At 40.1% G+C, this 72,089-nt stretch overlaps 1 protein-coding gene and 1 non-coding gene across 2 annotated transcripts; both read right to left on the bottom strand.

Annotated features, from left to right (window-relative positions):
• Positions 1–39,165: 39,165 nt before the first annotated feature.
• TMCO5A (transmembrane and coiled-coil domains 5A) lies at positions 39,166–54,205 on the bottom strand. The gene is made up of 11 exons (XM_060168698.1): positions 54,171–54,205; positions 53,065–53,214; positions 52,519–52,642; positions 51,847–51,897; positions 51,049–51,120; positions 47,905–47,961; positions 47,392–47,451; positions 46,899–46,963; positions 45,908–45,965; positions 44,054–44,094; positions 39,166–39,364 (listed from the first exon to the last, which is right to left on the bottom strand). Exons 1-11 carry the CDS (start codon positions 54,203–54,205, stop codon positions 39,166–39,168), a joined length of 912 nt encoding a protein of 303 aa, XP_060024681.1.
• Positions 43,104–43,211, bottom strand: LOC132506390 (small nucleolar RNA U13). The gene has a single exon (XR_009535817.1). It is a non-coding gene; the product is annotated as a small nucleolar RNA U13 (small nucleolar RNA).
• Positions 54,206–72,089: the final 17,884 nt, after the last annotated feature.

Below are 72,089 nucleotides of genomic sequence, written 5' to 3'. Positions count from 1 at the left end.
CTTTAAGGTACTATCTGGAGCTGGTACCTGTTGTTGTGAATGAGGAGAGGATAACCTTAGTACTATTTCTTGACTGTTCTCTTGAATTTTCTTTTTTTCTATATTATTGACAAAAATTGTATATATTTAAGATGTAAACTTGATTTTTTTGTGTTTGTTTTTTTTAAACCTCATTTAATCCTCTCAACAAGCCTGAGAGAAAGGTGGTTTTTTAATTATTATTTTTTACTGAGGTATAGTTGATGTACAATATTATATAAATTTCAGGTGTATAACATAGTGATTCACAGTTTTTAAAAGTTATACTCCATTTATAGTTATTATAAAAATATTGGCTATATTCCCTGTGTTGTACAATATATCCTTGTAGCTTATTTATTAGTTTGTATCTCTTAATCCCCTACCCCTATCTTATCCCTCCCCACTGTTGATATTTTGATATAGGTATACTCTGTTGAATTTCTGTATTCTGAAACACAGAGAAATATCTTTTGGGAAATTACTAGTTTTCTTAAACTGTACTGGTGTCTGCTTAATATTTGAGTTAACAAAGGAGCAAGAGGAGACCTTCACCAAAGAATATGCAGAAAGGAATTCTGGCATAAGCTCTGGAAAACCTAACTTACTTTTGCTGGGCTGTTGGGAAAACACTTGCCATCCATGTGCCTTGCTTTTACCTTTCTATGTCTATACTGTGGAAAGATCTTATTATAGCATAGATTTTTCTGCAATGGTCCCCATTTTGAATATTGATAGTGCCTATAAATCATTTAAATGCCAGAGAAATGCAAATAATTCTATATTTTAGTATCTAAGTAATATATTTTAGATTTTTTTTTATAACACTCTTCTGGCACTCTTCTTTTTTAAAAAGCAGCTTTACTGAGATATAGTTCACATACTATAATATTTACCCACATAAAGTGTTTAGTATAGTCACAGAGTTGTGCAACGATTACTGCAATCTTAATTTAAAACATTTTATTATCATGTAAAGAAATCCATTACCAGTCATTCACCATTCTCCCCTCCCTCTAGCCCCTGGTAAACATGGATCTTCTACTTCTCCCTATAGACTTGCCTATTTCGCATGCATGGAATTATACAGTATGTGGTCTTTTGTGACTAGCTTCTTTGTCTAAGCATAATGTTTTTGAGGTTCATCCATGTTATAGCATGTCTCAGTACTTCTTTTTATTTCTGAATAGCATTCCACTGTATGGCTATCCCACGTTTTACTTATCCATTCATCAAAGGACATTTGCGTTGTGTCCACTTTTTGACTATTATGAAAATGCTGCTATGAATATTCACATATAAGATTTTGTGTGGACATTTTTAAAAATTAATTAATTTATTTATTTTTGGCTGTGTTGGGTCTTCGTTGCTGTGCACGAGCTTTTTTAATTGCGGTAAGTGGGGGCTACTCTTCGTTGCGGTGCACGGGCTTCTCACCGCGGTGGCTTCTCTTGTTGCGGAGCACGGGCTCTAGGTGTGCAGGCTTCAGTAGTTGTGGCTTGCGGGCTCTAGAGCACAGGCTCAGTAGTTGTGGCACACAGACTTAGTTGCTCCGCGGCATGTGGGGTCTTCCCAGGTCAGGGCTCGAATCCGTGTCCCTTGCATTGGCAGGCAGATTCTTAACCACTGTGCCACCAGGGAAGCCCTGGACATGTGTTTTTATTTCTCTTGGGAATACACCTAGCAGTGGACTTTCTGGGTCATATAGTAACTCCATTTGCTCAGAGAGAAGTAAAATTATGATTCCAAGAGAATGCCAGAATCTGTAGCCTGGTGAGCTCTTCAGTGCTTATGTAGTCCTTGTCATCAAGACACCATTACAGAAGTTATGGCAGACAGACCCTAAGGTGACCCCTAGTTACCCCTGCCTCCTGGTATTCATGTCTTTGTGTAATTTTCTCTCTTTGAGTTTGGTGGGACCTGTGATTTGCTTCTAACCAATAGAATATGACAATGATGGGATGTCATTTTGGTGATAATGTTATATTGTGGAAGATTCCATTTTAGCAGACTGGAGATTCTCCTTGAGGGCTTGATGACGTAAGCAGCTCAGTTTGAGAAACCCATGTAACAAGGAACTGTAGGTGGCCCCTAGGACCTGAGAACCACAGTTAGCAAAATAATAGGGCCTGAGTAATACAACTGGAAGGAGATGAATTCTGCCAACCACTGGAATGAACTCAGAAGTAAATTCTTCCCCAGTTAAGCCTTTGATGAGAAATGCCGCTCAGCTAATACCTTGATTGCAGCCTTGTGAGACGCTGAGCAGAAGACCCAGCTAAGTTGTGCCCAGACCCCTGATCCATGGAAACTGAGATCATAAATATGTGGTGTTTCATGCAGCTAAGTGTGTGGTAATTTGTTAGGCAGCATTAGAACACTAACTCAGAAGTCTAGAATTTGGTTCCATTATATAATCTGAGCTGGATGCCACGAGTTGCCTTGTCAAGGCAAATATCCTCTTTATCAGTGTGATTATCATAAAAGGTTAAACTGTCATATAAGTCAGGTATGTGCTTGGTGGCTGCGAAGTAATCCATACCTGGGGTATAATTTCTAGTATGGGAAAAAGAGAATGGCAGAAGTAAGAAATGGAGTTCCGCTTTGCCTGCCTGACTTATAGGGAACACATACATTTCTACAAACTTTATTCCAAGAAGAAACAATAATCAGAATAATCGTAATTTATATAAGACCATAGGGATGAGAGAGTAAGCACGAACTTGAGGCCATGCCCTGATAGAGTCATGCAATAGTTCTAATTTGCCTAGTCCTCTCTGCAGACATAAGCTTGAAGTTGATACTAGCTTTCCTTTATACTTCATTGGCCACACCATAACCAAACAGTCCCAGCATGGTGAACATCACTTCTATTTTTAGAACCCACCTAGGACTATTCCATCTTTCTTAGTCATCCATTTCTATATTTAACACCTCTCACACTCAGAAATTTTAACTTATAGCTCACATAAATCCCTTATTCTTCAGTGAAAGCCTGTGTTCTTTCATACCTGCCCCCAAACAGATGGCGACAGCTGATTATGTGAATCTTTTGACTGCCTTTGTCATATCATTTTGTTTTGTTACATTTAATTTCTGACTGACTTAGGTGAGGAGAGTGAGCTGGATTTTATCCTGTAGCACAGAGACATGTGGAATACCTTTTTATTTCCAACTGTGATCTGATTTTAATTTCAAGCTCTGTATAGATGACTCAACGTACAGTGACTAAAATGAAAAGTCACGCTGCTTATAACATACAGCTAAATAACTATCTCAGATGACTTGAAAATTTTGTACTTGGGGAACAAAGCCATTGAAACTGATGGAAAATGAATGTATGATAACTTAGTACTGTAGAGTGGAAGATTCAGTCATCGCTGGCATTACATCTCCCTATGTCTCACACCAGTTGTCTCATTAAAAAAAGCAAAACATTGTTTTGCTAAGAGTGGAATCAACTGTGTTTCTCCTTATTTTCACAACAGTGCCATCCATATTCCAGTCATATGTAATAGAAATAAGATGGATGGAATCATTTTTTAGGTGATGTACATCATAGAAGAAGTTTGCTAGGAAATAAGAAAAGATTACTTGCACAGGATAGGGGTAGCGCCTTACATGAATAGCTTCTCATCATTTTTCTTTGTTTTCATTTTCTATATTGATTTTTTTTTTTTTTTTTTTTTTTTTTGCGATACGCGGGCCTCTCACTGTTGTGGCCTCTCCCGTTGCAGAGCACAGGCTCCAGACGCGCAGGCCCAGCGTCCATGGCTCACAGGCCCAGCTGCTCCGCGGCATGTGGGATCTTCGGGAACTGGGGCACGAACCCATGTCCCCTGCATCGGCAGGCGGACTCTCAACCGCTGTGCCACCAGGGAAGCCCTTCTGTACTGATTTTTAAAAAGTGCTTGCAAAACAATAGGGATGATGTTTATATTTACATAGCTGATTCCATTGACTTCGGGCAATTTGCTGGGACCTTATGATGTCATGTTGCTCTAGTTCCCCATTCCATTGCCCATTTCTCCAATTCCACAATAGAAGTCCTTGAGTCTCTATTTGCTGTTCTCCACTTACTCCTCTTGGCAGCTGGTGGGAACTTTCTGGATGACAAGTACTGTCTTGGTTGCTTTTTCTAGTGTCTGCGTCCTTGGCCCTCCTGAGTTGTAATTCCTAATGCTTCACAGATCCTTTTAATAAAGGTATATACTTGTTAACTTGGACCCAAACAGAAATTAGCTAATTTTACATTGCAACTATAAATTGAAAAGCAAGGTTTTAAATAAATAAGTGTAAAGGGCATACATTGTCATAAGGATTAAAATGAGATAGAGCTGATGCTGAACATTTGTTTTTTTTCTCTTCCTCCTAAAGGTAGGCTTTCCTAGGTAATTTTCACAGCATTAGCCCTGCCTACTCCAGTTCATTCTTTGCTATTACTTGTTGTTCATGTTAAATAGCACATTAACACCTCCTTGCTACTTCCATAAGAAACACCAATGACTTAGCTGGTTTTCAGTCTACTTCAGCTCTCAAGCCTCTGCGGGCATCAGATTCTGTTCAGTACTATTTCCCTTCTGAATTCTCCTCTTAACTGTCTCTGCTCAAGTGTGTCTTAAACTAGGAGTGTGTAAGTTATTAGTACATGCCCCAGTTGTTCTTGTTTTACTCAGAGGCACTCATTCTTGAATTCATCTAACAATCATGTCACTTTGTTTTGTGTTTGTTTTGTGCCAACCACTGTGCTGGGAACTAAGAATAAAAAGATAAATAAAACATTATTCCCTGACTTGGAAGGACGTCCAAAGATGGAGAGAGTCACATAAGCACATCATTATGACAGGATTTATGTGCTCCAGCAGGGCTAGGAGCACTGAATCAGCCTGGAGGAGTCTGAGAAGGTGATGTTGCAGTTGGGTGGTGACAGATGCATAAGAATTTAGCAGATGTGTAGTTATGTGGGGGTGGCAGCTGCAGAAATGATTTCTAGATTGAGGAAACAGCATGAATGGCTATGTAGAGACATGAAAGGACACGGCTGGCTTGGAGAATAGTGAGAAATTGGGTGTGACTGGAGTGTAGGGTGTGTGTGTGTGTGTGTGTGTGTGTGTGTGTGTGAGAAAGAGAGAGAGAAGGAGATGGGCTCTGAGAGATGAGCTAGGCGTGGGGAAGCTTGGGGAGAGAGAAGGATGTTGTAGACTGGGTGTGGAATTCTGACTTGTTGTGTAGCAGTGGGGGACAGTGGAAGTCCTAAAACAGAATGGTAACATGATAGGAAGATAGAACAATAGAAGTATATAGATGAGAGTACAGTTGGGAGAGATGGGTCAGAAGGAGGCTCCATAAAAAGACATCTAATGCTGCCTACAGGACGCAGCTGCCGTGGAGCCCTCCATTAGTAGATCTGGGTTTGAGGTGCTTGGATTGGGCTAAGACTCAACCCAGTCACAGGGAGGGAAATGCAGAGGAGGGACTCCAGCTGAGAAAATTACAGGGGTAGAATTTTCAAGATATTGTAACTGATGGGATGAGAAGGATGAGGGAGGGGGAATGAGGGTGAGTCCAGAATTTTCTCCTTGGGTGATTCATTGGCTGTTGGCATTATTAATAAAAATAGAATACAGGAGAAGGATGTAAGTTTAGGCTGGGAGGAAGGGAGGTAGGGTGGTATAGCAATCATCTGGTGTCCAATTCATATCCTCTTGGCCTTCCCTCTGTTTTTGACCATGGCTGGAGTCGACCGTTATAGGGCAGCTTCAGTTCACTTGTGCTGAGAGCATCTTGCCTCCTGTGTGTGCACACTGGGTCTTCACTTTCTGTCTTGGGGCTCTTGAGTCCAAGCATATACCTCGAGGGAGGTAACACTCACAGCACAAGGTCAGTCAATGCAGAAGGGATCCGGAGGATAAATGCTCCCACTTCTATCCTGTGAGTGGTCAATCTCAAGATGCATTCTGTACCTTCTCAGGAATGTCTGTCAGAACCAAACCTTGATGCTCACTGTGGAACCTCAATAATGCACTTCTGTGTTGGCTTTTCTTGTCTTTTCCCTTTTCCTTGTCTCACCCTTTCGACTCCTACAGGTCTGCTCCTTAGGATCACCTCTCAAGTAAACTACTTGCAACTTAGTTCTTATTTCAGGCATGACTTTTCAAGCAACCTAAGCTGAGATAGGTGGAGAGGCAAAGATTGGTTTGGCTTTAGACGAATTAAGTCTGTGGTGACTGGACCCTCTGCTTATATTTGGGACTTGGTTAAAGGTTACAAATGGAGGCTCACATCTCATATTTCTAAATATTTAGAAGTTATAAATCAAGCAAACATGTTATTAAATAAAATGTTACATTCTCCCACATACCTGTATGTATTTGAATGTTGAATTCTTGGACTCCTCTGAGTTCCATGCTGGAATGTGGCTATGTGAAAATGCCCAGGCCCACTGCTTACCCCGCTTCCCTTTCAACCTCTTTTTCTATCACATACTGTGTGTGGACACTCCAGCCTGCAAGCTCTGCCCACACCTCCAGCAAAGAGCCACCTTCACACCTAGGGATGTGTACAAAGCAATGCAGCTTTCCCTCAGGAGGGTCAGTGTGGGAAGGAGGACGCCGAAGGTTCTGAGAGTGGGTCCTGGCTACCTGGAGCACTGTTTAGAAGTGGGGGCTTGAGCTCTGGTGGACACATCCCACTGGCCTGGAGAATCCTCATGTTGTGGTGAGAGTCCTACTCAGAGGAAAGTCACAGTGGAGCTGGTTAGACCTTGGGGCTCAGGGGGCCTTTCTTGCAGCATTTAGGCATGGTGCAACCATGGGGCATCCTGCTGGAGCTGTCTGGTAGGTGATTGGTAACATAGATCTGGAGCTTGGAGAAGTTGGAGCTTGATATAAATATTTGGAAGTTGGCAGCATGTGGATCATCTTGGAATGGTGGGAGTAGAGGGACTCAACTAGGAAGATGAGGTGGACTGAGCAGAGAAGCAAGTCTAAGAACAGAACCCCGGGGGCGGCTGGGAGGTGGAGCCAGGGAAGGAGGCAAAGGAGCAGCAGCCTCCTGGAGTGACTCAGAGCGTTTCGTCTTGACATTTTAAAAGAATTTTATTCTCCTAAGCTAAAAGGCAAACATAAGTTGGTCCCTAAAGCAGCAAGATAGAGTTAAAGTGTTCTTTTCTTGTACTCACTCAATGTCCTGTGTATGTAGACTCTTAATTATATCACTGGTCATATTATGCTCATCAAGCTGTCTGAGACGGAGGACTCTAGTGTTCAATGTCCACATGAAACAAAGTCTTACCTGGGGAGAAGCATAGTGACTTTTTGGAAGCATTAATATGATATTTAGACAAAGGATGTTATGGGACTGAGGGGGAAATTCCTCAGATCTCAAGTCCTCATATGTCTCTAGGTGTTCATTTCTTTAACTGTAATATAGGATTAATACTATCATCCTTAGTTTATTGTAAGAGTCAGGTAAAATAATAGATAGGGAAGCCCTTTGACAAAAATTAAATGTTCTATACAGATGCAGTGTATTGGGCTGATTCTAATGCTTTAATGTGGAAGAATATCAGATAGAAGCTTAGAGCTCTGGAAGAGCTTAAGAGATCATCTAATATGACTCATGCATTTTCCAAATAAAGAAAGAGAGGGTGCAGAAAGCATAGAGAATTACCCCAAATTTTACAGCTGTTTAGTGGCAAAGAAAGACCAAAAATCTAGGTTCATTGGCTTAGTCTACTTCTATTCATAGCCGTTTGTGCTATAAGTAAGGATACTTGATGTCCTTAGGGAGAAAAGGAGGAAGGAACAGAAAGATAGGCATATGAAAGCGTGACAAAAGAATCTGTTAGGAAAGTAAGGGAGAATGAGTTTTGTGATGTAGTTTCCTAACAGTTCTACTCTCAGTTCGTTGTGCATTGCTCTGATCAGGAGTTGAATGAATGAAAGCATGGCTAGATACTCAGGCAGTCCTGGGGAACAGCAAGGTGTAGTCCCCATGGGATTTTTTTTCCCCAAACTTCTTTTTTTAAAATTTTATTATTATTTTTTAAATTGATGTATAGTTGATTTATAGTGTTGTGCCAATCTCTGCTGTAGAGCATAGTGACTCAGTTATACATATACAGACATTCTTTCTTTAATATTCTTTTCCATTATTGTTTCTCACAGGATACTGAATATAGTTCACTGTGCTATACAGTAGGACCTTGTTGTTTATCCATCCTATATATAATAGTTTACATCTGCTAATCCCAAGCTCCCAGTCCTTCCCCACCCCCGACAACCACAAGTCTATTCTCTATGTCTATGAGTCTGCTTCTGTTTTTTTTTAAAAAATATATTTATTTATTTATTTGGCTGTGCCAGGTCTTTTTTTTTTATAACAACACCTTTTATTAATTAATTTTTGCTGTGTTGGGTCTTGGTTTCTGTGCGAGGGCTTTCTCTAGTTGTGGCGAGCGGGGGCCACTCTTCATCGCGGTGCGCGGGCCTCTCACTGCTGTGGCCTCTCCCACCACGGAGCACAGGCTCCAGATGCGCAGGCTCAGCGGCCATGGCTCACGGGCCTAGTTGCTCCGCGGCATGTGGGATCCTCCCAGACCAGGGCCCGAACCCGTGTCCCCTGCATTAGCAGGTGGATTCTCAACCACTGCGCCACCAGGGAAGCCCTCTGCTTCTGTTTTGTAGATAGGTTCACTTGTGCCCTATTTTAGATTCCACATATAAGTGATATCATATGGTATTTGTCTTTCTCTTTCTGACTTACTTCACTTAGTATGATAATCTCTAGTTACATCCACGTTGCTGCAAAGACATTATTTCATTCTTTTTTATGGCTAAGTAATATTTCATTGTATATATGTACCACATCTTCTTTATCCATTCATCTGTAGATGGACATTTAGGTTGTTTCCATGTCTTGGCTATTGTGAATAGTGCTTCTATGAACATAGGGATGCATGTATCTTTTTGAATTATGGTTTTATTATTGTATACATTTCTTGAGGTGGGAGGTCCTGACTTAGTGATCCAATCACACATAGTGGATCTATATATACATACATAGATCCAATCACACATACATTGTGACTCAAACATACAAGTCTGTTCATTTCAGGAATCTGGTCAAGTAAATCACACACAGTGGTCTGTCCAAGTGGGATTGCTGGATCATAGGGTAATTCTATTTTTAGTTTTCTGAGGAACCTCCACACTGTTTTCCATAGTGGCTGCACCAACTCCTCCATGGGGTTTTATGCCAGCAGAAGAGATGGAAGTTAACAAGTAGTTATAAATATCAAATGTGTCTAATCAAGTAAATGATTGTGTGAATAATTAAGTGAAGAATTACTCTCGATTATGAACTTTATGAGGGCAGGATGCTTGTTTTGCCCCTTACATAGTCCCTTACGTAGTACAGCATTTGGCAAATAGTTGGTGATCCCCCAGTAGTTACTGAATGATATGATAGATGTTAAAAGGGCTAAGAAGGAAAAAATTCCTGCTGTCCTGAAAGCATATAAAAGGTGGCCTAACCTGGTCTGTGGGGACAGGGAAAGCTCCTGAGGAAATGCTGTTTAGGCTGATATAAAAAGCAGTTGTCATGGTGACAAAAAGGCAAGGGAACAGCATGTGAGAAGACCTACAGGCAGGAGGGAGCCTGTCATGGTTCTGGAACTGAGGGAAGTCTAGCAAGGGGCAGTGGGCAATGGTGGGGCTAGAGTGTTATACTAGTTGCCTATTGCTGGATAACAAATGACTCTAGAACTTAGGGCCTTAAAACAACAAAATCTAATGGTCTCCTAGTTTCTGTGGGTCAGGTACTGAGTGGCTTAGATGGTGATTCTGGCTCAGGGTCTGTTGTGGGGTTATAATCAAAATATTCGTTGGTAATATTAGTAGTAATATTAGTAATATTAGTAATATTACTATTACTATTCATATTACTGTAGTAATCTGAAGGATTGACTGGGGTTGGAGCATTTGCTTCCAAGAGGCTCTTACATTTGGCTATTGGCTGGAGCCTTCAGTTCTTCCATGGCTTTAAAACCTTGCTTCTTCACCAAAGGGGGAAGTCTCTCCATAGCGTTCCTTACAACACAGCAGCTAACTTTCTCCAAAGTAAGCAATCCACAAAAGAAAGAGAGGCAGAAGATGCAATGACTTTTATGATCTAGCCTCAAAAGTGGTATGTCATCACTTTTAATGTATGCTGTTGTTCACACAAACTAATACTGATACAATGTGTGGTAGACTACAAAAGAATATGAATACCAGGAGGCTGTTGTCATTGGGGTCATCTTGGAGGCTGGCTACCACAAGGCTAGATGGACTAGAGGCCATATTTAGGGTTTTAGACTTTATTATAAGAACAATGAGAAGACTTGGAAGGGTTTTAAGCAGAGTGTAGCCACAAGACTACAAGTCTAGCCACTGAAGAGTGTAAGGAAGTGGCAAGGTAGAGGCATGACCTCATTCCTAGGGCCTGAGTGTGCCTTAGTTCATTCAGCCAATGTTTACCTGGGAGCCTGGATGTGCTACCATATGTACCAGATGTGAGAATGCAGAGGTGAGAGGACCTACTCATAGTCTGACCTCCTGCAGCTTACAGTTCAAGGGCACATAGAAATTAATAAGTGGGCAGTTACACTTTAGCATAATAACTTCTATAATAGGGTAAAGTACAGGTTTCTATGAGAGCATTAGAAGGGAACATAACTCATTCGGGAGAATCAGGAAAGGACTTCTGGAGGAGGTGCCATCTAAGCAGGGACCTAAAGAATGAGTAGGCAAAGCATGGACATAGGCTGGGAAATAATCAAGAGAATGGCCTGTTTGGGGAACTGAAAGTAATTCAGTGTGTCTGGAGTCTAGATTGGAGGTGAGTGTGGGTGGAGGGGTGAGCAACATAAAGTCAGTACAGTATCAGGATGAGCCCTTTATTCTTGTTAAAGAGTTTGGCCTTTATTTGGGGAGCAAGAGTAAGTTACTAAAGGGCTTTAGGGAAAGAATACACACTTAAGAAAGATTACTCTGGCCGCCACATGGTGAATAATTTGAAATTAGCGAATGTGGAGGCTGGGAGAGGAATTTAGAAGCCATGATAATAATAATAATACAGGTGCAAATTGATGGTGGCCCAAATTGGGGTCAGTGAGAACTGGACTCGAGATATTTAGGAGGTAAAGTTGCTAGAATCTGATAATTATTAGTTGGAAGGTGGGGAAGAGGAAGTTTAGGGTAATGCCCAGGATCATGGCTTAATTTTCTGTGACCGACTGGCACGAAAGAAGGCAGGAAGGGATAGAATGACCAGAAATGAGGTACAAGTTCTGGGCTGTGTCTCTTTGATCCAGTTACTGGGATTCAGCTACAGGGGTAGAAGTATATCATCGGTAAGGTCGACTTTGTTCTAAATCTTCTGAAAATTATGTCACAGACCCTGGAAAGAGGGGAGCTTGCAAATGTAGCTCCTCCTTACGGTGGAGGTTGGAGTACAGGAAGTAAAACAATTCCTAAGAATTATAAAGATTTCCTCCAACTCAAGGGCAAACTAGTATGAACTCTTATATACCCCAGAAGACAATGGAGTGAGTTCCAGGAGGTTTTATATGGTGGCAAAGGAAAAGTCAATTCTTACCTGAGATAATTTAACCAAAAATGTTCTATAGCAGCAAATTTGCCTCCGGTAAGAAACTTCATTTTTTCCCCTACTGGTATAAAAACCTCTTGTTTGTAAATACACATCAGTTATTCAGTACTTTTCTCTTCAAACTTCTCAGTTCTGAGAGAATTGAATTAGTGATGAAATCGACTTTACAATACCGATTTCCTGAATTACACTTCTAGGAATAGTGAACAATCAGCAGACAACCACTCTGTGTGTGTGTGTGTGTGTGTGTGTGTGTGTGTGTGTGTGTGTAGATATTATATACGTAACAGCAACCCTAAGTGAGACCTAACTGGCATTGGGGGTTAAGATTTAAAATTATGTCAAGCACAGGGAGCCAGATAACTCTCCATTTGGCTCCCTCTTCTCTCCACTTTATTCCAGATCATTACTACTCCCACTAGTCCTTTTATACACCCAAGCTAGTCTGATTCATCTGCTTCTCTTTCCTCCTTTCCTCCTACAGAAACTGCTAAAATTATTTTCTATTGAACAGTATAGCAGTATTTCTCTAGAATCTCAAGCTCCACCTTTAGGTTCCAGTGAGTATAGGCTCAAAGATAAGTCTCTATTTCGGATGACTTTCTGACTTTCTTGTTTTTCTTTCTTGTTTGTGTCAAAGAATTCCTTTGTGGTCCATTCTGTGAGCTTATGGAAGAAGTTTTGGAGTCCAGTAGGACTAACTATTTTGTACCAAGTGAGCTGGAGACCCTTTCCAGGCAGAAAAAGCAGTTTTCTTAAGCTGTTTACTGCCCTGTCCCCTTGCCTCTCACCTCTCATTGCTGTTCTGTACATTCCGTCCCCCACTGATTGTTAATCCTTGACTCCCTGCCCTTTTGGAAGAAACCATTTATACAACCACAATTATTTTGACTATTTTTTTCCCCAAAAGTGATTCTGCAAACAGATCCTGTGCTGTACTCTCTTCCAAAATACTTGTGTTTGAGACAATTCATAGAGAAATTAACCTGTAAGCACAAGTGAGTTTGCACAGGTAGATGCGTTTGCTGAGAATTATTGAATGGAACATCAGCACTGGCTGAGCCAGTCACTCAAGTCAGAGGCTTATCCCATGTGGCAGCTGTCATATAAAGAGGCTTGAAACAGGCTGAATTAATGTGAAGCTAGCAATTCACTTCTAAACTCTTGAGCTCACTTCCTCAGCCTGTTACCTATAAAACTGGTTATTTGAGCTATGTTTAACAAACACTCAGACAAAAACAATTCTGTTGAACACTACTTACTCACAGACTTCAAATATCTTTTAAGGTGTCTACATATTATCAAGTTTTCCATTTTACTGATGAAGAAAGTTAAGAATAGGGGGTTAAGTGACTGGATCTAGGTACTATGTTACATTGAGTAAGGAAGTGAGTTAGATGGAGAAGCCAGTTTTCTTAAATTGTGGCTTAATATTAGATCCTCTTAAAATACTCCAAATTTTCTTTTTCTTTTTCTTCAACAACAAATATTTATTGAGTACCTCTTTGTAAGAGATGCATATGATACTGTGCCATATGTTAAGGTCCAAAGACATAGTTCCTACTTGCATGGACCTTGTAGGTGTAAAGATCCTGGGAATAATGATGTACTTAGAAAGAAATAAAATGAGTCAGAATATGTCAAAGATAGTTCCAATGCATAAATACTATACAAAGTAGGTCAGGGTGGTTAGAAAAGGATTCTAGAAAAGGAGATGACAAACATGAGATAAGATCCTTCTACTACACTATCCTCCAGACTGGTAGGTAGAAATGCAGGCTACTAGGAGGCTTCTGGAGACAAGATGAGCATTTTGGTCAAAGAAAGATATAGGGTAGTGGTGGGAGCTTCCTTTCTGGAGATTAGTAGTCCTGACTGCAAAGTCTTCAATAACCAGTTGAGTGTGAACTTTTCTTTCAAAGTTACTAATAAGGTCCTGAAGGTTTTGAATAGCAAAATGATAGCTTCCCAAAATATATTTATTGAGTGACAACTACATGCCAGACACTATTCTAGTCTAGGGATTCAATATCAAGGAAGACAGTATCTGTACTGTCAACAAGCTTGCAGTTTAGTGAAGACAGACAAGTAGACAGACATCTACAAAATAGTAGACACGTTTGTTAACAGTCCTATAGACACCTATAGACAAGTATAGGTGGACCTGGGAACAGATAGAGGAAGGGTCCCCAACATGGGATTGAAGAATTAGGAAAGGCTTCCTGGAGGAACTTATAATTGAACTAAGTCTTTCAAAGCACATATTTTACTTTCTCTGATTGAAAAAATAATACATATTTTAAACACCAGACTGTTGCCAAGGCAGTGGAGTAGTTGTACACCTGGCAGTAATAAGCTGGTGATACCTATCCCTACCCCCGCTTCCCCTGCTGGAGTGTTGTCAGAAGAAACCAGGTAAAACAGAAAGTTTAATTAAGATTCAGAGTCCCAGAAGATCATATGCCAAATTTTAATTGAAAATCACTTATGTCAACAACCAGGAATATCTCTTACTGAATGAAAAAAGACAATCAATAGATGCTGTGAACTAGCATCTTGAATAGAAAAAAGACAAATACTGAGATGACAAATATTAGGATGATCTGCTAAAGACTGTAAAGGAGCCGTCATAAAAATCTTTCAATGAGCAATTATGAACGTGCCTGAAATAAGTGAAAAAAAAATCTCAGGACAGAAATAGAAAATGTAAAGAAAAACCAAATGGAAATTATGCAACTAAAAAATATAATAATTGAAATGAAAACTCAGTTAATGGACTCAACTGAAGAAAGGGAGAGGACAGAGGATGGAATCAGTGAACTGGAAAATAGAACAATAGAAATTACCTAATCTGAACAACAGAGAGAATATAGACTGAAAAAAATTAACAGGGCCTTAGGGACATGTGGGATTATAACAAATGTGTCATCAGAGTCCTGGAAGGGAAGGAGAAAGAGGGAAGTGTTTAAAAATGACTTGAAGGAATAAGGGCTGAAAACCTTCTAAATGTGGCAAAAAATAATATATTTACAGATCCGAGAAGCTGAGCTAACTTTAAACCAAAAAACATGCCAAGGTACATCATTGTCAAACTTGTGAAAGCTAAAGACAAAGAAAAACTTGAAAGCAGCGAGAGGGAAATGACACCTGACCTTTGGGGAAGAATGATTTGAATGGTAGCAGTTATTAATCAGAAACCATGGAGACAGAAGGAACTGATACAACAGTTTTTTCAAGTGCTGAAAGAAAAGAACTGTCAGCCCAGAATCCTATAACCAGCAAAATATGCTTCCGGAATGAAGGGGAAATCAAGATGTTTTTGGATGAAGAAAAGCTAAAAGAATTTGTTGTCAGTAGACCTAACGTAGAAGAATAGCTTAAGGAATTTTAGCCATCTTTTCTTTCTTTTTTCTTTCTTCCTATCATAGAAATAATAAAAGAAGGAATCTTAGAACATCAGAAAGGAAGAAAAAAATACAGTAAGCAAAAATATAGGTAAGTACAATACAGTTTCCTCCTCTGGAGTTTTCTAAATTATATTTGATTGTTGAAGCAAAAATTGTAATGCTTCTGTTGTTATTCCCAATGTATATAGAGGAGTTATTTAAGATAATTATAAACAAAGGGGGGATAAAAGTATATAAGAGTGGTAAGGATTCTATACCTTACTTAAGCTGGTAAAAAGACTAGTAGGCTATGATGTTATGTATATAATGTATACATATAATGTAATACATAGAGCAAACACTAAAAAGCTATACAAAGAGAGATAATCAAAAATATTATAGACAGGGCTTCCCTGGTGGCGCAGTGGTTGAGAGTCCGCCTGCCAATGCAGGGGATGCAGGTTCGTGCCCCGGTCCGGGAGGATCCCACATGCCGCGGAGCGGCTGGGCCCGTGAGCCATGGCCGCTGGGCCTGTGCGTCTGGAGCCTGTGCTCCGCAACGGGAGAGGCCACAGCAGTGAGAGGCCCGCGTACCGCAAAAAAAAAAAAAAAAAAAAAAAAAAAATTATCGACAAATCAGAGTGGAATTCTAAAAAAAAGTTCAAGTAATCCATAGGAAGGTGAGAAAAAGAAAACAAATGAAAAAAACCCAGAACAAACAGAAAACAAAAAATGACATGGTAGATTTAAACCCTAATATACTAATAATTACATTAACTGTAAGTTCAAATGCACCAATTAAATGACAGATAATAGGGTAACCCCCCCAATTTGAACTGAATAAAAGAAAATATTGAACTAAATGAAAATGGAAATAAAAACAAGTAAAAATTTATGGAATACAGCTGAAGCAATGCTAAGAAGGAAATTTATATCATTAAATATTTACATTAGGAAAGGAGGATGGGTCTCAAATAATTTATTCAAACCTACACCTCAAGAACCTGAGAAAAAGAGCAAAATAAACCCAAAGCAAGCAAGAGGAAGGAACTACTAATAAAAATAAGAGCAGAAACGAGTTGAATTTCAATGAAATTGAAAACAGAAAACAATGGAGAAAACCATTTCAATAAAGAGGCTAATTCTTTGAAAAAATCCATAAAATTGACAAACCTCCAGCAAAACTGGTTAAGAAATAGAGAAGACTTAAATTACCAATATCAGGAATGAAACAGGTGATATTACTACAGATCCTGCAAATATCAAAAGGATAGTAAGGGAAAACTATGAACAACTATAAACATAGATTTGACAACTTAATATGAAATGGACCAATTCCTCAAAAAGCAAAAACTTCCATTCACTATGGAATAGTTACTTACAGTGGCCTATAACTATTAAGGAAATGGAATTATTTTAAAAAATTATTTTATTTTTATTTATTTTTGGTTACATTGGGTCTTTGTTGCTGCACGCGGGCTTTCTCTAGTTGCAGCGAGCGGGGGCTACTCTTCATTGGAGCGCGCCGGCTTCTCATCGCGGTGGCTTCTCTTGTTGCGGAGCACGGGCTCTAGGCGTGTGGGCTTCAGCAGTTGTGGCTCGTGGGCTTTAGAGTGCAGGCTCAGTAGTTGTGGCGCACGGGCTTAGTTGCTCTGTGGAATGTGGGATCTTCCCGGACCAGGGCTCAAACCTGTGTCCCCTGCATTGGCAGGCGGATTCTTAACCACTGTGCCACCAGGGAAGCCCAAAGGAAATGGAATTTTTAATGAAAAGACTCTCCAAACAGAAATTTCTAGAACCAGAGGCTTTGGCTGGAGAATTTTACTTTTAAAGAAGAATTAGCACCATTTCTCTATCATCTTTTCCGAAAGACAGAAGGAAAGGGAGTATTTCTTTTTTTTTCTTTTTTTTTTTTTTTGCGGTACGCGGGCCTCTCACTGTTGTGGCCTCTCCCGTTGCGGATCACGGGCTCTGGATGCGCAGGCTCAGCGGCCATGGCCCACGGGCCCAGCCGCTCCATGGCATGTGGGATCCTCCCGGACCGGGGCACAAACCCATGTCCCCTGCATCAGCAGGCCTACTCTCAACCACTGCGCCTCCAGGGAAGCCCCACAATTATCTTAAAGTCAAAAGTTTAGTTTAAAAAATTAAGCTGTTTTTAAGATTGGGTTAGCTGAGAGGCGATAGTAGAGAGGGGCATTCTAGGTGGATGGACAAATGGAACTGAAACTAGGCCAGTAAAACTGGAGTGAAGGGTGTGTGTTGGGCAGTGAATAACGCTGGAGTGGTCAGTCAAGGCCAAATTGTAAAAAACATTGTTTAAGGAATTTGAAATTTTTTAAACTTATAAAGAGCCTCTGGAGAATTTTAAGTAGGAGAGTAACACAGTACAATCAATAGAAAGGGGCAGGCTGGGGAAAATGTAGAATTAAAATTTTAGAGGTATTGATAAGGTTTAAAATAGGGATACAGAAAATAAAGAGTAAGAGAATGTGAAGATGCAGTTTGGGGTGGATATCAGGATTTTAGTTTAAGAGGTGGAATAGATTTAGCAAATGGCAAATAACTGGATTTGGAATAAGAATAAATTGCTGCGATAGAGTGGAGAGTCAGGGAACCATGATGCCAGATACCTTGTACACATGGACATCAGATTCACCTAGGACCTAGAATGATGACAGCACTAGAGAAGAATGGAAGGTAATAAGTATGATCCAGGTGCTCTAATCTGTATTAAATGTGAGTAGTCACTATAAAGTCAATAATAACAATGACAAGGGAAACAGTGGGGGCTATAGACAGATGATATAATCCTCAATAGAAGTGTTTTTATGTGAAGGAGGCGGGGTAGTTCTCTGAAGGCAGCAATGTAGAGCAAGAAAAATGTGATGTGTGTCCCTCCCCTCATCATATGGATAGTGAGAAAATGAGCAACGTAGGGTTAGGAGGTGGAAACGGGCAGGTAGAGGGAGTGTTTGGGAGAAAGGTGGATAATCAGGGATAGTTTACAAAGAATGGGAATCCCAGAGAATAACATGAGAAGGGCTGATGGCTATGTCAGTATTGGGAGGATGATAGGTGAATACTGGGGACAGAGACACAGAACTGAATGGGGGTGAGCATAGAAGACAGAACATGTGACCGGAGGGGCTTGCATTTTGGGTAGTGGTGAAGGATGACAGTCAGTGACAGGCATGGGTGAATGAACTGGCCCCAAGACGCTGACTGGATTTCTGCCATCAAACAGCTTTTAGACTGGCAGAGCCATTAGGCCCTGGTGTTGTCTGAGACAGGATGACATGTGTTGTTTGTGTCCTGGTCAGTGGACTGTAGCCTTCAGAAAGCAGTTGGTTTCTGTTTCAGTAAAGCCCAACCCAAAGGGTGGGAAGCACAGTTAGGCTAACATGAGATTGGAAAGAATTTCCAGCATTCGAAACACTTGGGCCTTGGTAGAGAAGGTTCATGTGGTTAAGTTCAGACTGGCCACTCCTGACATTTGTGGGACGTGGTGCAAAGGGACGAATTGAGGCCCCCAGCCTTGTTTTCCCCCTTGTCTTCTCAGTCCTGGCTTTGCTGTACACCAGGTAGTGTCCTGGGGAATCCCCAGCCCACACATCTGAGCTTTGTCCACTAAATCCTGACAACTGCTTTTGCCTGCCATTCTGGCCCAGTGGAGAGGACATTATTGGCCCAGTTCTTGTTCAGGAGATATGTCCTGGGACAAAGTCCAGGCAGGCCCTGGAAATGAGCTCAGGGCTATTAGCAGGGAATGCAAGGGTTCTGGGTACCTAGACTCTTGTCTAGGTTGGGAGGTATGGGCACTAGACGGGCATGTCCCCATGAACTCCTTGCCCTTTAAAAAGGGGCACAGCCCCAGTGATGGTTGTTAGACAGGGGCCATTTAAATGACAGGCACAGTGCAGGGACTAAGGGTGGGGACCCATTTTGCATGGGGTCTCAGGGTGGCACTAGGTTCAAGTCAAGGTAGAATGATGTTCCTCAGGTCTTTTGGCCTGAGTGAAACTCAGCACCTGGTAAAAGATAGGGATACCTCCCTTCACCCTTCTTCCTCCTCTCTAGTTTCATTCTCCAGAGGTAAGCATTGTAAATATTCTTCCAGAAGTTTTCATATATTGTTCAATAATTTCTTTCTTTTATCCTAAACATGTCATGGATATGTTTATTAGCTGGTATACATAGATATACAACATATTTTAAGAGAGCATAATTTTTTCCGCAATGGTGTTACCATTATTTATTTAAAGAGCATTTAGATTGTTTCTAATTTTTTCTTTTCACGATTAAAAACAATGTTGAAATTCATCCATTCATTTAACACATTCTTATTGAGGCACCAAGAATTGTTTTGTCACTGGAAATACAGCAATGAGCAACAGCGAAAATGGAGTTTACGTACTAGTGGGGTGAGTCAGTCCATTAAAAAAATTAAATTATATACAATGTCAGATGAAGGTAAGTGCTACAAAGAAAATAAAGTAGGAAAGGGGCATAAGGGTGTTGCAACTTTAAATAAGATGGTCTAGAGGAACCTTCCTGAGAAGATGAGGTCTGAGCAAAGAACAGGAGGAGGTGAGGGGATAGAGGCAGTAGGTTCCTGGAAAGAATATGTTTCAAGCAGAGGGTTTCAGTCAATCCAGCAATGATTTTTTTTATATCCTTGGGTTAATATTTCTGTAGAATAGACTCCTAAATGTGTTATAGCTGTGTCTAAGGCCAGGTGCATTTTAAATGTGACTAATGTAATTAATTTACACCTCTATCAACTATGTCTTAGAGTGATTCTTGCCCCAACCCTTGCCAAAGCCCTTGAAAGCAACTATTATGATGGGAAAATATTTGTAAGATTCTTAAGGTGGTGGGTGTACCTCCAAATTACTTTAGATGAAATAGGTAATTTCTGAATTGTTTTCCAAGGTGGTTTCATTTAGCTATCGGAAAGGCTTTATTGATTTGTGGCCCCTCTTTGTGTGTTTTGGAAACCAACACTTTTCATGTATGTTGCAAGCATTGCCATGCATATACTAGTAAGTCCCCAGGGAATGTTGGAGCCCTAGGGTGAAAGTCTCCTAAGTTCCTGTATTACATCATGGAGAGCTGCATGTTGGCCTGCAGCACTTCCTCTGAACTATAAATAAACTTATTATCCTTTAAGTAACTAAAATTTTGGTGTTTGTTACAGCAGCTTAACCTATCCTAATTAGTGCTTTGGATTTTCTAGGTAGATTATCATATAATCTGATAGGAGTATGTTTAATTTTGTAAGAATCTGCCAAACTGTCTTCTGAAATTACTGTACCATTTTGTATTTCCACCGACAACGAATGAGAGTACTTGTTGCTCCACATCCTTACCAGCATTCGGTGTGTCAGTGTTTTGGATTCTGACCATCTGATACATATGTAGTGGTATCTCACTGTTGTTTCCTAATTCCATTTTTATACTCTGCATTCTGGTTGAAAGCTGTCTTTGCCCTGAGAATCTTTCAATGCCCTAGAATTAATTATGTATTCTACTTTCTCTACTGCCATATATATACTGAGAAGCAGAATGACAGTAAAGAGTACTTGGAACAGAGAGGGAAATAAAGTAAGCAACTTTAGGCTTGTGGGGTAGGACTTCGTATGTGTGTATGTGTGCCAAATGGCCATTTCCAACTGTTCATTAATCCAGAAATCCCTCTAAATCTTGGAAGACAGTTCAAGTTAATGTAGAGAGGTTGGTAGAGTTATTAATGGTCTGTGAGGAAACTTGTGTCATTAGGTCTAGTAAATTCAAAAGCTAAAGTATCATCTGTCATTTAATAAAAAGGAATTACAAGGAAGTGAAAGTAGATTAAAATTAGGGGAGCTGAAGGGAAACCAACGGTATCTGGTGGCTCATTTTGGCATCTTGGAAACGGGTTAGGTAGGTTTTGAGATCCTTTTATATAAGAAAGTACACATGAAGCAAAAACTAGGTAATATTCAAGAGACTTTAATTTTAGGAAGGATTTTATGATATAAAAAATAATGGCCTCCCAAAGATCTCTACCTTAATCTCTATAACTTGTGAGTATATTACTTTTCATGGCAAGAGACTTTGCAGATGTGATTAAATTAAGGATATTTAGGTAGGGAGGTATTCTGGATTATCCTTGTGGGTCCAGTGTAATCACAAGGGTCCTTGTAAAAGGGAGGCAGGAAGGACAAGTCAGACAGAAAATGTGAGGACAAAATCAAGGTCAGGGAGAAGATAATACTGATAGCCAGGACATGGAACCAACCTAAATGTCCATCAACAGATGCATGGATAAAGAAGATGTGGCACATATATACAATGGAATATTACTCAGCCAAAAAAAGGAACGAAACTGAGTAATTTGTAGTGAGGTAGATGGACCTAGAGTCTGTCACACAGAGTGAAGTAAGTCAGAAAGAGAAAAACAAATACCGTATGCTAACACATATATACGGAATCTAAAAAAAAAAAAAAATGGTACTGATGAACCTAGTTGCAGGGCAGGAATAAAGATGTAGACATAGAGAATGGACTTGAGGACACGGGGTGGGAGGGGGAAGCTGGGGCGAAGTGAGAGTAGCATCGACATATATATACTACTGAATGTAACATAGTTAGCTAGTGGGAAGCAGCCGCATAGCACAGGGAGATCAGGTCGGTGCTTTGTGGTGACCTGGAGCGGTGGGATAGGGAGGATGGGAGGGAGGCTCAAGAGGAAGGGGATATGGGGACATGTGCATACATATGGCTGATTCACTTCATTGTACAACAGAAACTAAGGCAGTATTGTGAAGCAATTATACTCCAATAAAGATCTATTAAAAAAAAAATAGAGGAAGAGGCCAGGTGCCAAGGAATGTAGCTCATCTCTAGAAGCTAGAAAAAAGAATGGATTCTTCCATAGAGCCCACAGAAGGAATGCAGCCCAGAAGACTCATTTTAGACTTCTGACCTCCAGAGCTGTAAGTGAATAAATTTGTGTTATTTTAAACCACTAAGTTTGTGGTAATTTGTTACAGCCAGTAATGGGCTGTTTTTACCCAAAACGCTTCTGTCACCAAATGTGTGGGTTTTCCACACCAAGCAATTCTCCAGTTTTCTGTGGATACCAACTGGGTGTCCCACAATTTAGTTCAATTCTGACACTACCCAGAGTTAGCAGAGACCCCATAGGATAAAGGCTCAGGCCCACGAGACTGCCCCCACTTCAGATGCCAGTCTCAAGTCTGAGCTACCTGTACTTTAGACAAGCTGACTATAAATTGGGGGTTCCCATGGCCCTCTCCTCAGGTTCAATAACTTGATAGAATGGCTCACAGAACTCAGGAAAGTGCTTTACTATTACCAGTATTTATTACAGAGGACATTATAATGCATACAAATGAACAGCCAGATAAAGAGGTACCCAAGGCAAGGTCTAGAAGGGTCCTCAGCACAGGAGCTTCTGTCCTCATGCAGTTGGGGTTGTCACCTTCCTGGCACATGGGTGTATTTACCATGTGGAGTAATCATTCTGGGTAGCGAATGATCTTAGACCTAGTGAATCACTATTAACAAAGACGATGCAGCAAAAGTGATGGGATATCACTTCTGAGATTAGGTTAACAAGGATGTCCGACTTCCATCTCCTTCCCTGTTGATCTTTCTCGTGCTCAGTCTGATGAAGTCAGCTGCGTGTTGTGAGTTCCATTATGGAGAGGCACACGTGACAAAGAACTGAGGGCAGCCTCTGACCATGATTCAGTGAGAATCTGAGGCCCTTAGTCTAGTACCTTGTGAAGGACTGAATCCTGCTTGGATTTTTTTTCATTCAAGCCTTAAGATGATACCACAGCTCACACCTTGATTATAGCTTTGTGAGAGACTGAAGGAGAGATACCTAGCTAAGCTGTACCCATATTCCACATTCACAGAAACTGTGAGGTAATAAATATTTATTAAATGTTATTTAATTTATTATTATATTATTTAGTAAATGTTATTTAATAAATAAATAAGCCACTAAGTTTCTGTTATGTAGCAATAGGGAATCAGTATGAATATATAACAAGTGTTACTTTCCTATGGCTGCTCTAACAAGTTACCACCAATTTGGTGGCCTTAAAACAACTGAAGTTTGTTCTCTCATAATTCTGGAGGCCAGGAGTCCAAAATCTTTATCATTGGGCTGAAATCAGGGTGTTGGCAGGGCTGCACTCTCTCTGGAAGCTCTAGGGGAGAATCCTTGCCTCTTCTGGCTTCTGGTGTCTGCTGAAATTCTTTGCCTTGTGACCACATCACTCCAGTATTCAAGGCTAGCACCTTTAAATCTCTCTGCTCAGTCTTCATATTGGCTTCTCCTCAATGTGTGCATGTGTGTATATACGTGTGTGTGAAATCACCCTCTGTATCCTTATAAGGATACCTTATAAGGTTGCATTTGGGGGCCCACTCAGATAATCTAGATGAGCTCCCCATCTCAAGATCCTTAACTTAATGACATCTGTGAAGATGCTTGTTCCACATAAGGTAATATTTACAGGTTCCAGGTTTTTGGATGTAGATATCTTTGGGGGGGACCATTTTTCAGCCTACCACAAATAGCTAACATTTTAAAACTCTTATTATGCTCTAGATACCATGGTAAACACTTTATATGTATTTTCATCTATATGGATTATCGCTACTCATTTATATTCAAAGAAACTGACTCTCAGAGGATTTCCGTGACTTGCCTCAGGTCACACAGCTCATAAGTGATGAAGCTAGAGTGAACCCATGAAGTCTGACCTCAGAACTTGTCTATCTAACGGCTATTTGGTATTGCCTCCCCATAGGTTCATATGCTTAACCTAAGTAATTAGAAAAGGGTATATCCATTTCACGGCATAGAATATATTCAGTGAGTTCTTATTAATGGTGTGTTTTGTGGTATCTTTTTTTTTAAAATAAAGTTATTTATTTATTTATTTTTTGGCTGTGTTGGGCCTTCGTTGTTGTTTGTGGGCCTTCCCTAGTTGCAGTGAGCCGGGGCTACTCTTCGTTGCGGTGCGTGGGTTTCTCATTGTGGTGGCTTCTCTTGTTGTGGAGCACAGGCTCTAGGCACGGGGGCTCAGTAGTTGTGGCTCACGGGCTCTAGAGCGCAGGCTCAGTAGTTGTGACACACAGACTTAGTTGCTCCGCAGCATGTGGGATCTTCCCGGACCAGGGCTCGAACCCGTGTCCCTTGTGTTGGCAGATGGATTTTTAACCACTGCACCACCAGGGAAGTCCTGTGGTGTCTTTTTAATTACCAAGTTAAAACAATGTTAGTTATTTTTTAGTTATTTTGAAATTTTCAGTTATTTTTAAGGAAAGACACTTGAACTGGGAGGACCTTATCTAACATTTAGAATCAAAACCCTGTTGCCTAGAGAAGATAGACCAAGTAAATAGCATCCCTTAGAGAATGGATCCTGGATGAGGTCCACCCCTCTTTTGATGTGCCACATTTACATAAACCCAGTCTGTGGTGTGCGGGCTCTAAAGAGCTGGAACAGTCAAACTGTAAAGAACTGATTGCTTTGAGCACTTAAAGGCACTTCTCCATAACTAGTTTTAAACAGTTTTAAACTAGTTTTATTTTAGCTTTCCTGGGAAAAGCGCATCTAGAGATGAAATCTGAATCAAGGTAGAGAGAGGTGATTCTTGTGTTGATCAAAGTTCAAAATGAGAATGTGTAATGTATTCCAGATTATGTTCTGCTTAGCATTTGCTATGTTATGCCTCAACAATTTGCTGATTTTCTGTGTATGACCTGTTAGTCTGAAAATTCAGATCACACATATTTCAACTCTATGTAGATTTAAACTTTAGACTTATGAATCTCTTTTCTATAGATTTCTTCTTGGAAGCAGATTCCAAATTTAAGGAAGTAATGCTGTCAGAGGCCTTGGAGCTATTTCTCCAACTTTTGTTTTTATTGCCACTGCGTTAATGATGACAGGGCTGTCCCTTCCCCAATGTGACATGCCTGAGCAGGTGTGCAGATGGTTAAAGACTAGGGAGATGGGACTCGGATGGCAGATGGTGATGCCTTGTCATGGTTCCAACTACACTTTGAACATTCTGTCCCTCCTCCGACATGCATCACTTCAGATGGCAGCCTCATTTGGAGGTGAATTGTTCTTTGCTATTTTTTTTTTTTTTTCTGTGCTGGAGTTGACCTCATACCTGGCACTGTGTGAAACGTATTGGCCTAGATTCTGCCCCAGAGATTATAGAGATTTATTGATATTTAGTGTATGCTTTGTCATATCAATTTTTAGAAAATAGAGCCTGAAGAGATCTTCTAATTTTACTGAGATTACCCAGTCGCTGGCACTATTCTATTTACCTTCAACTGGTATCTCTCTAAGGACAGATGCTTCATGAAAAAAAGGAGTTTTGGAATCAAATTATGGAAGAAAGTGTTTTGAGGGCAAATGAGGTTAGGAAATGTTGATTCCTTTCCTCCCCCCATTACCTCTGTAGCCAATATGTTGACAGCCACACCTTATCTCTTCAACATCTCTCTGAATATAGCCATGGTATATGTTTCTGTCATGCTGATAGCTTCTTACCTTAATCCAGCTCTCTTCTTTGCCCGAGGGCTTTCTTCAGCACTCTGGGAGCTTCTCTGGGCTCCCTCCAGGTGCTACCCAGAAGCCATGGGAGTGTTCATGCCCTCAGGACAGCCCTCTGTCTTTGGGAAGTTGGACTTGATAAATTCTGAGACCACCTCACTCTCTTCGAATAATTCTGAAGCCACACCATAGTTTCGTGGAGAGTTTCCAGCAGAATTGAGCTCTAGTTTCTCAGAGCAGTAACTTGTTCATTAACATGAACTACATGGTGTTTCCCATTTCCCTATCTCATTTTTCCCTGTCTCATTGTGTTTCCTATTTCTGTCTCTGACATACACTACCTGTACCCAAGTCCTTATCTGAAAGCCTGCTTTTGGAAGCCCCTGCCTCTGGATAGTCCTATGCATGTTAGGTTTGAGAGGTTCTAGAGTAGAGAAATTTACTTAGTCCTGTTCCCTAAACTTGCCGTTCCACAAATCTTTTTTACTCTCAAATTTTGTGTATCTAATGTTTTTTGCAATATCATTCCTGAATTTGGCTGCTGGAGATATCTGAGAGAAGTATCGCATTATAGTATCCCATGAAAGGGCCCACAGATTCCCTTTCACAGCCCGTTTTTGTCTTTGAGTGCCCTTGGCAAATGCCTCGAGGTCACAGGGTCTGCAAGGGACCTTAGCGTCTAGTTACCTCATTTTATCAATAGAGAAACTCAGAGTGATGAACTGTCATCTGGTTCAGTTATCTGAGATTTCATAGGAACTGTGCAAATTATCTAGCCTAAGGGTTAGTAAACTGGCTTAAGGGCAAAACTCGGCCTGCTGCCTGTTTTTGTACAGCCTGCAAGCTAAGAATAGTTATTACATTTTTAAATGGTTGAAAACAATTTAAAAATAATATTTCATGATAATAATGAAAATTAATATCAAATTACAATTTCAATGTCCATAAAGTTTTATTGGAACACAGATACACCCATTTGTTTATGTCACTAACCGGCAGCTGCCTTACTGCTCCAATCGCAGAGTTTGAGTAGTTGTGACAGAGACTATATGACCCACAAGCCTAAGACATTTATTATCTGATCCTTTACAGAAAAAGTTTGCCATTCCCCGCTTTCGATTCTTAAGACATGATAAAGGGAATTGCAGACGTCAGTGTGCTTTTCAGCATAAGTCAATACAATGTAGCAGATAGGTCAGAGCAGTTAGTCCTGCATGAGAATCCTATTCTGTGCAGTGCTGTTAACAAGCTTCATTGGATTTTGGACAGATGACACCACATCTTTAAGTATCAATTTCCTCATTTATAAAATGGAGGGACTGGACTGAAGAGTTCTCAAATTCCCTAATGATCTGATTGCTCTTAGATTCTGTGTTTGTCTATTTGGCATCCATTAATCACCAGGCTAAACTAATGGTCAGAACTGGTTACATCTCCCCTGTGGTCCAGCTTTCACAGGTGCACAAAAAATCATAAACTTACCAACCAGTTCCGAGTCCATACCCACAACTACCTCCTTTATCTAAATCTCACATAAACCCAATAATACTCCTGCCCTAATCACCTAGGGCCGGGTACTAGACAACTAGAGACCACCTCTGTAGAGGCTGCCAATATTATTCAAACTAGCCAGTTTCAAACTGCTTTCTCTTCCCTGCTTTGCCTTTTCCATGGAAAACATAATCAAGACTCTAGGCCAGGCTTTCCTGTCCCTCTTGTTTTCTGCCTCCTGATTGACTCTGGTGCTTCCCCATGTGCCTCTCATTCCTGGGGACTTGTAACAATACACTGTTTTTCAATGATAACTGACTTTTTTGTATCATCACTCAGTCACCTTTATAAATTAAGATTCGAGCACAGATTGCTTAAGCACAAATTATTTATAATTCTGTGCAGATATCTCAGAGTTTAATGTATATATATAATTCTAGAGCATGATTTGTTCCTGATGTTCAGCCTAAGCCAAACCTCCTTTATTGCAGCTCAGTTCCATCGCTCCTCATCCATGAGCTGTGGGAAAGTGAGCACATAGGCTGCATCCTTGCCACACAGGGAGCCTTTGGCTATTTCTAAAGTTCATATGACTCGTTGGTAAGTCTGTGGTTTGCCTCCTCCTGCGATTCAGGAACACTTTCTCATCATATGGTTTTTCATTTGTCTCTCCTCCTCACACTGCTCTGAGTCCTGGAAACTGTGCTTTCTACTTAGCCCAGTATAAGCTGTGCTATATTAACTTTTCTCTAGACGTTTCCTTTAGTTCTGTCAGGTATGATGACGCTGTTCTTTGCAGAAAATTTTTGTCTTTTGGGACCTCCCTTCACTGTAGGCATCATCATCTTTTAAGGATTTTCTCTTCTATGTGGCCCTCAGGAATCAAGGTCAGTTAGGACTTAAAGGGGCATGTGATGGCACAGATGAGTGAAGTACACCAGGTATGATACAATTGGGGTAATGGAGGCTATGGTGAACAAATGGCCATGTACTGTTGACTCAGCTGTTATTAGCTTTGAGAAGTCATTTGTCCCATGAGAATTCTGTCCAGTGGTGACAAAACTTCTCCCTTTTTAAAGTCCAAAATCTAGAATTTTAGATGGTATCTCTAGAATTTACAATAAATTCAAATTAAAAAACAACAACACTGTTTGAGCCAAATGAAATGCAACTCTGAATTTGATTGAGCCTGTGAGCCATCACTTTGTTATGTCTGATCTGTGGTAAATGGGAACATCCTTCCAGACTCATTCCAGATTCATTCTTACTTGTACTCCAAGTCATTGGACCCTGGAACCTATGACTGCTGAACTCTTCGGCTTTTGTCAACACACTTGTCTCATATGGCATGTTCTCAGGATCCAGCTCCTTGCTATTTCCAGGGTAAATCAGGCAATCTAATGACCTCCCTCACTCTAATGGGCATTTTTGCTAGGGTGTTTCCTTTCTTCTCTGTTAAGATGTATATTTTATGAATGAAATTATAGGGACAATATTCTTGCAGCTCTTGTCTAAAGTTGAGGATTTTAAACATGTAAAAGGGTCAAAAGTCCATGGTAGGCCAGAGGGGGATATTTAGGCATAATGGTAAGTGGTACTTTGTGTTATCTCCCAAGTCACAGGTATTAGGAAGCTGCCAGTGTCTAGGGCCAGGTCTGAACACAGTTTGGACTTGCATCGTTGTGCTCATGATTGTCATTGTTATCAATATCAGCATCAGGTACGGGCTGACTTACAGAGTACTTACAGAGTACTATTAACCAACTTTGTCAGTTCTCCCTTTCTAAAGTTGAGGGTGCTTTTGGTGTTGACAGGCACTATGTTTTTAAAAGTTGTTTGTTTATATATCTGGTAATTGGTTCCATCTGGCATCATCTGCTTTGCCTAAGCACTATTTAGCATGCTTAATGAGATCCCCCTGAGCTTTGAAAACATTTAAGTGAAAGAGTTAGATTCCACAAATAGAAGAGGCGGCTGGTGAGACATGGTTATTACGCCAGGTGGAGGGCATATTTTTGGGTTTAGAAGCCAAAACCAGACTTTCTGTTCTTCTCTGCCCATTGGCCTGGAAGACACCCACATTGAACCCACCTTGTTTTATTCAGTGACACCAGTGAAATGTCTGCTGTTCCTACCTTCTTAGACTGCCAGCAGCACTTAAAAAGAACCCAATGATGAACCTTATAGATGGCTAGCTGACCAGCTAGCTCTCCCCAGGCTACCCCAGCTCCCCCTCAGGAATAATAAGATTCTGTGCCAGGATTGTACGCATCCAACAGCCCAGCATGAGTCATTCTTTTGCCCCAGGGTCGGTAAAGATTGAATCAGTGAGTTGGAAAAAAAACCCACAAAAAACCCCAGTGATTTGGTTCCTTTCATTCCTCCTGGGAAGTAGGGTGGGAATGAGGATGAGGAGAAACTCATTTATTTTACATGCTTATTTGCAGAATTAATGTAGATTAATCACCCTTCCATGAGTGATGTTTTGAGCACAGTATACAGCTTTATCATTAATGAGAGGGAAGTGGAACACTTTTAGTTCCTTTTTGGGTAATTCTTTGAGGCTAGCACCACCGTGTGGACAAAGTGGATACAGACTTTTCTTTGCCTTGCATAACTGGCCAGTGCTGTGCCTCTGGCAACGTGATTTTGGTATCTTCTCGCCTGTTTCATCTTTTCTGAGTCATCACAGAGCAACACAGTGATAGAAATATTTTTTGCAGCAGTGTCATACAGTGCTGGGCTCTCAAGGATCTTGTGCTTCTACAAAATGACTGAACCGCATGCAGGGAGATGACACTGGCAGATTCACAGAGCAGCTTTGTATCAGGCAGAGCGTAAATTAGACACCTAGTTTGGGATTAGCCACTGGGCTGTAAAGTGGATATTACCAATTTGGACTCAGTGATAAATGTCAGGACCTGTTCTGAGGGAACTTTTTGACCTCTGTTACCCAAGAGGTGTAGGCTGAATCAGAGGAAAGGAAGAGACATAAGATCTGGTGGTAGGGTGCAAAAGAATTTTACCAAACCACATGGTTTGCCTCCTGTGGGGTGGGAATGTGAAGTGGAGCTTCTCTCCTGACTCTTTTGGTAGAATGAAGAGGAGAGATGAATATAGAGCAGCTCTACTGACTGTGGCTTTAAATCCCACGGAGGGGAGCGGCTAGCAAAGAGAGGAGAAAGATTGGTACCTCCATAGTGGCCTTTCCTGTGTGGCTGGCACCAAGATCCCTGGAGAGGGGCAAGCCTATACTTCTCCTTGAGAGGTTGGTTCTTCATTTCCAAACTGACTGGTGTGTGTGTGTTGGGATGGGGCTCTAATAGGTGGAGGTAGGGAAGACTGTTGCTTATAAAGAACTAGCACTATTTAACTCCTAACAGGCCACCTTTCCAGTCTTACTCTTTCTGTAGTCTCCTAATCCCAAAAGAGAAAAAGTTTTACCAGCACTTAAAACAGAATGCTGTGATTGTGGAAATTTGGGGGAGTCAAGAACAAGTCAAGATGTGCTAACATTCCTCTCTTCGATGAGCTACTAAAGTGATAGGGAAATGTATAGAACAGTCCTTGCCACCCACAAATCACTATTGCCTTTAAATATCTCCTTTACTCCTCCCCATAACTGGCCTGGCTCCTACAGCTGTAGACATTAACATATATGGGATTTCAGATTGAAACAGCTTCTTGTGGCTGAGTATGGGCTGATGCCAATCTGGAGGGGGTTTCAAGGGACATGTTATGGAACTTTCCTCTGTAGAAGGCCACTTATCAAACTTAAATGTGACAGGAAGCTGGGTGGGCCATCTTCACATTTTTATCATCTCAATTGATACAGAAAAAGCATTTGACAAAATTCAGCATCCTTTCATGATAAAGTAAAAACACTCAACAAACTGGGAATAAGAGAAAACCATAATTAAAATTAAAAGCATATATGAAAAACTTACAGTGAACATCATATTCAGTGGTAAAAGACTGAAAGCTTCTCCTCTAAAATCAGGAACAAAGCAAGGATGCCAGCATTCATCACCTCCATTCAATATAGTTCTGGAAATCTTAGCCAGAGCAATTAGGCAAGGATGAGAAATAAAAGGCATCCAACTGGGAAAGGAAGAAGTAAAATTATCTCTGTTCACAGGTTATATGATCTTATCCATAGAAACCCATAAAGATGCCATACAAAAAAAACCCTGTTAAAACTAATTTAAAAATTCAGCAAAATAGCAGGATACAAAATCAACACACAAAAATCAGTTGCATTTCTAAACACTAACAAGGAATTCTATAAATTTTGGAAGCTAAAGGATGATAAAGGCATATTATTTTCTTAGTGAATAATTGGTTTCTTGAACAGGAGAGGCTCCTACCAAGATATGTTCTTTCTGCAGAGAATATAGTAAAATTTGGGTTAACTTTGGGAATGCTAATATGACTTAGTGAGAAATTGAGTTTTAAATAAATGCAATCTCAAAAACAATTTGATTTGAGAGAGGATAACATGGTAGCTGGGTAGAGGCCATGTTTCAATTAATAGATAAATATGAGCAAGGCAAAACTTTAGTATATAGACATCTGAATGAACACAGATTTTGAATTAAAGGGATTCAAGGTAATATGGGTCACTAGTCTGTCTGCCTTGAAATCATTTTCATAGCTCTCTGTGATGTCTCTAAAGGTGAGAAATTCAACCTACTTAATTATTTTCTTAAAAACAGAATGGAAAGGAATTTTAAAATCCCTAAAAAAAATTTTCCTTATCATGGTACAGTACTACATTTCCTATAATTATCCACAGAACTTAAAAAATTTTACAATGTATTGCTAGAACTCCAACAGAAACTTATGTTGGGGTGCTTTCACTTGGGGTGAAAGAAGACAGCAAAAGTTATATAATTTTGGTTAATTTGCATTGAAATATTTTTATAAGAGCATGGAACCCAGTAGTAAAAACCAGGGTAAATCATTCTAATTTTAGAAGGAAAATTAACACTGTTCTCCCCTACAACCTCAAAATTAAAATCTGGTAGAATGACTACCATTGTACTCTTTACTACTATGAGTTCAACTTTTTTTTTTTAAGATTCCACATATATATGAGTTTCTTTTACTTAGCATGATGTCCTCCGTGTTCATCCATGTTGTCTCAAATGGCAGGATTTCCTTTTTTTAGGCTGAATAAAATTCCATTGTGTATATACACACACACACGTACATATATGTACATGTATATACATATATACATATGTACATGTATATACACACATGTACATATATACACACATGTATGTGTGTGTGTGCGTATACATATACATACATACACAACATTTTCTTGATCCATTCATCTGTCAATGAACATTTAGGTTTTTTCCATGTCTTGGCTACTGTGAATAATGGTGCAATGAACATGGGAGTTCAGATATGTATTTCAAATAGTGATTTTTATTTCCTTTGGATATATACTCAGAAGTGGGATTCCTGAATCATATGGTAGTTCTAGCTTAATTTTTTGAAGAATCTCCCTACTGTTTTCCATAATAGCTGTCTCAGTTTATATTCCCATCAACAGTGTATAAGTTATTGGTTTTTTCCACATCTTCATCAATACTTGTTATCTTTTGATTTTTTGATAATAGCTATCCTAACAGGTATGAAGTAATAACATCGTGGTTTTGATTTGCATTTCCCTGATCATTAGTGATGTAGAGCATCTTTTCATACACCTGTCAGCCATTTATATGTCTTCTGTGGAGAAATTTCTATTCAGACTCTTTGCCCATTTTTAAATTGGGTTATTTGGATTTTTACTATTGAATTTTAAGTGTCCCTTATATATTTTAGATATTAACCCCTTATCAGATATATGATTTGCAAAAAATTTTTCCATTCTGTAGGTTGCTTTTTCATTTTGTTGATTGTTTCCTTGGCTGTGCAGAAACTTTTAAGTTTGATGTGGTCCCACTTGCTTATTTTTGCTTTTATTGTCTGTGCTTTTGGTGTCTTAAGACCAAAAATGAAAGAAAAAAGAAGGAAAAAAAGAACAAATTAGGGCTTTCCTGGTGGCGCAGTGGTTGGGAATCTGCCTGCCAAGGAAGGGGACACGGGTTCGAGCCCTAGTCTGGAAGGATCCCACGTGCTGTGGAGCAAGTAAGCCCGTGGGCCACAACTACTGAGCCCGCACTCTAGAGCCTGCGAGCCACAGCTACTGAGCCCACATGCCACAACTACTGAAGCCTGCACACCTAGAGCCAGTGCTTCACCACGAGAAGCCACGGCAATGAGAAGCCTGCGCATTGCAACGAAGAGTGGCCCCGCTCGCTGCAACTAAAGAAAGCCCACACACAGCAAAGATCCAATGCAGCCAAAAATAAATAAATAAATATATTTAAAAAAAGAACAAATTAAGCACAAAGTTTGTAGAAGGAAGGAAATAATGAAAATCAGAGAAGAAATAAATAAGAGAGTAGAAAGATAATAGAAAAGATCAACAAAACTAAGTTGTTTTTTCAAAAGATGAACAAAATTGACAAACCTTTAGCTAGACCAAGAAGAGAGAAGATGCAATAAATCATAAATGAAAAAGAGGACATTACAACTGATACCACTGACACAAAAGATCACGAGACTACTATGAATAATTAGATGCCAACAAATAAAATAACCTAGAAGAAATGGATAAATTTCTAGAAACATACAACCTATCAAGGCTGCATTAAGAAGAAATAGAAACTCTGAACAGACCAATAAAAAGTAAGGCGATTGAATCAGTAATCAAAACTCTCCCAACAAAGAACAGTTCAGGATTTGATGGCTTCACTGGTGAATTTTACCAGGCATTTGAAGAATAATTAATACAAATGCATCTTGAACTCTTCCAAAAAATGGAAAAGGAGGGTACATTTCCAACTCATTTTACAAGGCCAACATTACCCTGATACCAAAGCCAGAAAAGGAATCTACAAGAAAAGAAAATTACAGGCCAGTATTCCTGATGAACATAGATACAAAAATCCTTGACAAAAATACAGCAAATCAAATTCAACAGCACATTAAAAAGATCATACACCTTGATCAAGTGTGATTTATTCCTGGGATGCAAGGATGGTTCAACATATGCAAATCAATAAATGTGATATACTGCGTTAACAAAATGAGGACAAAAACCATATGATCATCTTAACTGATGCAGAAAATGCATTTAACAAAATCCAACATCCTTTCATGATAACTCTTAAAAAATTAGGAATGGAAGAATTGTACCTCAGCATAATAAAGGCCAATATGACAAGCCCACAGCTAACATTATACTCAATGATGAAGAGCTAGAAGCTTCTCCTCTAAGATCAAGAACAAGACAAGTGTGCCCACTCTCACCAGTTCTATTCAACATAGCCCTGGGAGTCCTAGCCAGAGCAACTAGGCAAGAAAAATAAATAAAAGGCATCCAGATTGGGAAGGTAGAAGTAAAAAAATTATCTCTTTGCAGATGACGTGGTCTTTTATAGATAGAAAACCCTAAAGACTTCACCAAAAAGCTATAAAAACTAATAAACACATTCAGTAAAATTGCAAGATACAAAATCAACATGCAAAAATCAGTTGTGTTTCCATGTACTAACAATAAATTATCTGAAAAAGAAATTAAGAAAATGATTCCATTTACAATAGCATCAAAAAGAATAAAATACTTAAGAATAAAATTAACCAAGGAGGTAAAAGACCTGTACACTGAAAACTATTAAACAGTGATGAAAGAAATTGAAGAAGACAAATAAATGGAAATACATCTCATGTTTGTAGATTGGAAGAATTACTACCCAACGCAATCTATAGATTCAATGCAATCTCTATCAAAATTCCAATGGCAAGTTTCACAGAAACAGAAAAAATATTCCTAAATTCATATGGAATCACATAAGACACCAAATAGCTCAAACAATCTTGAGTAAGAACAACAAATTTGGAGGCATCACACTTCCTGGGTTCAAACTGTATTATTAAGCTGTAGTAATCAAAACAGTACGATATTGATACAAAAACAGACACACAGATCAGTGGAACAGAATACAGAGCCCAGAATTAAATCCACATATATATGGTCAAGTAATTTTAATTTTTTTATTTTGTGGTACGCGGGCCTCTCACTGTTGTGGCCTCTCCCGTTGTGGAGCACAGGCTACAGACGTGCTGGCTCAGCGGCCATGGCTCACGGGCCCAGCCGCTCCGCGGCATCCTCCTGGACTGGGGCACGAACCCACGTCCTCTGCATCGGCAGGCGGACTCTCAACCACTGCGCCACCAGGGAAGCCCTGGTCAAGTAATTTTTGACAAAGATGCCAAGAATGCACAGTGGGGAAAGGATAGTCTCTTTAATAAATGGTGTTGGGAAAACTGGGTATCCATAGGCAAAAGAGTGAAATTGGACCCTTATCTTACACAATACACAAAAGCAACTCAAAATGGATCAACTCAAAAGATTTAAATGTAAGACTTGAAATCATAAAACTCTTAGAAGAAAACATAGGGGAAAATCTCCTTGACATCAATCTCTTTGGAGAGAACCAATAGGAAAGAAGAGGTATAGAAGATTCTTCTACACTCTGTTGTAGATGTCACCAGGAGCCACCCTACTCTTTGATACTAGCTAAGATTGCCTTTTCTGCCATCCTCCATATTCCATGTACTGTTCTTTTGTTCTTTTTCTAAGGATTTCTGCAAATCTTTTCTCCTAGTTATTTCTCTATTCTATAACTTAATGGCTGTTTCTTTATATCTGATTCAGCATTGACTCAAACTTGAGAGATAACAGCTTCTTTTCTCCCAGAATTCACTTGTAGGAGTCAATAAAAGGCAACTTTTAGAGGCAAATATATACAACTATATCTGGTAGATTTTTACTGGCCAGTTAAGTAAGTGTGTAAGAGCATATATTGCAGCACCACTTATTAGAAAATAATCTAAAATTGAATATCAGCTTTCCTTGTCCTCTGAAAGTCCCTTGTCCATTTCTACCAACTTGGATTTCAGTGTCTCATCATTTTGTTTAGCTTTCTCTCCTGCTGCTTCTCCTCTCAGATATGATAAAAATTCCATGTATTTCATTATTATGAAGATCATTTCAGTTTTAGCACTTATCACTCCCCCACAGTGCACACTTTGCATAACTCAAGATTTATTAATGTACTCTGCTAGAAAAAGGTTCATGCATGCCAAGTGTCACCCTTCCTTCTCTCCTCTTCCCCTGTTAGGGGCAGGGAGAGAAATATAGAGGTTTATTTCCCCAGAGCTAAGAATTATGCCTTTACATTAGAAGACAGGAGGGTGCAGTTGATTTTGGTTTTAAATAACAATTGCAGCAATATCTTCATTATATTATTGCCTGACTGTAAAGAGCTGGGAAATGGTAGTTTCCCAGAAGGGACACTGAAAAATACTCAAGAGATCAAGTTCTTATTCTGGTTCTGTCACTAACTAGTTATGTGATTTGGGGGAAAGGGCCTCACTGGGTCTGAATGAGTAATTTCTAAATTCCTTGCCAATTCTATGAATCTATGATTTGTCTGAGAGTCTTCCTAATTCTATAAATTTAGCCATGGCTGGGATTTCCCCCTTCACAGGTGGGTAAATATCCCACCACTCTGGACTATGCCTCAGCCTCTCCCTGGACAGGTGTCTGGTCAATTGTCTGCTATTAATATTAGAAACATTAGAGGTTATAGAGGCCAAGGTTTTGAGCCAGACACAGGCGCAGATTCTGGTTCTTTCAACTCAGAACTTTGGTTGTTTTATTTGCTCTCAGAACTGGCTTATTTGTAAACTGGGTAGAGTATCTACCTTGGAAGGTTGTATTTAATACAATAATGCACATGAACTACGTAGTACAGTGCCTGGCACGTGATACAAGTGCTTAATAAATGGAATTCATGATCATGAACATTACGTCTGTTATAAAGGGGCTGGGAGAGTGTCATGGCAAACTGTTTCTGGGTCTGCTGAGACATCTTAGTGTGTGTGGTAGAATGTTTCTCTTCTCAAGGGACAGAAGTTCAGAAAAGTTCCCAGGCACTGGGAAGTGCCTGGAAGGGAAGGTGTGCGCCTCGGACCCTCCCTTGTAGGGTATCATTGAGCCCTTGTGTTTTGAGGGTTGAGTCTTCAGACCAACCCCTTGACCTCCAGAGGGTGGGTTTCCTGAGAGTAGTCTGACTTCCCAGGCTGCAGGGCTTCTTGCGGAGGCAAGGGTGATGGTGGCAGAAACTGGAGTCAATCTTAATCCTGTAGGAACTTGACCTTGGAACATACATCTGGGTATGTGAAAGGAAGGAGAGGTGCAGCTTCAGCTGTGACGCTAGGGTCCTGAGCATGGACACCCTTAACAGTGAAGAATGAGACGTAGCAGCCTCAGCAAAATACACCATGTCAACGAGATCTTGGATTTTATATATATATATATATATATAGATAGATAGATAGATAGATATGTATATATATATGGCAATACATCCTGGTTTGCTGAAACAGTCCTGTCTAGTTTCTCTTGTCCTGACATAATTAATTGTGTCCTTTCCTATTATCAGATATGTCTCAATTTGGATAATTAATTATTTAATCAACCTGTGTAGGACCAGTTTTCAACAGTGACATCATGTGGCCCCAAGAAGAAATGACAGTGAACCAAAGAGTTAAAGTTAATTCCCTGCTAGTGTGGAAGCCAGAATGACCCCTTTGTGCTCTTCTGTTAAGGGTCCTGATCATTTAGGAGGGTGGGAAAGTTCAAGAGGTAGTTTGAGTATATCCTGTTAATAAGGCACATGGATGGTACAGCAATTAATTGGAAAAATAGGAGGTTTGACCGTATTTAGGTTACGCCAAGTTTGTGAAGCAGTTTATATGTCAAGTATATGTCATGCTATTTACTTTAGAATCCTTGCTTACTTTAGCCCTAGAGACCTGGTTGTTTATATTGAGCTCTTTGCAGTAGTTGATCTCGATTTATGATCTTGAGAAGCTATAGTTTTTACTGGTAAGAAGATATATGAAGTGAGCTACAGCTTTGAGTTTTAATTGCCCAAGTCAGATATTTATATGTATGGCTAAAACTAGTGATTAAGTGAATGTCAGCTTTTGCCAGTCCAGTATCTCTTTCCCCTTCTCTGGGAATTGAGTGCCCCCTTTCCTTTGGGAAACACATTCCATATAGTTTACATGGGGCTGACTCCCTTATCTCTTTCTTGTCCCCTTACCTCCCCTTCCCCTTACAAGAGTTTGGACATATGGTTCATGGATTCATGCTTGACTAATCAGAGTATTCCCATCCCTTTGGCCACATTGATTGTGGGATGGGGTAGACAGTTGACCACAACTAAGTCAGTTTATCTGAAATTTCCTGCTGGAGCTATTAGAAAAGACTCATTCTGCTAAGGATGCTAATCTGGTAGTATGAGTCTTAGGCTGTTGGCAGCATCTTCCCACTAAAAGGAAAATGCCCATCCAATGAGATGAGAAGAGAGAGATGAAACTCCAGTGACATTACATTGAGGCTTCTGGATCCAGCCATGCCTGAAGCCCCAGATTTTTAGTTCCATGAGGCAATACTTTTTTGTGTGCTATAAATTTATAAATTAGCTTAAACTAAGGCAACTTACAACGAAATAGTTCTAATGTAAGTAATGAGCAGTCTTCTGCTTTGCAGGGATCCTGTGTCTTAGATTTTTAAGATTCACTAGAAGAATTGATCAGCTCTAATTTTGCTCAGCATTTATGATATTATTCCAAAAATAGTCTACTTTGTTTACTATTGGTACTATTTAACTTATCCATATAGCCACAGAAATCCATTGACAGAGCTCTTTACCGGGCAAGGTTAATCTTGGAAAGACTGTGTGAGGAGGAATGGTAATCAAGTAGGAAAACCTCAAGGAAATAACTGAAGAAAACCTCTTTCCTTCACAAGTTCCACCATCTCTTAGTCTACGGATTCAGATACCACTTGCCTTCTTTTGCTCCAGGATGTTTCTTGGGGATCAGTGGGGTAACATGTCCTCTGTCTCAAGCATGAGAGATGGAAAGAGAAAGCATCTTAGCTTCCACAAGATGTTCCTGCTCAGTATCTTGGGCAGTATATTGACAAAGAGATCTGGATTTATAAAACTTATGTGGAACAACAAGTAGCCCAGCAGTCTGATGAAAAACAGGGTGGTGAAAAAGAAATATAGAAAAATCCTGGAAAAAGAAAGCCAAGAAACTGTTAACTAGAGGTTAGAAAACCTGGAACAAAATAGTCATAATCTAAATGCATGTCTGACTCCTTGATATTCAAATGTCTCTACTCTTAACAACCCCTTACAAAGGTAGCCTCTTCCCATATGCTGGCCTGCCAGCTACTCTCTCTCCCATCACCATGTTTAATTTTCTTTCAGCATTTATCACTATGTGAAATTATCTTGTTTTGTTTTTTATTTTTATTTTGGAAAATTGTTTTCAAAAGTAGTTGCACCAATTTATTTATTTATTTTTATTTATTTATTTTTGCGGTACGTGGGCCTCTCACTGTTGTGGCCTCTCCCGTTGCGGAGCACAGGCTCCGGACATGCAGGCTTAGCGGCCATGGCTCACGGGCCCAGCCACTCCGCGGCATGTGGAATCTTCCCAGACCAGGGCACGAACCCGTGTCCCCTGCATCGGCAGGCGGACTCTCAACCACTGCGCCACCAGGGAAGCCCCAGTTGCACCAATTTATACTCCACCAGCAGGGTTTATGTTTCTGTGGATCCACATCCTCTCCAACATTTGATGTTATCAGATTTTGAAACTTTTGTCAATCAGATGGGTATAAAGTAATATCTCATTATGGTCTTGGCTTGCATTTCCTTGATGAACGATGGTGCTGAACATCTATCTGTTCATAGGTTTATTCGTCTTATGTGTTTCCTCTTGCCCATTTATTTACTATGTTGTTTGGGCTTTTCTTATTAATTTGTAGGAATTCTTTATATGTTCTTGATATTAATCCTTTTCCATTGTGTATATTTTGAATATCTGCCCTCTACTTTATAACTTTCACTTGCTCTGAGGTGTTAAAGAACAAAATTTATTTACTTTTTAATGTGCATTTTATTTATTTATTTTTGGCTGCACTGGGTCTTTGTTGCTGCGCCCAGGCTTTCGCTAGTTGCAGCGAGTGTGGGCTACTCTGCGTTGAGGTGCATGGGCTTCTCATTGTGGTGGCTTCTCTCATTGAGGTGCACAGGCTCTAGGCTCACGGGCTTCAGTAGTTGTGCCTCACAGGCTCTAGAGCGTAGGCTCAGTAGTTGTGGTGCACAGGCTTAGTTGCTCTGCGGCATGTGGGATCTTCCTGGACCAGGGATCGAACCCGTGTCCCCGGCATTGGCAGGCAGATTCTTAACCACTGTGCCACCAGGGAAGTCCCTAAAGTTATTTTTAATAAAGTCTAATTTATCAACATTTCCTTTAGTTAGAATCACTGCTTTTTGTATCTTGTTTGAAAAATCATTCCCTACCCCAAGGCCTAAAAGATACTATTTTGTATTAAGAGTTTATGGTAGTTTAAAAATATGTTCACAAATTCTTTGGTATTCCTTCCTTAGAGAGATTCTTCTCCACTGGAGTGTGGAATAGACTTAATGAATTGCTTCTAAAGAATAACGTATCATGGAAATGACAGTGTGTGATTTCCTATACTATGTACTAAAAGCACTGTGGCTTCCTCCTTACTCCCAGGAGAAAGCCAGCTGTCAGGTTATAAGGACACACACAAGTAGCCTGGTGGAGAGGTCCATCTGATGAAGAACTGAGACCTCCTGCCAGCAACCAGCTGTGTGAGTAAGCTCCTTTGGACATAGATCCTTTAGCCTCAGCCCAGCCTTCTAATGACTGTAACTTCAGCCAACATCTTAACAGCAACCTCGTAACAGACCATGAGCTAGAACCACCCAGCTAAGTAGCTCACAGATTTATGATGCACAGAAAGTGTGAGTTGATAAATGTTTGTTTGTAGCCACTAAATTTTGGGGTAATTTGTTATGTGGCAATAGATAACTAATACTGAGTTTTATAGGTTTTTTTTTTAATTGGTATTTAAGTCTTTAACACATCTGGGCTTGCTTTTTTGTTATACTGTATAGTAGTAATTCAATCTTATTTCTTTCTCATCTGGATAACCGTTTTTTCCCCACCATATTTACTGAACAGTCAATCCTTTCTTTCCCCTCTGACATATAATCACTGTCATATATCAGGGTTCTATATGTGCACTGTTTCTGAGCACATGTTCTTTTCCATTGGTTGATTTTCCTATTCCTCTGATGATACTACACTATCATAATTACTGTAGCTTCCCAGTGAGTCTTGATATCTCAAAGGGCATGTTTCTCATTCCTTGCTCTTCTTTAAAATTGCCCAGGTTATTTTTGACCCATTTACTCTCCCATATACAATATTTTAGTATCATTTTCTTCAATTCCATGAAAAATCTTCTGGGGAGTTTGATTGGAATTGAACTGATTCTATGAATTATTTGGAGACCATTGATATGTTTATGACATTAAGGCTTCCTATCCATGATCATGGTATTTCTCTTCTTTCATTTATATTACCTTTAATATTTCCTAATAAATTTCTATAAATTTCCTTATGGTAGTCTTGATTTCTTATTTAACTGATAAATTATTTTGCCCTTGTGGTTTTAATATGATTTCCACGAGCAAACCTCCACTGTTTCCTTTGCTATGTTACCCTTATCTGGTTGTGCTGGGCTGCATTCTGCCTCATGACAAATTCATGGCCCAACTCCACTCACCAGTCAAAAACAGCCCCTTGGGCTTCTCTGGTGGTGCAGTGGTTGGGAGTCTGCCAGCTGATGCAGGGGACACAGGTTTGTGCCCCGGTCCGGGAAGATCCCACATGCCGTGGAGCAGCTGGGCCCGTGAGCCATGGCCGCTGAGCCTGCGCGTCCGGAGCCTGTGCTCCGCAGTGGGAGAGGCCACAACAGTGAGAGGCCCACGTACCGCCAAAAAAAGAAAATCAGCCCCTTCCCCTCCAGTTTTCTTAAGTTTTCCTGTAGAGTTAATCTTGGTGACAAGAGCCAGGATCCATTCTAATACAGGATCTTGCTCAAAATTAGAATCAAAAGCCTTTTAAAAGCCTCTTCCCACCACTCTTCTTGAAGCTGGATACAGTATTCATGAGAAGGGTCTGGGATGACGTGCCCAGGGACAATATTAGGAATAACCTAGCTTTCTAATTTCTTATCAGCGCACGGTATACCAGTGCTCCAAGGATGCTGGATCAGAGCAAGAGGAAAGACATTTGTAGTTTGATGTGATGAGCTAGACTTGCTGGGCTTACTAACTCTCTTTATGGCAGATAGCTCTTATCCCAGGAACATGGGCAATTCCATGCTGGGTGCTGGTGTTGAATTATAGGTGAAGGTGGCCTAGGAGTTCTAGGGAAGATTCTGCTAGTTGTTCTGGGAACATGTATTGAAGGATATTGAAATATATAATTCTTCACTTATCTGGTATGAAGGAGTATCCCTCTTAAGCAAATTTTCCAGACAGTTGGAGCTGACCTTTAAGCACCAGTAATTTTATGTTAACCATTTTGATTGGACTTTTTCTAAATCACATTTCATACCACTTTAAATATATGTTTCTCTATGCCTTCTTAAACATACTATATTGAACATAATTTGACCTTTTCTTAAAAATATAGGGGCTTCAATACCAATTTTACTTTGCTATCACGATGATTCCCTAAGGACTAATATCCACTCATTTGTTTGAATCTTGAGTTCTTATTTGGTTTAACAAGATTTTTGAGCAATTATTATGTGCTGAATACTGTTAGGTGCTGTCTCCTTTTCCCAATCATTTTCTCTCTCTTTTATCTGCTGTGAGGCAGTGGTATACTTGGATTTAGAAATTCTCTCCCTACTTTTATTTTTCACATTAGGGGGTAATGTGCTGACATTGTGATAAAGTTTGAGGGAGGCACATCTCACACAATAGTGTAAAAACCCAATCCTCATGCTTACGAACCACAGAAGGATCTCCCCATTTCTTTTTTTAAGTTTTTTAAAAAATTTATTTTATTGTGATGAGAACACTTAACATGAGATTTACCTTCCTAACAAATTTTTAAGTGTGCAACACATTATCATTGACTACAGGTGCAGTGTTATACAGCAGATCTCTAGAACTTAATCATCTTGTTTAACCAAAGATTTATGCCGATGGATTAGTAACTTCCCGTGCCCCCTCCCCCCACCCCCTGGCAGCCATCATTCCACACTTTGATTCATGAACTTGACTGTTTTAGATACCTCATATAAGTGGAATCATGCAGTATTTGTCTTTCTGTGACTAGCTTATTTCACTTAGCATAATGTCCTCAAGGTGCCTCAGTGTTATCATATATTGCAGAAGTTCTTTCTTTCTTTTTTATAACCCTCCTTGTTTATTCTTTTCATTTTTTTAAAATTTCTTTTGTTTTTCTATTTTTAATTTTTAATTTTTTTATTGGAGTCCCCATTTCTAATCAACTGATGTTACTGGGAAACCAGACACATCAAACTAGTTGAAAGTGTTGAAGGGAAAAGGGGGTAAGTATGACACTTGTCACATCTCTTCTAGGTGATAGGATTCCTGTTTCTGATTACTGCTAGGCCACTGGCTTCTAATACTGGAAAGCTGAGATTAGTCATCGCCTTTGGACAAGGAAGTCATAACAGTGAACTGAGAAATGTAGTCATTGATAAAACAAATTTGTTGACTGTGTGTGTGCGTGTGTGTGTGTATACAATGTTCTCCTTGTCTAGACTTTGCTATCTGCTAGTATGGCTAAGTAGAACTCCCAGTTTTCTGGGAAGTTTACTCAAAGGGATTTACTTACGTTTTACAGAATCCTGTTTTCTTCTTTTGGAGAGAGTTATCCTGGGAGAAAAAGAAAGGGCAGTGATAAATAAACAATTTCTGGACGCTGTTATCACTGCCAAGTAGTACTGAGCCATTAATTAAATGTTATTTTAGGTAAAATTTTACAAATTTTTTCATATACATAAGCAGATGAAATTTTCAAAGCCAAATATATGTACATATATATATGTGTGTGTATATATGTATCTGTGTATATATATATGTATATGTGTGTGTGTGTGTGTGTGTATATATATATATATATATATAAAACTGCATTACCTTTTTATATATTGATAGGAATAAATGAAGACTTAGAAGGGTAGGGTCATACAGCTTGTAAGTGGCAGGACGAGGCCTGGAACCCAGGTCCTCTCAGTTCACATTTTGGGCTCTCTCAACTATACCCTTACCTTCTACTTAGCCAGTGACCCTTAGAGAAGTTTACAGGCTATAAAAACCACACAAACATATTCCAAGAGATAAATTTTGAAAGCTATAAAAATGTAAAGATGGGAATATATCCTGGATTTCTGTAACATCCCTCTTCCAAAATATTTTCTCAGTTACTTCATTTTCCTTTAAACTTCGTTGTGAGATAAAAAGGAAGAGGAATTATGATCACACTTTAAAACCGTGGAAATGAGGCTTGCAGAATTGGAATTAGAAAGCAGCTTTCTGGGTTACAAGTTTGATTCTATAGCTTGAGTGAGATTAAGTGGCATGCTAGCTGGTCAGCTGCTCAGGCAGCCTCTCTAAAGAGATTGCTCAAACATCATAGGTCGTTGAACCATCACATGGACTCTGATAATCTTGATGAAGACAGTCCTGTTGTTTCTCTGATAGCTGGTCAGAAGGAATACTTTAATAAGTCACCGGGAATAGATGGTGGGACACATCAGGTAGCATGCCAAGCTTGGTTCTAGAGAGGTGGACTTCAGTTAATTTCAGGAGTTTTGCTTGCTGAGTGGAATACATAAGCTTGGGACCAGAATAACCTGTTCAGGACAGTGGGAACTGTAGTCACTGTGGAAATGGTCTAACATATTCAGACATCTGGAGCACCTCAAGGGTAATAGTCAAATGTTGATATTTGCTTTTAAGGAAGAGATGACTTCTCTTTTCTGAGATTGTAAAGACCATATATCTCAACAACATAAAATTTCTGCTGAATGTCCACTTTGGCTCTAAAGGAAATATAAATTACAATTAAAGTCCAATAAACTTTATCTATGTACTTGCTTCCACAAGACACCAAGCAGGCTAAGAGGCCTGGTGCTCTACATCCAAGTCTGTTTCCTTCAGACCTTTGCATATGTGCTGGTGACATCATGATGTTAAAGATGAATAGACACTGAAGCTGTAGCATAAAGAAGCAACTGCTTCCTATGTTTTAACTCATAGGCCAACTCTGATTAGATGGTGATAGATGCCCTTGGTGTTCTGTGTAGTAAAAGATTCTGGACCATGCTGGGATCATCAGGAAAGAGTGCTGTGATTACAGGAGATAGAGGAGTGGTGTATGTGTCATGTACTGGCCTTCTCTCCACAGAGTGCACCCTCAGTTAATGTTCCTTCTCGCTTCTATTCTAAACTTTCTTTGGTCTTGGGCTGGTTTCTTTGAGAACACATCATTTGCACAGCTGTAAGAGGGAAGACAGCTATTCCTTAGCATCCTCTTTATTTGTTTAGGGTTGAAATGCTTTGGAATTATATCTGGTACTGTTCTTAGAAAATCCACATGGGAAGATTGCTAGATGTTTGGTGGCTTATAGTGATTTTGGAAACTCCTTTGAAAGGTGAAGAAGCTGAAGATGGAGTAGGTGCTTACCTTGTTATTTTGGCCATTACACTCTTTGCTTGCTGAGTTCATGCTTATGGCTTTTGACCTAGGGGGAAAAGAACCAAGATAGAGATTGGATAAAGTGCCCTCAAAGATTCATACTATATGATGGTTGTTTAAAAACAGTCTTATATTCTAATTCTATTATAGCCAGTTGCTACATGTAGCTATTTAAATTTAAATTAATTAAAATAAAAAATAAGTTCCTCAGTCATACTACCTGTTCTTCAAGTACTCAGTAAGTGGCCAAGTGGATACTTAATAGATAGTATAGAAATTTCTGTTGAATAGCCTTGTTCTAGAAACTTAGCTTAGCAGTCAAGCCATACCTAGTACTCAGGAAGGATTTTGGGAGACTTGAAGGTATCCTTTAGGGGCGAGGACCTCCAAGTCCTAGTGTCTTGGACACAAGGCCACGGTGTGTACCTGCCTATTTAGAGGCTTTATGCAGTTTGGGTCTCTTTCTCTTCACCACAAGGTTCCAAAATATTTATATATAGAGATACTTCTTGACTGAATTAAGATTTAACATCTAAAGAGGGTCAAGAAATGGAAGTGAGGTTTTTGGTTTAGTTTCTCATCATTTAAACTCTTTTGACAAACTCAAGGGGTATTTTTTTGGGGAAGGAAGCTTTTATTTACGTTTAATATGAATGTTCTACTTATCAAGGTGCCTGACCACTAACCCTTTTTAAAGCACATGCTCCTACCCTTAATATAAACCCAAATAATTGGTAACGTGATAAAGCTATGAAGGGAGATGTGTTTCTACAGTCTTTGAAGAAGGATGGGAGAAGGACCTGCGTTTTAAAGTTGGTGTGGTTCAGTGGGAGTCGACCTGATTACTACAGAGGGGAAAGATATGTGGTGTTGGGGGCCTCATAATTCCAAACTGGAATTAGAGAGATGTTTGCTCTGACCCAGGCTGAGATGGAGTTACCACTAAAAGCAGGATGTTCCTTTGTTTGCCAAAGCTTACACTTCTCTCTCGAGGAACTGATTCTCTAGTTCTTCTTCTATTTTCTTCAAAGTTTCCCGGTACTTCTTCAAAGAGAAATAAAAGAAAGCGCGGTTACTAATTAAAGCCCTGTGCTTTTCCTAATCATAATAAACATGCATTATTACATTGTCACATAAATGTTTGGTATTCCCACTGCCACTTTTTCTCCTTCCTAGCCTCCACCCCACCACTACTGATTTCTCACTATATTTCACCATTGGACAGGTCTCTGGGGGTAATTGGGATTATAAACAGGAAAAGTGTTCATTATTAAGTTAAGGGCACAGAGGCTGGGAGACCAGGGAGGTAACAGAATGATATTGGTGGTGGAGTGTCATAGACCCTAAAGTCCCTCTGGAATGACACCTTGAAGAGTTAAAATTGTTCCAGACAGTATGCTCTGAAAAACCTGGTTCCATTTCACCCTGTACCTGAACAAACCCTTTGCTGTCCCTTTACTGAGGGGCTGTACCTTTATGCAGAGGGCCTGATCTTCACAGAGCTGGGCCAAAAGTGCATAGTCTTCTATTACCTGGGGAGACTAAAATTTATTAGTCTTAAATTTTCTCAGTGAATTGCTGTAAGAACAATAGTATACTTGTTTCCTCCTGTGTACCAGACCCTAAATGTGGCCTTCCAATTGTTCTAAATATGTTTTTTTGTACATATAAACTAATTTTTTTGAGGGTTAACAAGCTATATTTTATAGTCCCTTGGGGATTATTTGGGGACAGTTGGGAGAAGAATAGATACTAATTTGTGGAAGATATAGATCATGAAGTGTATCCTATAAAAAATATTAAATAAAAGGTAACTTAGGAGACTATAGTCATCTTCCTTTCCTTCATACCCTCCTGATCCCATAATGGTTTGGGATCTAGAACCTTATTATAACTCAATCATTTGAGGAATGCATTAGATCGTCTGACCAAGAATGGAGTATCCCTTCCTTTGGGAGGAGTAACATTGAAGTTACTGTGGTTACCTTGGCCAGTTCCTTCTCTTGGTCTGCACAGGAGGCTTCCAGCTGTTGTAACTTAACCTATAGACAAGGAAGGAGGCTGGTAACTCAGCAAGGCAAAAACAGGATTCCATTCTGAAATGCTATAGCAAAGGTTATCTCACAGGTGGTTGAAGTGCATTGGGCACCATTTCAGATATCTTTTTGATGGAGGACAGTCAAACTGTCCTTGCAGCTGCCTGGTGAGCCTGCACTCTTGACCACTGAGTATTCATCAGTGCTTTGTTTGCCCTTAAACTTCAATTCTTAGCTTCCTTCTTCCTTAGCTATTTCTCTTAGAAAAACATCAACCTTGAAAAATTCACTGTCACTTTTGCTTTTATATATTCATGGCTCACTCCTTTCTTTCTCCCTGTATTTCTTCTTTCCTCTCTTCCTTCCTTGAATACTTGATGAAAGCCTCTTCTATATCGGCCACTATACTGGAGTGACAGGGAAAGGGCAGGGGGAGTACTGAGGATACAGTGATGAACGGAATTGATAGGCTTTCTGCCTCACAGAGCTGACATTCTAGTTGGGGGACATAACAGATGAGTCAACATGATAAGTGCTGTGAAAGAAATAAAAGCCGAGTAATGTGCTGAGAGTGAGAGTGAGTGATGGCATAAGAGCTAATATAGGTGGTTGGCGAAGGCCTCTCTGATGATACTTGAGCTGAAATCTGAAAGATAAATATTAGTCAAATGGAGATCTGGAGGAAATATGTCCCATGCAGAGGTTACAACAAGGGCCAAGACTGTGAACTTTGGTATGTATGAAGAAGTTATGTGGCTGAAGCACAGGGGATACTGGTAAGGTGGGGAAAGGTAGCCACTGATGAGGTTACATACGTAGGGCCTTATAGCTTCTAAAAAAATTTGGTTCTTTTATTTATTTATGTATGTATGTATGTATGTATGGCTGCGTTGGGCCTTTGTTGCTGCACGCGGGCTTTCTCTAGTTGTGGTGAGCGGGGGCTACTCTTTGTTGTGGTGTGCGGGCTTCTCATTGCAGTGGCTTTTCTTGCTGTGGAGCACAGGCTCTAGGCACGTGGGCTTCAGTAGCTGTGGCTTGTAGGCTCTAGAGCGCAGGCTCAGTAGTTGTGGCACGTGGGCTTAGTTGCTCCATGGCATGTGGGATCTTCCCGGACCAGAGCTCGATACTGTGTCCCCTGCCTTGGCAAGCGATTCTTAACCAGTGCGCCACCAGGGAAGTCCCCAAAGTTTGGTTCTTTATTCTAATTGTAGTAAAAGGCCAGGAGAGAGCTTCAAGTGGTAAAGACACAATCTGACCTGTGTTTTTAAAGAAGAGACTTTTCAATATGTGGAAAGTGAGATTGTTTAGGAGTAAGAGTTGAAACAGGAAGACTTGTTAGGAGGCTACTTCAGCATCCAGGTGAGGGGTATGGTGGCTTGCAAGAGGGTAGTACTATTAGTAGTAGTAGATAGGGAAGAATGGATGCATTTGGGTTATATTCTGTAGGAAGAGCAGATATAACTATTTTCCCTTCCTTCCCTTTCAGCTCTGTTGTTCCCACTTTCATCTAGGGATCATTATTTTACATCTGGATGCTTCTAACAGTTCCTTTCCCCTCCAGTCAGTTACAACCAGGGCCAGAAAGAAAAATGTGCTAAAGGCTGTATTTTCAAGACACTGGCCTGAGTCACAAGGAGTTGAAGCAGGCATCCCATTAAACTACTGAACTAATCACCAGCATGCAAGGGGAACAGAAGCAAAGGAGATGCTGTATATTTCATAGAATTAGAGATATCGCCTAAGAATTCTACAAAAGAGGTGGGCAAAAGGGAGTGATTCAGAGGGTTAATAATACTCTAGAAGTCTTTAGGGCTGGGCTGGTTGCTGCTAGGAAAATAATGGCCATTGTTCTGACAACACCTGGAACTCTGTAGTCTGTCAGCTCAGCTCACCTGACATAGCCAGCATTAAAGTGTCCCCACTAGATTCTGGTGGCCTTACTGTCAGGAAAACTTGTTTTGGGCAGGAGAAGGAAGAAAATCAGTCTCTGACTGCTGCAGTTATATGGTAAGAATAGTCATGGGGCTTCATAATCCTTTCTAGTGTTAACTTCACTTTCTTCCTGATGTACACACAGGATCCAGATTTCTTTCTTTCCAGGTAAATTTCCTGGATGTACATGACTAAGCAAGCTTACTTGGTGGCCTTAAACTTCTTCTTCTTCTTCTTCTTCTTCTTTGTGGCCATCAACACTAATTTGGCCAAGAGAAGATAGCAGAGTGATTCTCTATTCTTTCTTTTTATATTTCTATTTTCAGTGTGTCCATATCTTCATAGGCTTCATATACACAGTATGGGCTTAAGTGTGGGCTTAATAAGTTAAAGAAAAATTAAGGCAAGGATAAAGATGCAATTCTACAGAAAGTATCAAGTTAGAATTTTACCTGTTCTCTAAATAAAAAAAATAAGTCTCTAATTCTTCTTGCATCTTTGATCAGATGTGTTGTGGTTGTGTCCAGGTTCTTAGCTCTGGAACACAATTAGAGAAATGCTAAGCACTGTCTGATGCACTTAGCATGCAGAACTCACTAGATACTTGAATGACCAACTTAATGATTTCTTTTCTAGATTGGATTCCATGACAGGATGTGTAAGTTGCCTAGCATGCAGTAGAGTTACAGATCCTAGCTCTGCCTCTATGAATTCATACATATGCCTTAGCCACTCTCTTAAATAGTCACTTTAAAATTATGTGACTTCAGGTTTTAGCTCTCCAAAAAAAGGAAAGAATACTTTATATACACAATTTCACTCAATTTTCAAACAGAGGCTGGGAGGGACTGATTAAATTGCCCTTCATATACCACACTAAGTACTGGGGACAGGATTTAAATTAGGGACTTCAACTGCCTCCAGTGTTATGTATGCATTTGTGTTCTGCTCTTCCTCATGGAAGAAAGAACAAAATATATGGCTTCAGAGTAAAATTCCTTACTAAGAGCAGAGGAAATGTCAGTACTCAGTGGCCCAGGCTTATGCCTGACATGGGTAAAACTACAAAGAATTTATCCCAACTTTGACAGTTGTTTCCACTTGAAAGCTTGTTTCCTGTTCATATATTCCAAACCCATTCAAGATTGCTTTTCCATTTACCTTTGACTCTTCTGGGGTTCCCTTTAGATTGCCTTGTTCACACTTAGTTGCCTTTTGAGATTTCCTTGTAAGCTACAGTTTCAAATAAAAAAATACATTGCAAATAAAAAATATATCAAATAAAAAGAAAAGAAAGGAAACAAAGACATTCTCTGGTGTATGTGTGGGCTGGTAATTTGGTCTTGATAACAGCTGCCAGGAGGTGGTCCTTTGGTGGCTACTTGGTGCTCTTGGAAACATCTTTATTCTACCTCTAACTTCTTCTCACTAGTCTTGGCCACCAAAGCTGGAGCCTGCTCAAGGCAGGGGTACTTTTCTGAACCCCTCATCCATGCTGGGTTATTCAGGAATGGGTCAGAAAGTAGGGTATCATAGGAAGCCCACTGTATTCTGAGCAGGAGTTGAGGTAGAGGGAATGCCTAGACAAGGAAGAGGGAATCCTTAGGAATTAAGTATTTTTAAGTCTCTGTTGAAAGTAAAATTAACTCTCACTACAGAACTGCCAGCCAATCACTTTAACAGAGTGTCTACTGGAATCCCTTTTCTTGTAATAGAATGAAGGAACCTGTGGGATCACTGAATACCCTGAATAACCCACTCCCTCCGTCCATCTGATACTTGCAGGGAAGATCCATGGCATTTATTTAGATCATGAAGCTCAGCCTCAGGAGAGTAGTATCCACCCCAGCACAGGCCTCTCTGACATGTGGGATCCCCTATGACCACTTTTGCTCCCTTGCCTCTTTGGTGCCTGGGGATGCTGTGGGAACACTGGGGAACACAAGAGCCCCATCCCACCTTTCTTTCAAGTTCTGCTATACTGTGGACCAGAGTCTCATTCTTCCTTTCCTGTTGAGAGAAAGAAGCAGAGTGTAAGTGTGCATCTGCATACCATCATCTGTCTTTATTTAGTTGATTGTTCTCCATTTCGCTCCAGTGAAGATTTCCTGCAGGAACTCTACCTTATTGCATAAGGTCAGGTAAAGAACCTGTGGTTTGATCTCAATACATACACACCAACTTAACAGGGATAGAGATGCCCACACGCAGGGCTTCCCAATACTAAATATTACCAAAGAAACCCTACCCTCCACACATCCCTTTCCATGCATGGACACATCCTGCCATGACTTTTTTTTTTTTTTTTTTTTTTGCGGTACGCGGGCCTCTTACTGTTGTGGCCTCTCCCGTTGCGGAGCACAGGCTCCGGACGCGCAGGCTCAGTGGCCATGGCTCATGGGCCCAGCCACTCCGCGGCATGTGGGATCTTCCCGGACCAGGGCACGAACCCGTGTCCCCTGCACCGGCAGGTGGACTCTCAACCACTGCGCCACAGGGAAGCCCTTGCCATGACTTTTGAGTTGACTACTAGTTGTATGTAAAAAGGAGAGACTAGCTTATCTGATAGTTGATGAGAGACAGGATGATGAATAAAACCTATCATACAGCTCTTCCTAGCTTCTTGCTTACCAGTCTGGCTGTTTCTTCTTCTAGCGCCTGCAAGGCTCTTTCCCTTTCCATCGTGGTGTGGTTCTCCTTCCCCCACTCCTCACCCTCTGCCAGGTCTCTGGTCTGAGTGATCTCATTTTCCAGCCTAGATGACGCAAGCACACACTCTGAGGATCTGGCAGTTTCAGAACCGATAAAACACAAATATCAGTTTCAAGGGAACCTCAGTGACAATAAACACGAATCTCAAGTTGGAAACCATTCTTTCCTGGATCCTTAGACTCAGAATCACTTTCAAGGCAGGAAAAGTAAGATTCCTCTGATTCCCAAGTCAAACACCCCAATGTTCTTTCAGCTCAGGTAAGTATCACCCAATTTTTTTAGGAATCTCTTTAAAACTTGCTGTATTTCAGAGTTTGAGCCACAGAGAAATGCCAGAGAATGAAGAAGAAACTTTGCTGTACAAGATTTAGGTCTCTAGAACAAACAGGAAAATTTAGAGTTGTCTCTTCTCTTCTACCCCATCCTCTGGATGGAGAACTTCCCTCATGGTACCCCAACACTCACCTCTGAATCTCATCTTCTTTCTTGCGGATTTTGAGAAGAAGGTCCTGATTTGCTTCATCAATTCTCTGCATATCCCTTTCAAGGTTCATATTCAAACTGTTAATGTTCCTCTTTGACTGGGCCAGTCTTAAGATTTCCACTTCCTCTGACCTGTAGACTCAGTCCCCAAATTGAACAAGGGCCAGTTATCTTCAGATCAGTAATCTTTGGACTAAATGGGATATCTAGAAGGCACGTAATTCATTAACCTGGCTGTTTCTGGAAGCACATCTGTCCTTTTTCATTCTTAGGAAATTATATTTCTTAATCATGCTCTACAATTTGTTTCAATAATTCTCAACTTGGTCAGCAAGAGAGGTTTTTCTCAGGCTTTCTCAGCCAAAGTGCTCAATATACTAGTGCACCTCCACTCTGGTTCCAGAAGTCTTGCTTCCTTAAATAGTGTCCTGCATTGGTTTCTAAGACAAGTTGTTCACAAAATCTACTCATGCAATACACTTTTATTGAGTACTTTTATCCAGGTAGCTGGCACATTCCTTATGATTGAGCCCAGCTTTATGCAGAGCCACAAGAGATTTCCACCAGCAGGTAGGGCTTCAGTCTTTCCCTTCCTCCTCCCATCTCAAAACTTCTCTTACAGTGCCTGCTACAAAGCTTGAGTGTCTATCTTGAGAGTCACTTCATTGAGCACACAGATATGATCCAGGCATTCACTTTCAAGAATTCAAAACTCCTTTTGAAGTAAATTTGAATAAAATAAGGGTAACACTAGAGTCATCTAGAAAGGGTACCTGGCACATGGAAGCTCTCAATAAACTTTTCTTTTTCTTGTATCATTAATTAGTTTGCTTTTCAAATGATTAACCATAAATAAGTTAGTGAGGCAGACTTTTGAGTAAGGATGAGGGATGATTTTGGAAAAGAAGACTTTATAATAGCTATCACTTCAGGAGGGCATGAAGGGCTTGAGGTGGAGTGCAATGGGGGAGGGATAGATAGTAGATGGAGAGAGAGAGGGAGACTAGAGGATGAAGGAAGACATCTACAGCAGACCTGCTTCATACCTTGGCCCTTGGATGTGTCTTTGCCTAATCATGATTACTTACTCATCATCTAGTTGATCTTCCTTGTGTTCTTCCATTGTAGATTCCCTAAAATATCAACAGAGATGTATCTAATGAGTTGGGGAAATGGGTCCATTTGTGAAGTAGAGTAACTAGCCAAGAGCCCCCAAATATAGAAACAGAATTAACTGGTTTCTTCCCTCCAACTTCACATTTTGGCCATGACAAAATTCAGCCTTTTGGTTTTCTGCTCATGTTCTGATTATGCCTCAGTAAGGATACAGTGAGGATACAGGGATAATGCTGGAAATTTCAGTATATATCCTGCTAGCAGGTATATTCAGAGATAGTTCACCAACACAAAACCCTTTGGAATTTATACACAGCAATAAGAATCAATAGAGGTTATCAATTGTTCTTAACTCCCTTTCTACTCTAGGGCCACTTGCTTTCCTAAAGGGCCCATGGGCCTGGGTGTAGGTGTACAACTTCTCCGAAAAGTAATCTCTCTGCTCTCTAGCCTGGCCTCTGTAAGAATCTCCAGATATTAAGATCTTAGTATTAAACAGGGCTCAGAAAAACCAAGCAGAAGTAAATTTGGCTTGCTCTGCCCCTTTGGTTTCCTCTTTAAATCCATTACTTCCATAAACTCCACCTCTTTTCTGATGTATATGGTCTTCCTGATTCTGCTCTAGGCAATTAGCTTCTGAAGAGTCTAATCTTTCCCCAGTGGAACTGCCCAGTAGAATCTCAGAACCTTCTGAGGTGTCATGACCCTGCTATTGACATGGGGGGCAGCATGTCACAGTAGGTTGGGTGGCAACGGTTTCTCATCATCTGTGGAGACTTCAGACCCTACATGGTTGTGTGTGTTTCATGGTCACGTCTTCCCTTTGGCATCAGTAGTTTAATGGATCTGATTTCTGGGCAGTATGAAGGGGTAGCCCCTGTCTTTTATTTCTCTGGCAGATTGTGCTCCCTTGCTTCAAAGTGTGACTAATATGGAAAGTCTGATTCCTAATCCCATCGTGTAGCCAACTAACTACTCATTCATTGGACAAACACTGAAACATTGAAGGAGCTCCTATGTATGCCAGGCACTGTTCTAAGCATTAGGGAGACAGAGTAAACAAAACAGCCAAGACACCTGCCCTCATGGGGTTTACATTCTAGGGTGTGTGTGTGTGTGTGTTGGGGGGAGGGATAGCACAAGCAGCATGGGCCAGCATACAGCCTGAAAGGCCAGCAGACCCAGGAGCAGCAAGAGAAGCCATGAAGACCCAAAGCTCCTCCTTCAACCCTCCTTAAGGATATGTAGTTTTTCCCTGCACCTGCCAATATCCTGGGAAAGAGGAGAGCTCTGGAGAGGGAGAATCTCCCTAAGACTGAGAAATTACCTGAAAGAGATTTTTAACTGGGAAAAGTCTATGGTGTCTTGAATTGGCCCCACTGAGTCTTTTCTGCCAACTTAAGGAATCAGAGCTAGAGGGGAAGATAAGATCATTTGCAGAATATAAAGAATATGTTTCTGCATACCTGAGTATGTACATTTTGACCAGATTCTGCACCACTTGTTAACTTTATGTGTGTGAATCATGAAAACCTGGGAAGGTTTGGATCTCAACTTAATAAGGACCGCATTGAGTTGATTTGTGGGCCAGAGTGACTTCTTAACATACTGTAGTTTCCAACAAACTATTTGTAAAATTAATGGCCTCTGATGACCCCCATTACCATCTCCCTTCTTCCTGAAAGAAGGCATTTCATTGCTTTATGAAGCTGTACACAGAAGAGTAATTAAGTAACCATGCAGGCCAATGGCCTCTCCCAGGAATTAATGGTAGGGAGAGTTCATTAACCCCAGCTGGTTATAGATTCTCCAGGAAATGCCCTGGACCAAGGTTATTGTAGCTATTAATGGATTGGATAGGGACTTTCACTGGGATAAAAATAAAGCTCTATCTCCTTCCTGGGGAGCTTTTCTCCTTGAGGGGCTACCAAAGGCAAGCCTGTAGGAGCAGCAGAATCCCAAGCTTGGGGCCTGTGTGGGATGAGGACGACAAATTGCTATAGTGAGAACTGCTAAATCAAGGTAAAAACAGGGCATAGGGGGCAAATTAAGGTCCTCGATATAAGCCTTCCTGCTCTTTAGGAGGTTTGATTAACATCCGGTGCAGCTTTAGGGCAGCTGTTTTCACCTTGTTAACTTTTCCGTGCTATGCCCTGCCCCACACAAAAGTTACTGAGAGACATGACAGATTTTGCTGTACTGCTGTCAGGAACGCAGTGGCCTTTGTGTGGAAGTCTGTTGTGAAAATACGTGCTCTTTTCCAGGCTGGGCACTCAGGCTCTGTGTGCTGTGCTTCACCTTTCTGCTGTAAGGGGCCTGGCCAGGTGTGTGAGCCCTGAATGGAGCTGCCTGGGCCCTGGCCCTTCTGGCTGCCTCAAGGGATGGAGAGCTATATCTTCTGCTAACCTCATTTGTCCTCACTTTTACTTTGGCAAATTCTTCTTTGGATTTTTTTTTTTTTCAGTACGCGGGCTTCTCACTGTTGTGGTCTCTCCCATTGCGGAGCACAGGCTACGGACGCGCAGGCTCAGCAGCCATGGCTCACGGGCCCAGCCGCTCCGCGGCATGTGGGATCTTCCCGGACCGGGGCACGAACCCGCGTCCCCTGCATCGGCAGGCGGATTCTCAACCAGTGCGCCACCAGGGAAGCCCTGGATATTTTTATAAATGAGCTTGATCTTGAGGCTTATAGCCAGGCAAGGCTCTATAATCTCATTTTAGATCATTATTTTTCGAATACAGAATCAAGTGTGCCATTTTCCTTAAGTCCTTACTTATTTTTAGTGGTTATTTCCGCTAAAGGGGCTAATATTCAAAATATACAAAGAACATACGCAACTCAATACTAAAACCCCCCAAACAATCCAATTAAAAAAAAAATGGGCAGGGGACTTCCCTGGTGGCGCAGTGGTTGAGAGTCCGCCTGCCGATGCAGGGGACACGGGTTCGTGCCCTGGTCCGGGAAGATCCCACATGCCGCGGAGCGGCTGGGCCCGTGAGCCACGGCCGCTGGGCTTGCGCGTCCGAAGCCTGTGCTCCGCAGCGGGAGAGGCCACAGCAGTGAAAGGCCCGTGTACTGCCAAAAAAAAAAAAAAAAAGTGGGCAGAAGATCTGAATAAACATTTTTCCAAAGAAGGCATACAGATGGTCAGCAGGCACATGAAAAGATTCTCAACGTCACTAATCATCAGGGAAATGCCAATCAAAACCACAGTGAGATACCACCTCACACCTGTCAGAATAGCTCTTAACAAAAATACAAGAAATAACAAGTGTCGGTGAGGGTGTGGAGAAAAGGGAATCCTAGTGCACTGTTGGTGGGAATGTAAATCGGTGCAGCCACTATGGAAAATGGTGTGGAGGTTCTTCAGAAACTTAAAAATAGAACTATCATATGATCTAGCAATTCCACTTCTGGGTATTTATCTGAAGAAAACATAGTCACGAGTTTAAAAAGATATATATTGTACATCTCTGTGTTCTGTACAATCTTTAGGCTCATAAAATCTTTTTGAATTCCCTTTCAAGAATAACTTTCTCGGGCTTCCCTGGTGGCGCAGTGGTTGAGAGTCCGCCTGCCGATGCAGGGGACAAAGGTTCGTGCCCCGGTCCGGGAAGATCCCACATGCTGCGGAAAGGCTGGGTGGGAGAGGCCGCGACAGTGAGAGGCCCGCATACTGCAAAAAAAAAAAAAAAAAAAAAAAGAATAACTTTCTCAAAAGCAGAAACTTGAACTAAACCAAAATGTGAAGGAAAAAAGAAAAAAAGGGAGAATGTATCAGTAAAATTAAATATTTAAAAATTTATTGCATCATTGCTATTATAACAGCGATAAAGAACTAAAACATGAAAGTTCATCAAGGATTCACCTCAGCAAAAAACTCTGTTTTTCCAAGTTTTCTTCTATTTTTTGTCTATTAATAAACCATCTTTTATAGTAATCGTAGAATAGCTATGTTGCTGTGTTTTGCCTTTTCACTTAATGTTTTTTATAAACATTTTTTCAGGTTGTTACATGCTCTCTATAATTATCATTTTGGTCGCCGCATAAATTCTGCTGAGTTGATAATATGCAAAATTTGCTTCACCATATCCTTCTCACCAAACTATTTCTCTGTTTACTTATCTGCCCCCTCTTGAGGGCCAGGAGAATGCCTGTGTTTTCTAGGGCTGCCATAACGAAGCACTAAACAAGACTGGGTGGCTTAAACAAGAGAAATTTATTTTCTCACAGTTCTGGAGGTTGTGTCCTGATCAAGGTGTTAGCAGAGTTGGTTCCTCCTGAGGCCTCTCTCCTTGGCTCGCAGATGGCTGTGTTCTCTCTGTGTCCTCACATGGTCATTCCTCTGTGTGGCTGTGCCCTCATCGCTTCTTCTTATAAGGACACCATTCATATAGGATTAGGGCCCACCCTAATGACCTAACTTTAAATTAATTACCTCTTTAAAGACCCTATGTCTAAACAAAGTCACACTCTCAGGTACTAGGAATTAGGATTTCTACCTATGAGTTTCGGGGGAACACAACTCAACCAATATGAGATACTCAACAATTGTTTTACTGTGACCAAATTTATGAACATTCAGATTGTTTCCCCACCTTCCTCCCAGATGAAAGCAATTCAAAGAACATATTTGTGTAGTTATTATATTTTTCACGTATAACCAAAATATAATGTTAAACATATACACTTATATTTTTACCATTTTTGAATGTCTGTTCATTAGCATGTGAGTCAACTGCTTTATATTTTACAGATAGGAAAACAAGGACAAGAGAGATTAAATGTCTTGCTGGGATTAAAAAGATTAAAAAGAACTCCCATACCTGTGACTGCATCCCTCAACATTTTCTAGTTCATTCTGCAGTAAGCCTGGGAAAGTGCAATAGGAAGAGGGAATTTCCTCAGCTATAATATGGAACTGGTATTGTGGAGTACTGATTCAGTATAACCCACATTTTAGTGACATAATTTTTGTTTTCAGTGAGGTTATTTCTTCTGAGGTAACAAATGCTTAGTCTCCAATCACCCTTTATTTTATTTTAAATTTGCTTCTCTAGCTTTAATTAAAAATTTACAATCACAGAGTGATCATTAAATGGAGGATTCCTCAAAAGGATAACTGGTGCCTGTGCATGCACACTTTCATAAAAAATGTACACTGAAACTTGGTGTAGTTTTATACTCCCTTCTCAATTTTTCTAACTTTGTGTTCTTTCTGTCCTATACTGGAAACACAGTTCTTCAGGTTATACCTGAAAAATATTACAATAACACAAATTTGTTACTGTAGAGTTCTGGAGGTCAGAAGTCTTCCATGGCTGTCACTGGATAAAATCAAGGTGTTGGCAGACCTGCATTCCTTTTGGAAGCTCTAGGAACAAATCTATTTCCTTGCCTTTTCCAGCTTCTAGAAGCCACCTGTATTCCTAGACTTGTGTTCCCTTCCTTCACCTTCACAGCTAGGAGTATAGAATCTTCACATCTCTCTCAGACTCTGACCTTTGCTTCTGTCATCATGGTGCCTTCTCTCACTCTCATCCTCCTTCCCTTCTCTTATAAGGACCCTAATGATTACCTCCGGTCCATCTAAATAACCCAGGATAATCTCCCTATTTCAAGATCCTTAATCATCTGCAAAGACCCCTTGCCATGTAAAGTAACATATTCACTGGGGATTACAACATGGACATATTTAGGGGTCATTAGTCTACATCACTTATCTTAAGGAAAGGGAGAAGCAGCTCTCCCACCCTTCCCTTAGGAACTCGCATCTCACTAGGCTAGGGAGGGGTAGCACTCCCACCCTCCCCCACTGTGGGTACAGACTCACAGCACAGCCCTCTGAAGAAATCTCTCCAATCTTATTTCAACTTTAATTCTAAAAGTAGACAAGGAGTTTAAGAATCATCTGAGAAGTTCTCCAAATAAACTATTTACACTCAAGTCTTTATCTCGAAGTCTGTTTTAAATTCATTTTTTGTCTTATGCTTTCCTGATTTCCCTGTTAAAATATTCCAGTAGCAATTAGTATGTCAACTTTGGTGCCTGCATAAGGTGTTATAATAGCAGTCAAGTAGGGAAACAGTAATATATTATTTCATTTTCTATCAGTTAAATGATTCACTTCCCTCTGATGAAGAGTTAATTTTGAAAATTCTAGGACATATTGTTTTCTTTTACTTCCCACTTTGTGTCCTGATACCTTGCAGTTTTCACATTTATATGACTTAGAGTAAAATCTTCAAGTGGCATTTCACAGAAAAGGTTTATTGAAAAAATTTCAAAATGTTATATTGGAATGGATAGCTGTGTGTGATCTGTTTGATTTTTCTGCTCCACTGCCTGACAGCTGCAAGATTCAGCTCTGAGTCAGGCTCCGGGACCACTCCCTCTGATCATGGGACTCTAACTCAGATAGAGCCCAGTTAGCCTGCCCTCCTGTTTTCTCTGACTGTGCTCCCAGACTGGCACCTGAGCTCATGCCCCATTGCTGTGACGAGTGTCCTATTTTGTTCCTCAGTTTCAGGGTCTGGAACTCTGTTACAAGCCTACCTGGGAACGCAGTTCTGGCTAATTCTGTAGGTGGAGTATGTTTTTATCAGAACCTCATGCGTAGGTCTCTGACCCTAATTTCTTCCTCAAAGCTGGAGCCCATCCAGGGCTTCCTCATCTCTTCAAGGTAGTGCCTGCCGAAGTCCCCGTGTTTCCTTGGTCTGTCTGTTTACAGGGACATGCCCCTCTTACCATTTGTTGGATTTCCTTGGTTTTAAACACCTGCCCTGTCCCCCTCCTTTGTTTATACCAACTCTCTACAACTCAAACGCTTCCTGGGGAGTCGTCCTCCTCTTTGCTGCTGAATTGGAATCTTAAAAGCTGCATTTTCCAGAAGTCGTATTTCACTCATGTCTCAGCAGTCCCTCCTCATATGGAACATTCTGCCATGGATAGAATCCTTGTAGTAATAATTTTAATGTATAAATTAAAGTATTTCTTGTGGAAATTAAAAATGAGATTTTTAGAAATGGGATATATTTTGAAAATTCTATGTATGGGGTGTAGTCTGGTGATATTTAAACACATAAAATCATTTTGGGGAACTGTTTTCACAAATAACATAGTGTTGTCAAAAGCTGAGTTATGCTACTGTTCAGGAGAGAGGTTACTCCCCATTAAAGTTGATCTTTTTCTTCCAATATTCATTGCTTTTTGTTTGGGTCCTTGTAATATTCAGTAGGCCTCTTTCCTGAGAAAATATGAATAAACAAACAAAGATAAAGTTGAATGTTTTCTTAAGCCAATTTTAGTTTTGAACAAAACATCTCTGAGAGGTCAAACTCAAGATAATTTCAGAATTCTAAACAGGTTTTATAACCTCTCTTGGCAAGAGATGTGTATTTGCAGAATCCATAAAGCTTTTAAGGTATAGTTGATATTGAAACAATAATGACCCAGGAACAGGATATTTCCCAGAGATTAATGACCAGCTGGGAGGGGTTGATGGCCTGAGGTGTAGTTGAGGGCCATTAACCTCAGACAGTCATTAAAGCCCAGGAAACGTCCTATGTCTAGGTCGTTATTGTTATTATAAATTGAAAATGGAAAAAAGAAACAGGCATACAGATGATCTGAAGGGCGACTCCATTTCCAATGGTTTGAACAGGGAGTGTTCTGGGAGAATTTATTCCCCCATCCATTAGCCAGCCAATCTCTCTGAATCCTCTGTCACATTGCCCTTCAACTGATGGGCCTTTGTGCTGGAAACCCCTGAATTCCCCAGGTACTGAGTAGAGAGAACAGTTCCTCATTGTAGCCACCTTTGCTCAGAGTGACTGGATTAAGCAAATAGTCATGGTGAATGACTTTGCCACTGCTCTTAATTGCATCCCACATTGCCATCTACTTGCTTCCCCCGGGATCAGCTGTTTTCTTCTCTATTTAGCTGCAGTAATTTCCCACAGCTGAATTTTAAGCCCTTGAATATTTTGTTTGTGCTTATTTCGCAGGTCATTGGGGGTGAAAGTGCACGTTATTTGCTTTGCAGTTGTGTTGTCTCTAGTCAAGCTAGATAAGGCATGCCAGTCCAGTTCCTTCTTCAATTTCTAAAAAGTACCATGACTCAGAGATATTTTGAATTCCTAACTAATAAGTAATGCTGAGTTTTGAATGTTATAAGTTTCAACTTTGAATTAGTCCTATAGCAGCAGATTCACTTGCCTCTTTTTTTTTCCCAAGCAAAACATTCAAAATGGAGAAGTAATCACTTTAGGTTTCCAATATCACTTCAGGGCTTCATAACAAGTAGTTGAATATGAAGTATTCAGCTGGTTTAATCTGAAACAGAACTTGCCAATTTGTTTTGTTCATTGGCTCTAGGAAATTTCATGTAAGACAAAAAGAAGCAGAACAAGATGAGCATCATGAGGATACAATTTCCTTTACTCAGTGGTCACAAGGAGGTGTGAGCCATGTATTGGATCAGCCCAAATTCATCGCCAGTGACTGTAAAAAACAGAAAAAATCCCAAAACATTTCCCGTGATAACACTGGTCAGAAATATCAGCTTTGTAGAATAGCATATCAATGTAGAGTACTAGGCTGCCAATACTGTTAAGAATTTTATAAATTTGAAGTCTGTCCTCAAAAGGCTCCTCTTCTCCCTGTAGTGGTGCCTGACATTCCTATGTTACATATGACTTTGGCCTAAGATATTGAAAGGCCCATTTAAAATACAAATGCTAAGTTTTCAACCATTGATTCTCATCTTCATTTTAAGTTATTAAATCTTCCAGACCACAGTTAACCTGGGGATTCAGTGTAACCCAAATGATAAGATTAGTAAAGAATAAAGGGAACTATGATGAAAGTATTCTTTTTTTCAAATCTCTGTCAGTGTAATCTGTGAAATCCCTTTTCTTGGCAGGGTCTTCAGAGTAGTTCACATTCTCTTGTATCCCTAAAAGTCCCCGTATTCCATCATTTATTCTCATTTTAACAACTATTTATTAAACGTGTTTTTTTGTGTGTGTGCCAGTCTGTGCTCTGTTTCCTTCTAGCTCTCTTCTTTAGGCTGGCATTCCTGGTAAGGTGGGCAAACTTTCATTCAGGCCACAGGACTTGTCATTGCCTTATGGTGACACAACTCTTGAAATTCATGTCACCCTATAGGGCTGTAAGTGTTGCTCTGATGATGTGGGGAAGAACTCTCTTTTCACCAGCTACAACTTTTTTGTACAATAATCTGATTTTGAGTTTTATTTTCTTAGTGTGCATGTTGATTTTCTAATTATTTTTACTTGAATAATTCTCCTCACCCCTTTGACTTCCTGTATGTCCTCTTCTAGTGGAATTTTGTGTGAGTTATTATGGAAATGGGTTGGGAGGTATTACAAATGATGTTGCCCATGGTGACCTATAAAATTAACCACTGGCCCTCTATGAAATAGGCATCTCGAATCTCCTATTGAGATGAATTCCCTCTGTATTTCACACTGCCATGGAGTTCCAGGGCCCTTTTGCTGAATGTGTATGTAACTGTCTCTACTCCATGAGGTCATTTCTCATTAATAAAGGCCCTGTAATCATCTGTGTAGTCCACACATAAGCCCACTGGCATATCTGAACTCTTGCATTGCACAGGTAGAATAGGGACCCTTTGAGGACTCTCATATCAGATTATTTTTCTGAGTCATTTTTATTGTGCTGCTGTAAGGGATACCAAAAGGCATAAGTATCCTGAGTACAGAACCACAGTATAATCCAGACAAGGGAGAAAAAGGGAGAGAAATCAAATAATGACAGTCTGCTGTCCTCATTCTAAAAGAAGATGAGAGCATGGGAAGATATAACTAAATATATTTGTTGAAGAGTTTCAGTGCATTTGGGTTTAAACTTCCAATTACTGCTCTTTTTCATTGTACTATAGTACCATTAAGTACCATACTAACTCACTGTGGGCAATTAATAACAGGTACCTTAAAATATGTTTGCTAGATTGCAAAATGTTTCAGTCACTTTTAATTATTAGAATAGTCTTGTGTTGTTGTTTTAAGTTTTAAATTAAATTCGGAGCTCTTTTCCTCTCATTCTACAAAGAATTGACTTCACCCTCCTCCCTCCTCTAGCTTCTGTCATGTTCGTGCAGTGTAGAAGAAGAGGGACAGGGCAAACACCTCCTTCACTGCCCATGGTGAGGTTGAGTTCTTTGCTTGGCTAGCTGTCCTCATTGGTTTGGCTCAAGGTAATCATTAATGCCTTCTGTGTGGGTGGCACGTAGTTGCTGGTCCTCTCGTATGTGAGTTCTTTTGAGCGTCTCCAAAGTCCTTCCCTTTTTTTTTTTTTTGCTGTACGCGGGCTTCTCACTGTTGTGGCCTCTCCCATTGCGGAGCACAGGCTCCGGACGCGTAGGCTCAGCGGCCATGGCTCACGGGCCCAGCTGCTCCACGGCCTGTGGGATCTTCCCGGACCGGGGTACGAACCCGTGTCCCCCGCATCAGCAGGTGGACTCTCAACCACTGCGCCACCAGGGAAGCCCTCCTTCCCTTCTTAATGCATGTTTCCTGGTGTGAGAAATCTGGCTTTACCTTTTCTACTCCCTTAGGCCCTCCAAAAGGTGATCACCTCCAAACTGAGATCTCTTTTCTTGGTGATCAGCCCTCTTGGTGGTCTGGAAAGACAGAGATTAGCAGATTTTCTCCTCATCTGTTGACCCTTAGGAAAATCATCCATCTATGACATGTCAAATAATGAGGCAAATAATTTCTTGGCTGCCTCTCCTCCCAGCCTCACTGTGCTCTCTAATTCTCTTTTCTTTGGCTCAGGTGACTCAGGTGTGCTAGCCAAACAGATTGCCAACTGGGAGATGAACTGCACATATTCCTTTCATGTAGTCACCCCCTATTTTTTTAATTCTTTTTTTAACATCTTTATTGGAGTATAATTGCTTTACAATGGTGTATTAGTTTCTGCTTTATAACAAATTGAATCAGTTATACATACACATATGTCCCCATATCTCTTCCCTCTTGCGTCTCCCTCCCTCCCACCCTCCCTATCCCACCCCTCCAGGTGGTCACAAAGCACTGAGCTGATCTCCCTGTGCTATGCGGCTGCTTCCCACTAGCCATCTATTTTACATTTGGTAGTGTATATATGTCCATGCCACTCTCTCACTTTGTCCCAGCTTACCCTTCCCCCTCCCCGCATCCTCAAGTCCATTCTCTACTAGGTCTGCGTCTTTATTCATGAACATTTTTTTTTTTTAGATTCCATATGTATCTGTTAGCACATGGTATTTGTTTTTCTCTTTCACCCCCTATTCTTAACATGAATTCCCTTTGAGCCCTCTTCCCTTGGTTTTCGGTAACAAGGTAACCTATTTTCTTTCTCCCTCATGGAATAGTGTCTCTTTAAACAGCTGCCCTCCTTACTGCCCTCTAAGTTCTTTTCTCACATTGCCCAGGGAGAGATGGTAATGATTAGTAGTAAGGCTTGTTCTAAACTGATGCCTATTAGTAAGCTCCCATATATTAGAATATGGGGGTCTTATAGTATGTTAGCGTTCACCTTTGATCTTAGATGCCATACTGGGGAAATTGGAAAATTTCTACTTGATATCCTGCTTCAATCCAGAGGAAAAATAAAAGGGGAGAATATTAAATAAAATCACTGTTGCTGTTCCTATCCTAAAAGAATAAAATCAGAGTCAAATAACCAAAGATGAATGGGCAGAAACTACTATGAACCATTTGGGGAAATTTGCTGGCCCAGTGAGGGAGAGGCTTGCCAGAAATCCTAAAAGGAGTCCAGAGGGATGAGACTCCTTTCAGGGGCACCTGGAATAATAGTCACAGTTAATAGAAAAAAACCAGAAATCACATTATGCTTCTGTTATGAGTCCCTGATCTCCTTCCTGGGAAGAGCAGAACTGAAAATATGAAGATAGAATCAAATTATAGGGAGTTGGAGGGAAACAGAGAGTACCAATGTGCTTTAAGTAAGTTCAGATCTTCAGACCCTGATACATTACATCCCAGGATACAAAGAACCAATGAATATGATTTCTGATTACATTTTGGTCATCACTAAGAGTAGTTGTTTTTTTTTGTTGTTGTTTCAGTATTTTTCTTGAAAGTTTACTGAAAGTTTACAGAGAAAATGCCAAAAAGTCAATTAAAAAAAAAAAGGAAAAGGATTTTGAAAACTATAGCCTAATAATTTTCATGTCATTGTAAGCGTAATTCTTGACTAAGCTATTCTGTAGATGGTTTATGAGCAGTTATGAGAGGAGGGTGTTCACTGAGAGTAACATGGATTCAAGAGAAACATTAGCTGGACTATTCAAATATCTTTTCCCTTTTGTTAGATGAGGAATTCAGAGTAAAGCTGAAATATAATGTATCCTAAATTCCATAGAGCATCTCACATTCTCTCATTGCATTCTCAAAGATTTCATGGGGAAACTAAGGTGCATTATTGTTTTCATAGGTGGATTCACAGCTGTTTGAGAAGAAATTCATTCAAGAAATATTTTTGAATTCTTGTATTCTAGGCATGTGCTTAACCCTCAGGATAAGAGAATAGAGAATTAACATTCGATAAGCGTCTTCTGTGTATACTTATGCTAGGTGTTTTACACATAGGATCATTTTTGCTTGTCTGAGAGATGGCTATCATTATATTGGTTTTACAGTTGAGGAAACAGAGGTTCAGAGTTGTTGCCCAAGATAATAATACTAGTACAATGGTAGCCAAGATTCATACTTTGATCTACCTGATGATAAAGCCATGATCCTCCCATGACATGATTTTCATTGCCCCAGAGAGTAAAACTAAGATTAATGATTTGAAGTTACCAAGATGTGAGTCAACATAAGTTCAGAATAAGGTGCTCAGTTAATAGAAGGAGGAACTCTCCATCATTTACAGCTGTGAGCCTTCCTGACTGTGGATGAGCTCTGTGCCTTGCCCCTCGCATTCTCACTGCAGGTCTTCAAATAGAGGAAACGTTGATCCACATCATCTCTGAAATCTCTTCCAATTAGAGTACCCTTTGAGTCTGTGATATCCTGCACCCTCCAAGAGCACGTATACTTCTGAGAAAATGGGACAGAGGAGCAAGTAACTTTAAAAAAAAATTCCTTTGACTACCAAGATTACATTATTATAGGCAATTAGGAAAATTCAGAAAAGTAGGGTGAAGAAAATAAATATTACCCAACTACCCAGTGATAGTCACTATAAACATTGGTTTAGTTTTTACTGTTTTTTTCTCTGCCTACATAATTTTCCAGTCACAATCACATTATAAACACAAGTTTGTTTACTACCTTTTTGATTTAAGGATATAATGAAAATATTTTACTATGCTTTTAAAACTTTGTAAATTTTATTTTTAATGACATGATTTTTGAGGTTTCTTATACATATTGTTTTATCTCTATTTCATATTATTCCTTAGGATGATGATTATAATAATGTGGAATTATTATAACAAAGTGTTAGAGGCTTTAAGTCTTTCTCTCTCTTGTATATAATATAATATATTATCCAGTAGTTCTTTAAAAAGTTGTTGGAGGAGGTCACAGAGAGGATGTGACTGCCTGTTGACCCTCAAGCTGGACCCAGGCAATCAGAGGCTTCTTACGCCACCCCTGTCCTTGGAATGTGCATTCTGCCTATTGTTCCCACAGCTGGAGCTGATTCAAGGACGTAGCCTTGAGATAGTAATGTGTTGCTGAGACCATCTGGATTGAATATATGACTGAACCCCATTAAGGCATCCATATAAACTTTTAAGATTCTGGTGGGCAGGTACAGAAATCTACTCATCTAGAGGTCACTCAAGACAAGCCTTGAATGTAAGTTCCCTTGCTTTTGTTAAGTCTGCAACCTACCAGTCTGAAGTGATCTGCCTTTTTTTTCTGTCTCTCCTTACCCTCATTGTATGGGGGCCAGTTTCAAATTTCACCTGGGAAGCTCCCGAGGTTTTGAACCAACAAAAATATCTGTATAGACTTATCTTCCCACAAGCAGTGCTTGAGAGTACTTGTCTTATCTCATCTTTGTTTCCATTTTTCATGATTATCACAACTTTATAGGTGAAAAATACATCTAAAATATTATTAATTATATCTCTTTGATTATTACTATGGTGTATTTAAAATTTTTATTAGCCATTTTATCCTCTTATTAAATTGCTCATTTTTTGTTAAATGCTTAACAATTTACATGAGTAATTTATATGGCCAGAAAATTACCACCTTTATGAAATCTATATTGTATTTTTCTTCCCCCCTTGTTTTGAGTTTTAATGCTTTTTGGTTATAAGAGACAGAAAGCCACATCAAACTAGCTTAATAAAAATGGGTATTTACCAGCTCACTGAAGGCTCCAGAGAACTGCCTTTGGGTAGAGCCCAGTTCAGGGACTTAATAGCATCATCCAGACTCAGAATCTGTCCATCTCTCAGCTGAGATTTCCTCTGGGTTGACCTAATTCAGACTGATCTTTTCTCTTGGTGGTGAAATGACCATGTAGAGATTGAGCTCTCTCAGTCACCACAGTGAAGGAAGATTCTCTTTCCCAGCCATTGTAGTACAGTCTCTTGAAGTGAGTCTCACAGGGTGGACATGACCTTGTGCCCATTCCTGTAACAGTCCATATCCAGGGATATAAAATGTGGTGGTATTGTCCATATTTATCTTGCTCATCCACTTTTGGAAGGATTGGAGACAGACCCAAATAGACCAAGCGGGAGCACTGTTTGCCCAAAGGGAAATTAAGGTTGTGCTACCAAAAAAATTAGATGTCTATTATATTTTTTTGTTCAAGGTGTATTCTGATATGAAAATAAAGAATATGTTGTTAAATTTAAAGTTTTCTATAATTTCTTATCTAACCTTAAAGCTTAAAGAGCCAAAAAGTCAATAAAATTACTTTTTTTCAATTTTTTATGGTTTATATTTTTGCATTTATCTTTAAAATAGACTAGAATTAAATAGATTTAAAAGCCAAATAACTTAATATTTTAATAATATTGCTGAAACTGATTTGAGTTATCACATTTACAATATATGCATTTTAATCAACACTGCTTTCTATTTCTAAGCCAGTTATTGACTTTTTTTCTGTCTTATTCCAGGCCCACAGTATTTTAGTTATTGTAGCTATGTAATATGCTTTGGTATTTGGTGGGGCAAATAAATGGCAGGTAGCTTGAATGAGAGGGGATAGAAAGACCTGGAGCCAGGAGGTTTACCTACAATAACAGAGCCTATTTTCACCCAGAAGAGGCAGCCTATGTACCTGGACTGTCCTGGAGCTGGGGTTAAGGGAAACAACCTAAGTGTCCATCGACAGATGAATGGATGAAGAAGATGTGGCACATATATACAATGGAATATTACTCAGCCATAAAAAGAAATGAAATTGAGTTATTTGTAGTGAGGTGGATGGACCTAGAGTCTGTCATACAGAGTGAAGTAAGTCAGGAAGAGAAAAACAAATACCGTATGCTAACACATATATATGGAATCTTAAAAAAAAATGGTTCTGAAGAATCTAGGGGCAGGACAGGAGTAAAGATGCAAACATAGAGAATGGACTTGAGGACATGGGGAGGGGGAAGGGTAAGCTGGGACGGAGTGAGAGAGTGGCATGGACATATATACACTACCAAATGTAAAATAGATGGCTAGTGGGAAGCAGCCACATAGCACAGGGAGATCAGCTCAGTGCTTTGTGACCACCTAGAGGAGTGGGATAGGGAGGATGGGAGGGAGACGCAAGAGGGAGGAGATATGGGGATATATGTATATGTATAGCTGATTCACTTTGTTATAAAGCAGAAACTAACACGCCATTGTAAAGCAATTATTAAAGCAGAAACTAAGAGACCATTGTAAAGCAATTATACTCCAGTAAAGATGCTAAAAAAATAAATAAAAAATTAAAAAAGGAAGAAGAGAGTAAGAGAGGGAGGACGTAGCACCAGAGAATCCAAATATTGCTACCGCTATAAAATATGGCGGTGTCTCTGTGTTACAAAAGATGTGGTCTTCTCTATTTGGAGCTCAAAGCAAATTAAGTGGGTGGTTTCTTTCTGAAGATTCCTTTTTTTGGTCCTCATTTGCTTTTAATATCTCCAAATCAGGCTATTCATGCCACTTGTGCTTCGGAGAGTGACATCAGTTAGATGTTGTACTGTATTTCATGAGCTTGCTGCTCCCAGGGCCATTCTTCCAGGAGAGAGGGCAATGCCTAACACTGAGAAATGACCCTCTAATGGTCACATTTGAGCCTAACATGAGGGCTGTCAAAGAAGTTCAGTGGAAGAAGTTGCCCTCTGCCCTTCTCAGATAACATCACCTAAGTGATGTACATTTTATCTCAGGGTGAGGCTTATTCTGTATCATCCATCTACAGTTCACGGACTCTTAGAAGGGACATCATGCCTCTGTTTAGCCATCACATGTTTATTAAACTCTTAATATTTTCTGGGCATTGTGCTTGGTACTGGAAATTCTAATATAAATAAAATATTATCCCATTCTTTAAGGAGTTCATTGTCAGGTCCAGTAGTTCTTAGTTCCTTGCATTTGCTTCCCCAGAGATTAGGCTCCCACTCTGAGGACCTAAAGTACTTGACATTGTTCCAAGCAGTCCATTTAGAGGTTAGAATAAATTGCCTTACATATTTAAACAGACTCTATAGCCTTTAGGGTTCCCACCTATGCCCACTTTGTGGCAAGGACTCCCTGGTTCTCCCAATATTTCTCCCACCCCTCGCCCCAGGCCTGGCTTTGTTTGTAAGTGTGCAGTGTCGAGGTTGGTTTTTGTTTTATTGTTTGTTTGTTTCTACTTGTGATAGGATACTTTACTTAGTTTTTTAAACTCAGTGTGCGCCTTTTGCTAATGTTGATGTTACCAGATTTTTCTACCTTAGACATCACAAATCTGGGCTCGTCAAAGCCTGAGCTTTAACTTGCATACCCCTCTCGGAGTTTGGGGTACTTAATAATTACATTTTATTCTATTTCTATGAAATTCTGTTGTTGATAGGGACCTTCTGGTAAGTCAAAAGATGAACTTGTAGCTGTGCCCAAACCATCTTACTCTCAACAGGGCAGAGATACAGCAGCTCTGGGTGCTTCTCTGTGGCCAGGGATATGCTTCTTTCTTCACTGATCCTGTTAAGTGACAAGATCCTGTCTTCTGGGGTGAAAAATACCCATGTGGTTAAATGCTCTAATTTATAATGCAATGATCATATTAGCTTTGTCGCTTTCTTGCGTTCTGTCATCTGGGCCCTACTGAAAGGTGAGGTTATTACCCTTCTCAGGAAGGCACTGACTTACTCATCAAGAGGGGGCTACTTCCTGTCTATACTCCTGTGTCTCCCTGGAAGCCTTCCAAAGGAACATCCATCGTTTACAGATTGATTTGCACTCCCTTGGCCAACATGTAATTCCAATTTCAGTTTCTTCTCCTGTGGGCCTTCTACAAAATTCCAACTATTTCCTTCTGAGTTTCCCTTTCTTGTTGTCCAATAATTGTTATCTGGTTTTATTTGTCTATTTGCTGACTCTGACAAAATCTACCTTTACCAAGCTTATTTATCCTTCAAGGCTCTATTTATTTTCCAGCTTGCTGAACTACTTTAACTGACTTCTAAGTCACAATATCAGTTATATGCTACTAGTTTAGTATTTAATTATTGGACACCTTGCATCATAGTGTAGCAGTTAAGATCATAGTTCTTAGAGACAGATTTTCTAGATTTTCAAGCTGCTTGACCTTGGGCAAGTTATTTACCTTTGTAGGCTTCAGTTTCTTCTTCTGTAAAATAGGGCCAAGAATGACCTTTCTTGACATTACTACAGAGTCCATT

Source organism: Lagenorhynchus albirostris, chromosome 1 (genome assembly GCF_949774975.1).
Source record: "Lagenorhynchus albirostris chromosome 1, mLagAlb1.1, whole genome shotgun sequence".
NCBI lineage: Eukaryota > Metazoa > Chordata > Mammalia > Artiodactyla > Delphinidae > Lagenorhynchus > Lagenorhynchus albirostris.
This window is presented reverse-complemented; position numbering and strand designations above follow the sequence as displayed.

Coding starts and splice junctions, on each gene's coding strand:
- TMCO5A (XM_060168698.1), bottom strand. CDS start 54,205: ATGGAAGAACACAAGGAAGATCAACTAGATGATGA. Junction 47,962..51,048: donor GAACCCCAGAAGAGTCAAAG/GTAAATGGAAAA, acceptor CCTTGTCTATAG/GTTAAGTTACAACAGCTGGA. Junction 39,365..44,053: donor AAAACAGGATTCTGTAAAAC/GTAAGTAAATCC, acceptor TTCTTTTTCCAG/GATTTTTCTATATTTCTTTT.